Below are 72089 nucleotides of genomic sequence, written 5' to 3'. Positions count from 1 at the left end.
ATTACCTGCAGAATTACAGGGTCTTTTTGATAAAGAGGAGGTGGATGTGAAAGTTGAAGACAAAGTTGTATATTGACAAAGCCTGTGTTCCAACCCTTCTCAGGACAGGGTCATAGACTAGGAAGTGCTACACCAAAACTTGTTTCAAAAGCAAAGATTATTGAAGTTGAAAGTAAAAATACTTTATGTGCTGTTTCACTGAACAACTTGGAACCCATTACTAATGTACAGATCTGGTTAGCCAATGGGAAAAGAATTGTCCAGAAATTTAATATTTCTCATAGGATAATCCACATCAAAGACTTCATTGAAAAGTACCAAGCACCTCAAAGAAGCCCTCCTTTTTCCCTGGCTCTTCCTTTCCTCAGATTGCTAGATGAGACACTCACCCTTGGAGAAGCAGCTTTACAGAATACTGTAATCTTTCAGAGACTAAAAGAAATTGCTGAGCCTTTCAGAAAACTTTCATAGAATTGATTTTTGAGAGACTAAGTAGAAATTTTGCAGGGAAATGATGTTTGGAATGGAGCATGTAAAAGTGGGAGAAAGGAGAAGTTTGATTCATTGGACTTTTGGTTTGAGTGCTATTTAACTCTCTTGATGAGAAAAAATTTAAATAATCACAAGTTAGGAAACATAGCAAGAAATTATATTCAACACACGTTTTACCCCAGAATGCTTACTCAAATAAAAGTACTATTATTTTCCAACACTAAAAACAATTTTAAAAAAATACACTGTCTTGTAGGGGATCATACTCCCGCACTTCACACCAACCGTGTGGACTATCTACGAGAAAAGTCAACAGCACTGTGAAAACTCCAACTGTCAAAACCCAGAATTATTAGTGTATTTCAATATCTTCTTATATTAACATCTCTGATAAGATTATCAGGTTAATTTATGACAAAATTATACCAAAACAGATTTGCTTTAGTAAGTAAAAGTGAACCTCTCACAAATCTTTGTGTTTTACTCACCATTTATCAAGTGCTCATTTATGCAACCCAAATAGCATGATTTATGTTTCCAGTTTTTACTATAAAATATTTATTTATTAAAGAATCTAATGACTCACCCCATTAGTTTCCAGTTAGGGTCATTTTATTATGAAGATAGAAGACAGATAAGTTAGCAACAGAGATAACTGAAAGGGACACACCTGGCGGGCCCAAACACCATAATGGGCCTGACATAAAGATTGTACTAATCCTTTATCTCATATGGATATAGAATATGCTGTTCGGTTTTGTATATCAAGTATCAATGTTACCTACTCCTTGACTCTGGCTCTTAGAGATTCTTGATCCATTTTCAAAAGAAAGCCACAAGATAGAAGCCATTTCTCTCTTTTCCATTCTTTAATTATTGTGAAAGTCAAACATATAACTAAGTATTAATTACATGAATATGACAGTCTGTGAAACTTATTTAAATTTCATTTTTCTCTTAACAAAACCCCATGTGAGGAGATACACTTCCACTCTCATATAATTTATTTTCAATTTGTGACTGACTCAGTTTTCCTTCTGTTTTTTGCTGTGTTACCAGTATGGCCAATGGAACATTAATACATATGATATGAGTGTAGTTGGGCTAGTATTGTGTGCTACTCCTACTTTTTTAAGAAAACAGATGTGTACAAACAGAGCTCAGAGGTGGCCTGGGACTTCGGGGATGAGCAGGCCAAGCATCTCCAGCTGTGGAGGGCAAGCTGACAGATGGGCAGGAGGAGGACCCTGGTTGGCCTCACCTTTTGTATCTGCTACTGGCTTTTTGTCTCTAGAACAGGTATGTCCTTTCTGTCCTAAAATTTACCTACCCTACCTTATTCCAATGGTAGCAGACATTTGTTGGTGCATTTTTGCTACATGTGTCATGGAAACTGAGCTGGGTGGAGATCACCTGCTGTTCAAAATCTAATATTTCCACGTGGCTTCCCACTTCCATGGTGTTTGTGGGGATAATCTCTGCTGGGTCCAGAGCCTTGTCCAGATTGGCTGTTCCTGTGCTTCTCATTTTGCACAGTGTAGCTGAAGTTATTGTTTGTGGGTACTAGAAGTGTTTTCGGGAAGAGAAAACCTCTCCCGCAAAGACTTGTATTGTCCTCTTCCTCCTGGCTGCTGTGGGCTGCCTTCCCTTTAATGACACCCAGTGTAATCCAGATAGATATTTCTGGGCTGTAATTCACATATTCTATGTAGGATCTTATAAACTACTTTGTAAATCCCCGAAGCCCAGCACAATTAGTGACATTGACCAGCAGTACGGAAACTACATATTCAGTGTGGCGCACCTGACAGTTGCATCTCATCCCACAGGTGACCTCTCCAGTGTCCTAGTCTTCCTGTTCCTGTCCTTCCACAGATTCCATGGCAGCTGCTGTGCCAGTGGAATCTTAAGATTTTTTCTCATGCTCACCACAGTGAAATTGAAAAGCCTTCTGGCCCCAAGGCAGTGTGCAGCCTGGATTTTCTTTGCTAAGGTTGTCACAGCTGGGTTGTCTGTACTCTTGTTCGATGTGGTCCTGTCCAGTGCAACTGTGGTATGCCTCCTGCTTGGTGGAATTGGAGAAACCTTACTGGTTTTCTCAGAGTGGAAGGGCTCCTCATGAAGATGGGCAAGACAGTGAGTACACATCCGGAGTCCACCCTGCGCTGGCATGGTGTTAAAATGGCAGAACAACACATGTCCTGAGACCACAGAAGGATCTGTGGGTGGAGCCTTCCTGCATGACCACTGGTGCCTTCACCAAGCTGATCTCGGTGGTAGCTAATGATGCCAAGACCTTACTGTGTCTCCCTGCTTCAAGGAGAACTTTCTGGAAGCCTGCTGCAGAGGAATGGTCTGTTACATCTTCGCATGTCTCCAGTTACACCCAGTTCCACTGAAACAGCAAATACAGGATTGCACATTGAAGGCTCTCCCCCCGGAGTTCACTGAGTCTTTTCTGGGACCCTCTTTGCCTTGCTCTCCCCTGGCTTGCCTATAGCCCATTGTTCCACTGCCCAGCCTGCAAGTGGATGTGCAGAGCTGTGCTGCTGAGGGCCGCCATCTGCACCAAGCAGGAGCCCGGGCTGACTGGGAGTTCTGCACTAAGCAAGAAGCCAGCACGACCACTTTAAACTCCAGAGCAAGTGGTGGCCTTTGGTGGTTTATGTTGCTATTTATTTCTTGCTTTTAACCTCTGTCTATACCATGGGGACCAGTTCTTATCCCAGGCAGCAAATGGCATCTGGCAAATGCCATCTTGTGCTTGCCCTTTGCAGTGCCATTTTAGCACATGGAGAGGTCTCAGCCTGGACAGCACCACACGGTCACCAGGCTCATTTCCATTTCCAGCAGGACTGACCTTAAAAACTTGTGGAAAGTTTTAGACTTTTTTTTTGTCTTAAGGCTCTCTGGCAAGTGTCTGTCTGGTTTGGTTTGGTTTGTTTTTGTATTGCATTGCAGACTGTGTTGTTTTTAAAATCTCCAGTCTTTTCTTACTTTGACACCAGTAAGAGATATTAAAAACACAGGGTTTCTCATCACTCCACCCTCCTGGTTCCTTCAGTTTCCATCTGTTTCCTGAGCTTTTTCTTCAAGCTGTCACCTCTGTCTTTTATACCCATGTTCACTTACTCAGCTCTGAGAGCATGGTGGACACAAAAGACTGTGAAGCTAGGGGGTCCCCAGATCTCCAAGTCCCCCCAGTTCTCACTCACTGGGGCTGTCCCTGCTTGGAATCTACAATCTCCTTCCACCCTCTTTAAGCCCAGGTTCAAAGCCAGGGTGTTTGGGGATTTTTATTTGTACAAATAATACGGTTTCTGTCAAGAGAGGCAAGTGTGATTGTGTATTACTACTATCTTCTATGGGCAGAAAGAAAAATAAACTATTTTCTTGGTTAAAAAAAAACACAAAGCTCAAATGTCAGTCTGCACCCAAATTCAACCAATTCCTGCTTAGTGGCAATGCCAGGCACTAACTCACTTGCCAGCAAACCACCTAACTAATGTAATGTAATATTATAATAACAATAAAATAATTTGCAATAAGATGTCCATTTATCCATTGATTCCATCTTCTTTCCAGTATATTACATTTATCTGTACTCTATTTATAATTTTCTCATCATCTTACTATCTCAGAATGTATTACAATAAGGCTGTAAGACATGAAAGTCCTGTTTTAGCAAAGTAACAAATTGTGATTTAAAGAAATTAGCTTAATGAGTTAATGAAAGTTAGTGTAAGTTGGAACAAGAATTTTAACTAAAGTTCTCTGCTTTTTAATTTATGTATTCTTTAATCTCTTAGATTGCTGGTGTGTGTTTTAAATTTTACATCATAATGAAACTAGTCATAAAAACCAGCTGCAACACTAATTTGGTATTACATATATTGTTATATACATAAAAATCAAATAATCTCATAATTTCAAAGAAAAATCTGAGTAGTTAACAATTTCATAAAGGAAATGACATTATAAGGACACGTACACACATGAGTATGTGGGTGTATATATGTACATATGTATCCATACATAGTATGGTCTATAAGAAGAAATTAATTCGATTTTGCCTCTAGTAGTTGTGTTGCATTAAGCAACTTCAGAAAACTTAACAACTAAAGTTTCCTTGTAAAGCTGACAATAGTTTTGTGTGTGTGTGTGTGGTTTTTTTGCCAATCCTGGGGCTTAGACTCAGGTCTGGAGCACTCCCTGGGTTCCTTTTGCTCAAGGCTAACACTCTACCTTTTGAGCCAGAGCACCACTTCTGGCTTTTTCTGTTTATGTGGTGCTGAGGAATCAAACCCAAGGCTTCACACATGGTAGGAAGGCACTGTACCACTAAGTCACATTCCTAGCCCAATTATAATATTCTTAAAGTGCTATATATTTATAACATATGAAAAAAAAAACAGGAAAATCCATGGTCGTGTATAAATTGAAATAGTTTATTTATGGAGGTAAACATGGACAAATTTTGCTATTAAGTTTCCTGAAGCATTACAATAATAAGCAAGAATGTAAAAAATAAAATTTGTATGTTTCTCCTAAAGTATATCAGAAGAATAGCACATGAGAAAAGTGAACTGAAAAGTTCCAGATTTTGGAACATTTCAGTATCTAAACTATGCTTGCCATATGCAAGAAGATAAGACAAGAACTTGAAACATTCACCAGGAAAAGTTTTAAAGTGCTTTACTTATAAATTAGATTGATATATATTTAAAATTTATACCTGGGGCTAACAACAGATTTTAATCATTGAGGAAACTATAAAGTATTCTTTAAAAATTTCTAGAAAAGGGCTGGGGATATGGCCTAGTGGCAAGAGTGCCTGCCTCGTATACATGAGGCCCTGGGTTCGATTCCCCAGCACCACATATACAGAAAACGGCCAGAAGTGGCGCTGTGGCTCAAGTGGCAGAGTGCTAGCCTTGAGCAAAAAAAAGAAGCCAGGGACAGTGCTCAGGCCCTGAGTCCAAGGCCCAGGACTGGCCAAAAAAAAAAAAAAAAAATTCTAGAAAAAATTCACCACAGGCAAAAATTGGAGAAAAAACAAAGAGAATAAAAGAAAATAATTACAATGGCTGGGTATATGGTCTAGTGGCAAGAGTGCTTGCCTCGTATACATGAAGCCCTGGGTTCAATTCCCCAGCACCACATATACAGAAAATGGCCAGAAGTGGCACTGTGGCTCAAATGGCAGAGTGCTAGCCTTCAGCAAAAAGAAGTCAAGGACAGTGCTCAGGCCCTGGAGTCCAAGGCCCAGGAATGGCCAAAGAAAAAAGAAAAAAAGAAAAGAAAAGAAAAGAATTACAATGAGAATATGAAATGCTTTTGAGTTTCAATAGACCGAAAAAGATGACAGAAGACACAATATAAAGAGATAATACATGAAAAGTTTCTCCAATTCGCAAAAAAAAAAAAAAATCATAATAATAATGGTTAACCAACTTATAATCACACCGTGGTACTTCATCATGAGTATTCGGAATACGATATTAAACAATGCATATTAAAGTGGACGAAATTCAGGGAAAAAAAAGAGTACCTTAAAAATATTGTATGTGGTTCAAGAAGAAATGTATTCATTACATGATATATGTAACTTAACCCCTCTGTATATCATCTCGACAATATCAATAAAATACATTAAAAAAGAATACAATGTATATCCTACAAAACAAAGTAAGCATGAAGAAAGGGATGGGTAGAGGAGGAATGGGTTAGATTGTTGAAAGGAATCACATTGACCAAGATACACTGTATTTATAAACTGCCTTGCTAAATGGCTGCCGGAGCCAGCCAACAGCTAAGAGGGAATCCTGATTGAGGGGGCCAGGATTAAAGAAAAAGAAAGATAGACAAGAGAAAAAAGAAGACAAGAGACAAAAGGTGGGGTTCTGGAGGTCTGCAGCTTAAGATTGAAACTCAAGACTGCAGCCAGGTTTATTCTTAACTTCCAGTTTATATGCAGTTTTGGAACCAGGAAATAGCATACGGTTGCTAAAATTCAAGAACACAAAGAGGCATTGAAGTTTGCAACATTTGATAGGAGTAAACACAGGATGAGGTTGATTAACATAGGAATGTACTCCAGCTGACATATTAAAGCAATTCCTGGTAGGGGCAGAGATACTAGTAAACAAATGTCCTTGCACTTAGCATATCCTTGTGATGGCAACACAGCCAGAGATCAAAATGAGATTAACTGCTGGCTCCCCTCCTGACAAATGGCAACTGCTTAAAGTTAATTAAAACAAAAAGATGCATTTTTGTTTTAGGTTAAAAAATGAAAAATGTACTCATTATCTTACTTATGCAACTGTACCTGCTGTACCCGCTCCGCGTATAACATTTACAATAACAAACTTTAAAGAATATGGCGTGTATGTGTGTGTGTATGTGTGTGTATGTGCGTGTATGTATGTGTGTGTGTGCAGTGTGTGGGAACATAGGGCTTTGTGAAAGCTACACAACCAGTCTACCTATGAGCCACTTTCCAAGGCCAAAATATTACATTTCTATGAAATACGATATTTCTACAATTCAGCTAACTGCTTTTTCAAAAGAAACAAGGTAAGGCAGCATATCATTCAAGTTAACCTTCAATGAATAGAATGAAAATGAGAGCCAGACCACATTTTGACTATGTAAGACCTCTAAAAGTACACAATAATCTCCAGGGGGCCTCAAAACACACTCTAAGAACCATTGAAAAAAATAAAAATTACATTGATATTGTAATCACTAAGATGATGACTTATTAAAAGTACAAAGAGAAAAATACCTTAGCCAAAAATTATAAAACTTGAAAATTAACAGAAGGAAAATACGTGAGACGATACCAGAAGAAGGAATTAATTGGGGTATACAGGTAAATAAAATAACTTTGTTCCTGTGTTAGATTTCATGCTGCTTATAACATGTAAGCCAGTGCATAAAGTAAAGCAGAATCAAAATGTCAGGTTTTTATTTCATTTTAGAAGGCATATTAAAAGCATCAGAGTATAAAAATCTAGAAATAAGCATACCTGGAAAACACACTGAACACATATAAGGCAAAAAATAAATTGCAGCAACACGAACATTAGAATGCAGACATAAGGCAAGGGTCAGTTCTAGAAATGAAGAGGAGAACCTCATGACATAGAAATATTATATCTACAGAAAAGACATAGCAGTATGCCTGAAGATATTCTCTCAAAGCATAAATGAAAAATCAGTACAGCAACTACAGAGTTGACAAACAGCCATATAAGCTTTAGCATAATTTCCTGAATGAACAACAAAAAGCCAAATTCCCTTGGGGAATCTAAACTTTTAACATTCACTTAATGTACTTACTTTCTTTTTCCCAAAATACCATTATAACAAAAATTATGTACAAGCACATTGGAAATTACCAGAAATGGTCACAATTATGTAATCATTATGCTATTATATTTGGGTTAAAGTTTCAAATAGTTTTATCCTTCAAATGGTATACTCATGTTTTAAATTGAGTTAAAGAGGAATGGTAAGAAGAGTTGGGTTTTGTTGAGCTATAGTATCAGAAAAGCACTTAAATAACAAGAGTGTTGAGGAACTCAGCGGTAGCCTCTACTGCAAACTACTGGGGATGAAAGGGCATGAGTGGACAGGCACAGTGAATATCACAGCTTTACTTGGAATTGTTACATCTGCATACCAGCATTTGAAAAAATATACAAAATAAACTATATATTTTCAAATGTATTAGATGGGTGTATACAATAATAAACTGTGGTTTCACTGTACATGGCAAGTAAAATTATTAAAAGAGCGTTCCATAAAACAACAAGAATGGTTCTCATGGAACATAATGTTAACTAATTCAAATGAACTCTAGTAATTTTATCTATTTATATTTTATTTTCTTAAGTAATTGTACAAAGGGCTTACCATTCAACATGTCAGTTTATGAGTACACTACATTTTGATCAGTATCAACCATTTCATCATCCCCCCATCCTCCCAAACCAATCCCTCCATTCAATTTTCCTAATTTCACAGAATATGCAATAAATGCTAATAAATATTATTTCATCTCCTACGCTCTTAATTCATCTGCCCCTCTCCCTTGACCTTCTCTTTCACTTTTTAGGTACCAGCTTCCTGGTATTAGTTTTTATGCTGTGACTTAATTCTAAGACGTCACGCTATTTTAATTTTCTCTTGCACATACCATAATTTGGTTATTATGTATGTATGCTACCTATACATTGGTATTTATTTGTTTGTTTTAAATTTATTCTTTTTTATCTTTAAGTAGTTGTACAAAGGATTCATCTCAACATATCAATTTATAAGTAAATTGTACATTGACATTATGTCATTCCTTCAATCCTTCTATCATAATAAATAAAGAATAGTGATTATTAAATGCATTCTTCACTAGGAAAAAGAAAAAGAGTGGTCTGGAAAAACGAGATCCTCATTTGGTAAATTGTTGGGATAATGCTCCCTTTGGAAAATAGCAAGCCAGATGATATGAAAAGAGGATGATGCAAAGCAGGTACAGTCTTCCGTGTGATCCTGTGATTGACACAGGAAGCTGAACTTGAATAATTACGCTGAGCATTTACATTTTAAAAGTTTCTGCACTTGTGTGTGGATATGATGTCCCAAAGCTTTGTCCCTATGGTAATGACATAGAAATGTTCAAGGCCCTTCAAGAGGTGGCCTGAGCTTGAGGTAGCCAGGTCCCAGGGGTATAACTTTCAGCAGGAATTAATGTACAGGTTGTCGGGGGTATTACGTTTCTTGGGACTGGTTAGGTCGTTATAAATCAGGTTTGTGTTTCCCTGCTAGTTCTCTTGTTTGCACTCATGTTGCGGTTCCAGTTGCTCTGCTAAGACAGATCAAATGGCTATGATGCAGTCCCTGGTCCTCTGCTAAGACATATGACAAGGCTCAGATGCCATGTTCTTGTCCCCTGCTAATACACAGCACATGGCTACAGTGCAACCCCTGGTCCTCTGTTAAGTCACAGCACGTGGCTCATATGCAGACTCCTGGTCCTCTGTTAAGACACAGCACATGGCTCACATGCATTCCCTGGTCCTGTGTTAAGACACATCATGTGGATAAGCTGCAGTGCTTGGTCCTCTGCTAAGACACAGAACATGGCTCAGATGAGGTCCCCAGGTCCTGTGCTAAGAGAGAACACACAGATCAGTTGCAGTCCCCTGGTTCTCTGCTAAGACACAGCATATGGCTAAGATGTGGTCCCCTGGTCCTCTGCTAAGGCACATCACATGGCTAGATGTAGCTCCTGGTCCTCTGTTAAGACACATCACAAAGCTAAAATCTGGTCCCCTGGTCATCTACTAAGACACCTCATATGCTCCTCTGGAAAGCAAGAGCACATGGCTCAGATGCATTCACCTGGTCCCCTGTTAAGACATAGAACATGACTAAGATGCAGCACCAGGTCCTCTCTTAAGACACAGCACATTTCTAGGATGCAGTGGCCTTGTCCTCTCCTAAATCACAGCACATGGCTAAGACATAGCACCAGGTCCTCATCTATGACACATCATATGGCTAAGATGCATGCTTGGTCCTCTGCTTCGACAGAGCACATGGCTCAGATGGGGTCCCCTGGTCCTGTGGTAAGACACATCTCATAGCTCAGATGCAGTCCCCTGGTCCTCTGGTTAGGCACAGCACATGGCTAAGATGGGGTCTCCTGGTCCTCTGCTAAGATAAGTCAAATGGCTAAGATGCAGCATGGGTCCTTGGCTAAGAAACATTCTATGGCTAAGATGCAGCCCCTGGTCCTCTGCTTCAACAGAGCACATGGCTCAGATGCCGTCCCCTGGTGTTCTGCTAAGACACAGCACCTGGCTATGATGCAGCCCCTGATCCTGTGCTGAGACATAGCACATGTCTAGGATGCAGGGTCCTGGTCCCCTGTTAAGACAGCACATGGCTAATATGTGGTTTCTGGTCCTGTGCTAAGACAGATCACATGGCTAAGATGCAGATCCTACTATATTTCTTTCTTCTCTCTCCCTCTCCTCTTTCTCTCTCCCTTTATCTTCATTTTTCTTAATGCTAAGGACCCAAACCAGAACCTCTACTACAAAGCTACAATTATATTTATCAGACTTTTCCATTTTAAATAATCTTTAATTTTTAGAGAAAATTTAGAATTGTAGCAAAATTGAGTAGGAAGAATTTTCCATAATTTTCCACCACTCATATTTGTGATGCCCCCCCATATCATCCTCTCCTCAAGGAATGATACTTTTTTGACATGTTCTTTTTATTTAATTTTATTGGCAAGGTGATGTACAGAGGGGTTATAGTTACATACGTAAAGTAATGACTACATTACTTGTCAAACTTGTTCCCCTCCCTCATTGTTTTTCCAGTTTATTCTCCTTTCCCCCCAACTTGTATAGTTCATTTTCAACATATTTTCTTGTGAGTATCACTGTTGCATTGGTTGGCCCTTTGTCCTTTTCTCACCATTTTGCTGCTTCCCTTTGCTTTCCTAATTCAAATAAATGTATATACAATACCCAGGGTACCAAAATCAAATACAGAGACAACAGGGAATAAACCACAGGGGAAAAAATAAAGAAACAACTTCACATAATGTTCTTAGCAAGGAGGTTTCTTTCATTATTAATTATTATTATTGAGTTTTTAAAGTTCTTCCCATTTTTGGATAACAGTATTTTATCACATCCTTTGCAAATTTCTTTTCTCTCTAGCTTTCCTTTTCATCCTCCTGACAACGACTTTCACAGAGCAGAGGTTTTTGACTCTCAGTGACGTACAACCCCATCAGTTATTTCTTTCATGGGCCAGACACTTGGTGTATCTAAAAAGTCATTTCCAGAGCAAAATATGGCTTCCAAGGGAAAATTGACCCTCACGATGACACAGATTCCACCTGTCTCTGTGGCTCCTTCTTCAGAGGTCAAGCCTCTGCCGAGACAAGTAGTGATTCCCAGCCGCAGAACCTGAGCCCCAGTGCGATGAAAGCAGAGGCCAGTGAGGGCACTGGTAGTGACATGAAGAGGGGTGCGTGGGAACCTTGCCTGGAGATGTGAGCATACCTGAGTTCCTTCTCATGTGGGTCTGTGGGGAGACATGTACAAGAAAACAGAAAGAGAGAGGGAAGAGGAAGGAAGAAAAAGAGACAGAGAGAGAGAGAGAGAGAGAGAAGGAGGGAGGGAGACTATGTATTGTCTTGTTTTTGGTATTGCTAATTCTGGGGTTTGAACTCTGGACCTGGGTATGGGCCCTGATCTTCTTTTGCTCAAGGCTATTGCTTTACCCCTTGACTCACACTTTCACTTTTGGCTTTTGGACTATTAAGTGTGTCTGGCACTTTTCAGTCTGGGCTGGCTTTGAACTATGATCCTCAGATCTCAGCTTCCCAAGTAGCTAGGATTAAAAGGAAGAAAAACTGTCTTTTCTAAAAAAGAAAGTACTTGAATAATTTAGGCATCCTGCCCAGCTGAATACCCCTAAAGTCTGACAAGTAACATTTCTGAAATAAAAATGTATATAAACATGTACAAATATAGACATGCCCATAGGTAGATGACAGATATGGAATTATATTCCAGTAAATATGAAATAGTAATTTAAAGTCAGCATTGAGAGCTAATTTATATATTTATCTTTTTGTGTGTGTGCTAGTTCTGAAACTAGAATTCAGGGTGTGGTGCTGTCCTTGAACTTCCACTTGCTAAAGACTAGCATTTGATTGCTTAAGCATTTCTAGCTTTTGAGGGATGAATTGGAGATCTCAACCTCCTGAATATGTAGAATTACAGGCAGGAGCCACCAGTTCCTGGCTTGAGAGCCAATTTTCTAAAAGAATTAAACTATGAATGTGTTCTTTCTTGAATGAAATGTATAACCATACCAAAGACTGTGACTTTGAATTTAGAAATGTTTAGTTTAGTTTTGTGCCAGTCCTGGGGCTTGAACTCAGGGCCTGAGCCCTGTCCCTGGCTTCTTTTTGCTCAAGGCCAGCACTCTACCCCTTGAGCCACAGTGCCACTTCTGGCTTTTTCTATATATGTGATGCTGAGGAATCAAATTCAGGGCTTCCTATATATGAGGTGAGCACTTTATAACTAGGTCATATTCCCAGCCGGAAATATTTTTTTTTTATTACATCACTAAGTATAACTGATTGCAGTATGTGCAATGTTACTGCCAGTTTGGTAATGATTATTATCAGAGTTTATCAGCCTTTTCTTTTTTTTTACAACTACGTGACTGGGCCCTGTCCCAGCTTGATGGTCCCAAGGATTTTCCTGTACTATTTTGTAATTGTTCATAAGCTATTTAAGAGAAATATGGATGCCCAGTGTCAGTGCTTCCTGCTCCTAATCCTGGATAGTCAGGGAAAAGATCTGAGGTACATGAGTGGAAGACAGGCCGGTCAGCAAGGGGCATGACACTGGCTACCTCTAGTTGAAAAAAATATGTTGAGTCGAGTTGTGTTGCATAAAATGGGTAATACTTGCATAGAAGCTAAACATTTCATAGTGAGGCTAGTGGATTAGAACTTTAATATGCAATCCTAAGAGTTCTTCCTGCAGGAATATCTACTCATGCCCAGAATTCAGAGTTGCATTCTGTGCTGGTTATTTTTATTTATGTTTCCCATAAGGCCACCCAACATCTAAAGGCTAAGGATGCACTTATTTACCTAAAGGAAATACTTAGCTTCCTCCATTTTTGAAAGTACATTCACACTTCCTTTTTTATTTGTTTGTTGACACACTAGCTTTGGGGGACCAATTTTCCCAGAAATGAACCCGCAGAACTATGCCTACTTAATCTTCGATAAAGAAGCTAAAAAAGTAGGATGGGAGAAAGATAGCCTCTTTAACAAATGGTACTGTCAAAACTGGTTCAATGCCTGCAACATATTAAAACTAGATCCTTATATATCACCCTGCACCAAAATCAATTCCAAATGGATCAAAGACCTTGAAATTAAAACAGATACCCTGAAAACCCTAAAAGGAGTAGGAGAAACACTTGGGTTCCTTGGCACAAGATGAAACTTCCTTAGCAAAGGCCCAGAAATACAACAAACAAAAGAAATGTTGGACAATTGGGACTGCATCAAACTGCAGAGCTTCTTCAGGGCAAAGGACGTAGCTGGTAAGATAAACAGAAAGCCCACAGATTGGGAAAAGATCTTGACCAGACATACAACAGACAAAAGCCTCATATCTAAAATATATGCAGAACTAAAAAAATTATATTCCTCCAAAACAAAACCACAAAGAACCAACAGCCCTCTCAACAAGTGGGCTAAAGACTTAAAAAGAGATTTCTCTGATGAGGACAGGAGAATGGCCAAGAGACATAGGAAAAAGTGCTCTACATCACTGGCCACAAAAGAAATGCAAAGCAAAACACATTGACACTCCACCTCAACCCAGTAAGAAGGTCCATTATCAAGAAAACTAACTATAACAAATGTTGAAGGGGATGTGGCCAAAAGGGAACTGTACTTCATTGTTGGTGGGAATGTAAATTTGTTCAGCCACTCTGGAAAGTGGTACAAAGATTCCTGAGAAGGCTAAACATAAAGCTCACCTATGACCCACCAGCCCCACTTTTGGCCATCTACCCAAAAGACCACAAACAAGAACACACTAAATCCAGAAGCACAACAATGTTCATTGCAGAACAATTTGTCATAAGTAAATACGGAACAAACCCAAATACCCCTCAGTAGACGAATGGATCAGGAAAATGTGGTACATATACACAATGGAATTTTATGCCTCTCAGAAAGAATGAAATTGCCCCATTCGTAAGGAAATGGAAAAACTTGGAAAAAATTATACTAAGTGAAGTGAGCCAGACCCAAAGAAACATGGACTCTATGGTTTCTCTCATAGGGAATAATTAGCACAGGTTTAGGCTAGTCACAGCAGAGGATTACAAGAGTCCAACAGCTATACCCTTATGCATAGATAAGATTATGCTAAGGGAAATGAACTCCATGTTATGGAAACGAGTGTGATATCACTGTTGTAATTACTCTCAACATGCCATGTGAAACTGTAGCGTCTTTCTTGATGATCCTCTTGTATTCCCTTCCTGTGGTTGTCCGTGTGCTAGCACTGTATCTCATCTGAGTGCCCTGGATACTGTATATACTGGTATTAGAACTAGAGAAGTGAACGGAAATATCAAAATGGAGAGACAAAGGATAAAAAGACAAATAACTCCAAAAGTAATACTTGCAAAACAATGTGGTGTAAACCAACTGCACAACTCATGGGGAAGAGGAAAAGGGGGAGGGGAGAGGGGGAGTGAGGGAGTAGGTAACAAACAGTACAAAAAAAAATGTGCCCATGTCCTTACATATGAGACTATAACCCCTCTGTATATCACTTTGACAATAAATACATAATTATTATTAAAAATATTAAAATAAAAAATAAAGGGAAAAATATGGCAACAGATTGCCTGTGTAAAACTCCAATGTTCTAACGCACACACACTAAAACTGGCATCACTGCTATTCCTGTAGCATGAGTGGAAAACAGAATTTGCAGGGAATGAGAAAGATCAGGAAGGGGAATCAGGAAGAAGAGAGAAATGAAGTTGAAGACAATCAAAGTAATTTATGTAAGGAAATGTAATAATGAAATCTGCTGAAAACTACCTTCAAAAGGGTGGAGAGAAAACCAGTTGGTGGCTTTTACCTGTAATCCCAGCTACTCAGGAGGATGAGATCTGAGACCTGAGGTTCAAAGCCAGCCCAGACAAGAAAGTCCACTGAGAGTCATATCTCCAATTAACCAGCAAAAAGCTGGAGGTTGAAGCAAGGCTCAAGTAGAGCACCACTGATCAGAAAAAGCCAAATGAATGCTGGAGGTTCTGAATTCAAGTCTCTTTACCTTTGTATATACACACAAACATACAGACATACTCATGCACACATGTATACACACACACACACACACAAAGAAGTACCACTACTGAATAATGATCCTATAGTTTGAAAATCAGGAATTTTTATATGAAATTACTTTGCCACAGGTTTACTTCTTTTTCTTTTTCTTTTTTTTTTTTTTTTTTTTTTTTTTTGGCCATTCCTGGGGCTTGGACTCAGGGCCTGAGCACTGTCCCTGGCTTCTTTTTGCTCAAGGCTAGCACTCTGCCACTTGAGCCACAGCGCCACTTCTGGCCATTTTCTGTATATGTGGTGCTAGGGAATTGAACCCAGGGCCTCATGTATACGAGGCAAGCACTCTTGCCACTAGTCCATATCCCCAGCCCTTACTTGTATTTCTTAAAAATGGATATGAAAGTCAGGTGCCAGTAGCTCAAGCCTATCATCCTAACTACTCAGGAGACTGAGATCAGAGGATCACAGGTCAAAGCCAGCCTGGGCAGGAAAGCCCATGAAACTCTTATCTCCAATTAGCCACCAGAAAACCAAAAGTGGTGCTGTGGCTCAAAGTGGTAGATTGTTAACCGTGAGCAATAGAAGCTCAGGGATAGTGCCTAGGCCCAGGCCCCACAAAACAAACACACACACACACACACACACACAAAAAAAAAAAAAAAGAAGAAAAAGTAATCTATTCTCATTCTCTCTGTTCAGCATGGGGAAGGGCAGAAACAAGGGCTGGAGAAGTACTTTGAGAACACAAAGGACCTCGAAACCCCATCTCTGAAGCAAAGGAACCATGGCCTCTGCCATTGCTGATCACCCAGTCATGAGCAGTCCTTCTCCCAGAGCACAAGCTGTGTCCTCCTCTTCTCCATCCAGTGGCCAGCCCCAACTAAACTCAGCAATTCCTCCACAACCTCCTAAAACCAAAACCTTCAGCCACAGCACAACAAAAATCCTCTCCTGGCCCCAAGTCCTTCCTCTTTCCCATAAAGGCCTTGGGATTCTTCTCCATTTTCACTTATGAGAAACTCCCAGTGCAAAGGACAAAGCATAACAACCCATGAAGCCAATCAGGTGGAAGGATAGCACATAACAACCAATGAAACTCAAGTGGTAGAGCACTAGCCTTGAGAGAAAAGCTCAGAGGCAGTGCCCAGTCACTGAGTTCAAGCCAGAAGACCAGGACAAAAAGAGTTTAAAAAAGGGGGGGGGGGGCAATTAAATACTGGGGCCAATAAATAATTTAAGACTGAGCAAGATTCAATAATGTAATCTCTGCTACTTGGGAGGCAGAGAATTCAAGGCTAACACTTCTAACCCAGCCCAGGCAAAAAGTTCATAAGACTCCCAATGGCTAGAGGCAGTATTGTGTATCCAGCCATGGGCAAGCCCTCCCAGCTATATGTGAAATAAAAACCGACAGATCTTTTGGTACAGCCAAACATTCAGATTGTTTTCATATTACTGATATTTAAAAAAAAAAAACTGAAATAAATGTGTTCTGTGAAAAAAAAAACAAAAAACAGATCACAGTCCTGAAGTTAAAAAGAAAAAAAAAAAGGTGGATCATAGGCCAGCTGGATCAGCCATAAATCAATCCTATCTGAAAAATAACTAACACACGAAGGACTAGAGGCATGACACAGTGGTGGAGCACCTGGTTAGCAAGCACAAGACCTTGAATTCAAACTTGAAGACCAGCAAAAATTGAAAAAGAAAAACATACCTCAATGACAGGCACATTACCCTGGATCTCGGTGGTATGAGAGGCAAGCAAAGCGATTATCTGAGCTAACTTCAAGCATCTTCACAAGCGAGCATAGAACAGAGGCTTGGAAAAGCAGGCAGGGAGGCAGGAAGTGCCAAGGAAGGCCTTCAAAGCTAAAGATTTTTCACATCACATACACAACTGTTTTTGAAGTTTCTACAACTCCCCATAATCTCAGACTTGTATTTAGAACATTCAGGATAATGACTCTCTTTTAACTTTTGAAGTTTATAATCAAGCAGTCTCCAGAAATGGCCCAAGTCAGAATATGTGCTCATTTAGGACTGCACTTGTGGCATCACACAGGCTGCAGTAACTTCCTAAAATGGTGAGATACACTTTACATGTACATATACATCCCAGTTTGGAGCGATCCTTAAATGCTGGGTGAGCAGGTGGAACTAGAATAAAAATTAAACGTACATTCAGTCCATGAACCACCACCTAAAAAGGAACAGCTAAGTGAATAACTCAGACTAAGAGGTAAGTGGTTGCCCACAGGAAGGAGCTAAGGATTTACAAATAGGCAAAAGGCACACGCAGGATGTAGAGAAAGATCAACGCAGAACCTAGTGGCTCAAGCCTGTAATCCCAGCTACTCCAGAAGCTGAGATAAGAAGATCCTGGTTCGAAGCCAGCTCAAGCAGATACATCCAAGAGACTCTTGTCCCACATTAAGCCACAAAAAAGCTGGAAATATAGATGAGGCTCAAGCAGTAGTAATTCAGGATCAAGAAAGCCAAGGGAGGACATGAGGCTCTGAGGTTAAGCCCTAGTACTGGCACTAAAAACAAGGCACTAGAATATTCTGCCCAGGACCTACGAAGGGGGAATGGAGGAGGCGTGTGACTTTGTCCTGGTGAGTCACCACCACACACAAACAGGAGGTTGAGCTTGGCGTGGGAGGCCACCATGGTCTTCTCGGTGGAGTCTATCTGCGAGCAGGCTTGCTGGAGGAACTCATTCCAGTGCTGCTCTTTCAGACACAGCAACTTCTTTGCTGGGACAGGAAAGAAGCAGAGAAAAAGGGTTTAGAGAGGGGCAAAATCAAAGCCTGTTAGGCCTCCACTGTTTATCATCACAACCACAATCAAAGCCACCAGTACTCACACCTGTCATCCTAGCCACCCAGGAGGCTGACATCTAGAGCGCACTTTGAGGCCAGCTATGGCAGGAAAATTCTGTGAGACTCTTTATCTCCCATGAACCACACAAAACAAGCCAGAAGTGGCACTGTGGTTCAAGTGGTAGAGTGCTAGCTTTGAGCAAGAGAAGCTCAGGGGGCTGGGAATGTAGATTAGTGGTGGAGTGCTTCCCTAGCATGCATGAAGCCCTGGGTTCGATTTCTCAGCACCACATATATACAAAGAGCCAGAAGTAGTTCTGTGGATCAAGTGGTAGAGCGAAAACCTTGAGCAAAGAAGCCAGGGACAGTGCTCAGGCCCTGAGTCCAAGCCATAAGACTGGAAAAAAATGTAAAAGCTGATAATATGGCCTAGTGGTACAGCGCTTATCTCATATACATGAAGCCCTGGGTCAATTCCTCAGCACCAAATATATAGAAAAAAAGCCAGAAGTGGTGCTGTGGCTCAAGTGGTAGAGTGCTAGCCTTGAGCAAAAAAAAAAAAAAGAAGCCAGGGACAGCGCTCAGGCCCTGAGTTCAAGCACCACAACTGGCAAAAGAATCAAACAAAAACAAATGTTTAAAAATGCTAAGGTTTTGCCTATATCTCCCTATCCTTTTGGATTAAGGCATTCCTTTGGTTGGTGGGGGTATGTCTGACACTGAGATATTGTAGAATAGCAAGGGAATGCTTCCTCAGAGGCTAACCTTCCTCCCAGTTCCCATGTATGGAAAACTAGTTTCCTTGTGTTTTGTTCTTTGTTTTGTTTTTTCTCAATTACATTTTTATTAGCATCAAAAAAAAAAGGAGAAGAAGAAGAAGAAGAAGAAGAAGAAGAAGAAGAAGAAGAAGAAGAAGAAGAAGCAGCAGCAGCTCAAGGACAGTATCCAGACTCTGATTTCGAGCCCCACAGCCAATTAAAAAAAAAATCACTGGACAGAGATAGATATATTACATGGTAACTGTCTTGTTTGACCTTTCCAAACCCAGAAAAAAATAAAAAAATGATAAATGTTACCAAAACAAAAATCAACTATGAGTACATAATAACAATTATCAATCCTAATACGAAAAACAATGAAGATCATAGACCAACTTTCAGTTTTATAATTATGAACATAATTTCATTCATTGGCTTGCCATTACTCTTTTCTCAGTGCATATTTCTTTTTCGTGCTGGTCCTGGGACTTGAACTCGGGGCCTGGGGGCTGTTCCTGATCTTCTTTTGTTCAAGCTTAGTGCTCTATCACTTGAGCCACAATGCCACTTCCGATTTCCTAGTTCACCTGAGATAAGAATCTCACAGGGTATCCTGCCTCAGCACAAATCGTAATCTGAGGTGTCAGTCTTCTGAGTAGCTGGGACTACAGGTGTGAGCCACAGTGCCCAGCTGCCTATTTCTTAAACAGACAAGTACTCCTGAGTGCCCCCTCACCTTGTTTAAAGGAGGGCTCTTCTGAGGGGTGTTTAGAGCAAGGTTCTCAGGATTTACAGGCCCACTCTTGGTTTTTGGGGTCAGATGAGAACTTGAAAATATTCAAGAGTTGATTTAGTGGTATTCATTTTTCCAAAGTTCTAGCATAAGCCCAGTACCAGTCTTGTGCAAAAAAACTTAGGGACAGTGCCTAGGCCCTGAGTTCAAGACCCAGGACCAACATAAATAATAATAATTATTATTACACTCAAGAAAATGTTAGGGTATAATAAGGATCTATAATAAGGATCTAGATTCTCATCAAAATAAAAAAGCTTTTAGCTCATTTCTGTTCACATAAAATTGAGATTTTGGGGTCACTTTAAGGTTATTCCCTGGCTAATTTATAGTATCTTTTATTTACAAATTTCAGGTGATTTTCTATGTGTATTTTAAGTAGAAACCTTAAACTATTAGTTTTATTATTTTTTACAAGTAGGCTTGCATAGGGAGGATGAACATAATAAAATAGATCAAGTACTTCATAAGAGATGAAAAATATGAACAGCTTTACTTCAGAAAACACTTGAAAGGGAACTTTCATATTTGCGCTTGGTGAGAATAAGAAATAAGTGAATATATTCATGATTCCATGGATTTCTATACTACAATTTGAGTTTTCCACATCTTAGAAATTCAACCAAGCTGGGCACAGTGTCTCACTCCTCTAATCCTAGCTGTCCTGAGAGGTTGGAAGGACTTTTGGTTCAAGGCCAGCTGGGGATAAAGAAGATTGACAGGACACCATCTCAACCAAGAAAAGCTGAGTATTGTGGCAGGTGCTTATCATCTCAGGCACACAGGAATGTAAAGAGGAGAATTACAATCTAGGACAACCCAGGAAGAGAAGTCTACAAGACTCCATGGTAACAGAAGCAGCTGAGTATGGGAGTCAAAGCCTGTTACGCCAGGAAGAAAACATCAGCAGGATCCCAGTCCATGTCTAAGCAAAAAGTGACACACCCTAATCTCAAAATCAGAGTGAACAGGGCTGCAGGTGTGGCTCAGGTAAGCAAGCACCAGGACTTGAATTCAAATCCAATTACTGCCAAGAGAAAAAAAAAAACATCGAAGAAAAAGGACTGGGGACCTAGCTCAAGTGATAGAGCACCTGCCTAGCATACACAGGCCCCGAGTTCAAAATACTACATTGTCAAAGAAAGATGAGACTTTCATCCATCATAGACTCTCACAGATTTTCCACTTGACATAGCTGAGGAGAAACATGGATTCATTTAATTGGCCCCAACTGATATGCTTAGGGCACAATTCAGTGGGATTTCTGTAGAAGGAAAATAACAATTTTCATGAGCAGAATATAAAGACTTCAAAATAAAGATTGAAATCCAGGCACCAGTGGCTCACACCTGCCATCCTAGCTGCTCAGGAGACTGAGATTTAAAGATAATAGTTCAAAGCCAGCCCAGGCAGGAAAGTCTGTGAGACTCTTCTGTCCAATGAACCACCAGAAAACCAGAAGTGGTGCTGTGACTCAAGTGGTTGAGAGCTAGCCTTCAGCAAAAGAGCTCAAGACAGCACCGAGGCCCTGACTTCAAGGCCTACAACTGACAAAAAATAAAAAATTTTAAATGTTTTTTAAAAAGCTAACATAGTCTGAAAGAGCGGCACATTTGCTGGCCACTCCTTGGACCCGTTGCTTGTCAAATGAGGGCTCTTCAAAAATTCCCTGGAATCTTGGAGCTCAGAACATTCCATGATGGTTCTGCTACTAAACAGGAGGAAGCCAAGGTAATCACACAAAACACCGAAACTCTCTCTCTAGTTATAGATGCAAATCACAAATTTGAACACACACAAAAAACAATAATAATAAAGAGTCGGGCACTGGTGGCTCATGCCTATCATCCTAGCTACTCAGGAGGCTGAGATATAGAGGATCATGGTTCAAAGTCAGCCTGGGCAGAAAATCCCATGAAATTATTCTTTCCAAAGAACTAGCAAAATGCTAGAAGTGGCACTGTAGCTCAAGTGGTAGAGCGCCAGCCTTGAGCACAAAAGCTCAGGGACAGAGTCCAGACCCTGTGTTCACTCCAGAACAGGGCAGGGGAAAAAAATCTGTAAGCTGAGAGGTAAGCAGTTAGGAAATGAAAATTAGTGGCTTACCTTGCCTGGAGAAATGTCACAAAACACAAAGCCCAGGGAGTGGAGATGGTGTAATCCAACAATCATGTCAGCACCAAACGCTCAGACTATATCTTCCAGAAGGTTTTTGTCCTGAGCAATAACTGTCTCTCAGGAGCCACCTGCAAGGAGTTCAGTAAAAGTCATCTCCATAACCTACTACCATATTAATGAAAGAGTGAATCAGGTTACCATGGCTCACACCTGTAATCCCAGCTACTCAAGGAAGCTGAGATCTGAAGATCAGAGTTCAAAGGCAGCTGGGCAGAAAAAAATAAATTAACTAATTAAGGGGCAGTGCCCAGGCCCTGAGTTCAAGACCCAGGACTGGCGGCGGAGGAGGTGGGGAAGAGTCTCCCTGACTTATCTTCCTGGTCTGACTTTGAACCTCAATTCTCAGAGCTCAAGCCTCCCGAGAAGTTACACTACCTCAACATTTGATAGTCCTTGATTATTAATCAATGTATACAAAGAAGTGTGCAAACTCACTGCTTTGAATATTGCTGGTCCCAGGGTTTGAACCCAGGCAGGCTTTCAACCAGGATCCTCAGCTCTCAGCCTCCTGAGTAGCTGGGATTATAGGCCTGTACTGGGCTCCCATTCTTCCTAATCTGTTCACACATGAAGAACACCACAAGGGTCACTGATCTGCTCTAGGAATACCCTAGATTGTGATATGGATAAGTTCACAGCAATTCTCGCAACACCTGGCGCCCACTCTCACCTGTGCAGAGCTCTACCACGAGCCACAGGTGATTGCTGGTCTCATACCATTCATAAAAAGTCACAATATTCTTGTGCTTAACTTCATATGTGAGACAGACCTACTGGGAAGAGGGGAGAAAAAAAGTTCTTGAACTCTTGATCATAAAATCTACTTGACTGTGCAATCAGGAGATTTTCTAATGATGTAATTTACTTATTTCCAGACATTAGAAAGGAGAGTGAGGAATGCTGGCCATAGGGAAACAGGCTAACAATGCATGAACTTTACAAACATCACACCTGTTAGGATGGCTACTTGGGAGGCGGAGCTCTGAGGATCCCAGTTCAAAGCCCAGGCACACAAATGGAAAGAGATTCTCCTCTCCCATTAAACAGCACAAATCTGGAAGTGAAGGTGGGGTTCAAGTGATGAGCACCAGCCTTGAGTGAAAAGTGAAAGAAAAGCACAAAACCCTGAGATCAAGACCCATGACCAACAACAATAACAAAGTCTCCAGGGCTTTCTTGCCCTGGCTAGCTTTGAACTGTGATCCTCAGATCTTAGCCTCTTGAGTAGCTAGGATTATACAGGTGAGCCACAGTGCCCGGGCCATTGGCCTCATTTATTAACTAGTTTTTCTCTCTGTCATTTTGTTTTCTTGGTGGTTTTGGGTACCAAACCCAGGGTCCTATGCATGATGGCCCAAGGGCTCTACCAGTGAGCTACATTCCCAGCCTTTGGTTTATTAAGACAGTGTCTAACAAGATATTCTTGTAACCTCCCAGCTGCTGGGATTTCAGGTGTCCAATAGCAAACTCAGCATTTTGCTAGTCGCTCTTCTGATCGGAGCTCTGACTCTCCCAAGGCAGATGGAAACACAGCAGACTTACCCAATTGGTAATTTCCAGTCTTTTGCACTTTTCCGTACAAAAAGTGGCCACAAAGTTGATTATTCCCTCCTGTCGCCCTTTATAGACAAGTGTCTTATTTCCCCTGCCAATCTCCTCATAGAAAATGAAGTTTTCCATTGCTGGGTTGATTCCTCACAGAGGGCAAGAAAGCGTGTTCAGCTCCTAAAAAGAAAACAGAAATGATGCTGAGAGATACAAGCTTGATGAATGATGTGTGGATGCATATGCAAATAAATGTGTGAATAACTCAATATGCAAATAAGGCATTTATAAATCCCATTCATAATTATAGATAATAATGAACATAATTATGGGTAATAAGGCCCATATGTAATGATAAAATGAACAAGACTAATGAAAGTGCAAGTCATAAATAATTCAATTTTCTTTCAATAAGATCTTGGGCTGCAGATGTAGCTCAGTAGTAGAGTGCTTGTCTAGAAAGGTGTAATGTTATGGGCTCAATTCAATTCCTGAAGACTAGAAGAGGAAAAAAAAACTTCTAGCCAGGCTCAAGTGTCTCACACCTGTGACTCTTAGCTAATCAGGAGCCTGAGATCTGAAGCTCCTAGTTTCAAGCCACCCTGGACTGGAAAGTCCTGGAGACTTTTTTCTTTTGGTCTGGACTTGAACTTAGGGTCCTGCGAACTGTCCCTGATCTTTTCTGCTAAAGGCTAGTGTTCTACCACTTGAGCCACAGATCTACTTTGGCTTTTCGGTGGTTTCACTAGCTCTGAACCATGATCCTCAGATATCAGAGTCCTGAGTAGCTAGGATTATAGGCAATAGGCACCAGCGCACAGCTCCTGAAAGATTCTTAGGTCCAACTAACCAGCAAAATGCCAGAAGTGGAGGTGTGGCTCAACTGGCAGAGCACCAAGACTTGAGTGCAGAAATAAAACTGAGGGACAGCATCCATGCCCTGAATTCAAGCTCTGTACTGGCATGTGTGCACAGATACCAAAAAAACAACTGTAACTTCTTACTTGGAAAATTAACTCAAATACAGTAAACTGCAGAAAATGAATCTATAGAGAGACACTCTACAGTCAGCACCCGCCATCCAAGGAACCCTCCCATGTTCTATCTCCACAACTCTTTTTGCTCCCCGAAACAGTCACCCAGCTGGATCTCCCTTTTCTGGAGCTTGAACTCTGTCCCTGAGCTTTCTCCCAAGAATATCACTCTATCACTTTGAGCCACAGCATCACTTCCAGCTTTTTCTGTATATGTGGTACTGAGGAATTGAACCTAGGGCTTCATACATGCTAGCCAAGCACTCTAGCACTAGGCCACATTCCCAGCTTCTAATTCTCCCTTTTCACTTCCTTAGATTTCTTTGCAACTTTTCTAACCAATGTATATTGTTCCTGGCCGCATATTCTTCCTTGCTTTCTAAGAGAATAGTGCTGTCTGTTTCTCTTTCTGTTGCTCAAGTGTTAAAGTGCTAGCCTTGAGCAAAAAGAAGTCAGGGATAATGCTCAGGCACTGAGTTCAAGCCCCAGGACTGGCAAAAAAAGAAACCCAAAAAACAAAGAAAATACCTCACTCCCCCCTTCCTGGAACCTTCCAGAGGGCCAGAACCTGTTATTTAACAGCGAGGGGAGGTTGGGGGGTGATGTTGCGGGATACATCCATCTTGGCCAAGCCGACCCGACCTTTCCGAGGGAGGCCTTTGCTCAGCACCCAACAGGGGCTGTCTTCACTGGGGCTCATTTGCAGGCTGGAGTGAACCCCGTGGGGCTGGGAACAGCTGGGGTGAGGGCTGGGGTTCCCCTGGAAACCCCACCATCTCATCCCACCTGCATCACCCATCAGGCCAGGGCTCGGGGTCCACACTGGAGCACCCCGCATTTCTTTTCCCCATCCTCCACCCCGGATCACTCAGGTCTGGGGACCCGTGGGCCTCGGCTCCAGGCCACATGGAGCAGAGTTTCAGGAGAAAGGTCAAGATCCAGGCCTAAAGAGCAACCCAAGTCAATATTCAGACTCTAAGGGTTAGGCAGACAGGCAGGTAAGAAGGCAGGCAGACAGGCAGGCCAATAGATACAATAATGCATACAACATGCCCCCAAATCCTCTGTACATTGTGCTTAAGGGCAGCCAGATTGGGTGAGCAAATAATTTCCACAATGAAAGAATTGTAGCTGTGTTTTGTTGTAAGTTTTTTTTAAGTCTAAGTGATAAAAATTCCATGAAATTTTTGCTATTAGCCTGCTCAATAGACAACATAATAGAAACTCACGTCATTATTCATGCACTAGGGGCAAGGCAGGCAGGCAGGCAGGAACGCAGGCAGTTAGGCAGGCATTTATAATAATATATATACTATGACCCAGCCAGTTTGGTTGTTCAAATAATGTCCATAATTTCATAAGTGTAGCTATGCTTTTTTGCAAGGTTTTTCAAGTATAAGTTATAAAAATTCCGTGAAAGTTTTGCTAAGTGCCTGCTCAGTAGACAACGTCATAGAAACTCAAGTCAATATTCAGGCACTAGTGTCCTAAGCTCTTCAGTTCAAGGCTAAAGCACTCTACCACTTTGAGCCACAGTGCCACTTCCGGTTTTCTGGTGGTTAATTGGAGGTAAGAGTCTCAGGGAGTTTCCTGCCCCAGCTGGCTTTGAACCACGGCCCTCAGATCTCAGCCTCCTGAGTAACTGGGATTACAGGCAAGAGGCACCAGTGTCTAGCTCACAAAATTATTTTGTAAAGCTCCCCCAAGTGACCTGCCAGGGCAAGGAAATACTGCTTGTATTTTGCTAGATGCAGAGCAATAAAAACAACAAGATAAAAAAATATTCAGGTACTAGGGGTTAGGAAGGCAGGCAGGAAGGAAGGCAAGCAGGCAGGTAAGCAGGCATTTTTAATAATGGATACAAGCCCACAAATCCTTTAGACATTATGCTTAGGTCACCCAGATTGGTTGAGCAAATAATGTTCATAATGACATAATAGTAGTTTTGGTTTTTTTTGTATGTTTCTCAAGTCTGAGTTATAAAAATTCCATGAATGTTTTGCTATTTGCCTGCTTAATAGACAACATCGTAGAAACTCTAGTCAATATTCTGGCACTACGGGTTAGGCAGGTAGGCGGGCAGGTAGGAAGACAGGCAAGCAGCCAGGCATTTTTAATAATGTATTCAACATGCCCCCAAATCGTTTATACATTGGGCTTATGAGAAGCCACATGGGTTGAGCAAATGATGTCCATAGTGACATCAAAGTAGCTATGTTTTGTTGTAAGGTTTTTCAAGTCTAAGTTATAAAAATTCCATGAAAGTTTTGCTATTTGTCTGCTGAATAGACAACATTGTAGAAACTCATCAATATTCAGGGACTAGGGATAGGGAAGGCAGGCAGGCAGAAGAGTCAGGCAGGCATTTTTAATAATGTATACAGAATGTCCCAAAATCAGCATAGAAACTCAAGTCAACATTCAGGCCCTAGGGGATATGCAGGTAGGTAGGCAGGCAGGCAGGAAAGCATTTTTAATAATTTATACAATATGGCCCCAAATCATTAAACATTGTGCTTAAGGGCAGCCAGATTGCTTGATAAATAATGTCCATATGACATAATAGAAGGTATCTAACAATTTTGTAAATTTTTTCAAGTCTAAGTTATAAAATTTCCATGAAAGTTTTGCCATTTGTCTTCTCAAAGGACATAATAGAAACTCAAGTCAATATTCAGGCACAGGGGTTAGGAAGGCAGGCAGGCAGGCAGACAAACAGGCAAGCAGGCAGGCAAGGAGGCATTTTTACTAATGTATACAACATACCCTAAAATCCTTTATACATTGTGCTTAAGGGCAGCCAGTGTGGTTGAGAAAATAATGTCCATATGACATAATAGTAGCTATGTGTTTTGTAAATTTTTTCAAGTTTAAGTAATAAAAATTCCATGAAAGTTTTGCTATTTGCCTTCTCAATCGACAACTCGTAGAAACACATGTCAGGCACTAAGGGATAGGCAGGCAGGCCAGAAGTCAGGCAGGCAGGTGGCAGTGAGTCATTTTTACTAATATTTTTAACATGCCCCCAAATTCTTCATAAAGTGTGCTTAAGGGCAGAACAATTGGCTGAGCAATTAATGTCTATAATGACATGAGTAGCTATGTTTTGTTGTAATTTTTATCAAGTCTAAGTTATAAAAATTCTATGAAAGCTTTGCTCTTTGCCTGCACTTTAGACAACATCAAAGAAACACACGTCAATGCTCAGACACGAGGTATTAGGCAGGCAGGCAGGCATGCTGGCAGGTATTTTTAATAATATATACAATATGCCACCAAATCCTCAAGCATTGTGCATAAGGTAGCCAATTTATTGAACAAATATTGTCCATAAAGATATAATAGGAGCTAAGTTTTGTTGTAAATTTTTTCAAGTATAAGTTGTAAAATTCCATGAAAGTTTTGCTATTTGCCTGCTCAATAGACAACATCATAGAAACTCAAGGCAATATACAGACACTGAGGGTTAGTCAGGCAGGTAGGCAAACAGGCAAGAGGGCAGCAAGCAGGCATATTTAATAGTGGATAAAACATGCCCCCAATCCTTTATACATTGTACATAAGGGCAGACAGATTGGTTGAGCAAATAATGTCCATAGAGACATAATAGTAGCTATGTTTTGTTTTAAATTTTTTGCATTTTAAGTTTAAAAATTCCATCTAAGTTTTTCTATTTGCCTGCTCCCTAGAAAACATGGTATAAACTGAAGTCAATATTCAGGCACTTAGGGGTGAGAAAGGCAGGTAGGCAGGCAGGCAGGCATTTTTAATAATGTGTATATCATGTCCCCAAATCATTTATACATTGTGCTTCAGGGCATCCAGATTGGTTGAGAAAATATTGTCCATAATAACATAATAATACCTATGTTTGTTGTGAACTTTTTCAATTCTACATTTTCAAAATTCCATGAAAGTTTTGCTATTTGCCTGCACTTTAGACAACATCGAAGAAACTAAGGTCAATATTCAGACACTAGGGGTTAGGAAGGCAAGCAGGGAGGCAGGCAGACAGGCAAGCAGGCTGGGAGGCATTTCTAGTAATGTATACGCCTGGAACGATGGCAGATGACCCCCGCTCAGGTAAGGACGTCCGATCACTTGGGAAGGAGAGCAGGAGAGAGAGAGTATTGTCGGGAGTAAGAAATTATGGGATAAAGTATAGGCTGCATGCTATACGTGCAGGCCCCCAAAGGCATGCTTAATGCTCGGGCAGTGAAAGTTGCAAAGTAACTTAGAACGTTTCTTTTACTTTATTGAGGAAGCATGCCCCCAGTTCCTGGAGGAAGGAACCAATAACTTAGAAACTTGCTAGAAAATTGAAAAAAAAAAAAAAGGGGGGAACATTATGATGCAAGTGGCCCTGAGAAAACCCCAGTGGATGCTATTATTCTTTGGTATCTGGTCCAAGATTGCTTAGATCCTAGACAGGAACAGATTATATTCGTTCAGTCGAGAAACTGAACAGGGACCTGATGAGTGTTGCCCAGCCCTGGGAGCATATGCTGCTGCCCGGAAACAGCTGAGAAAATTAACAAGACCTGAACCCACTGGGCTAGATATTAAGGAAGACTCAGATGGCTCAGACACTGAGGAGAAATTATGCAATGAGCTTACTAAAGATAGATTGACCCATGTTGAGAATATGTTGAAATCAGTATAGCTCTATTGTCACAGCTTCATCCAGAACAACAAACTCCTTTAAAGGGAGTCCTGGCAGACTTACAGCTCTCCTAGGTGCAGGCTACTCGCAGGGGGGAGGAACCTGAGGCTAGGGAAATGCTAACACAACTGAGGTAACGTCTCCTGACTGAGCACTTTATTTCCATCCACCACGACAGATTTAAAACCCCAACCACTGTGAGTGACCATTAGCCTGGAGCTTACATTTTCCATAGAGCCAATGGGCTAGGTCAAGGAGATCAGCAATTGTGGGTGTTTGGAGACAACTGATCTCTAGTTCAGCCCCGCTGGTCACTCATTAAGTGGGGGACAGTCTAAATTGCTTCAGGAAAGCTGCTCAAGTTTGAGCCCAATCTTACATATTTGGAATATTTTGCAGGACTTACCTAACTTCTATGAGCACTCCGGCAGATGAAGTTGTCTCTGTCTCTTTTTCTGCCTCCCTCTAAACTCTGCCTGCCTGCCTGTGACATAGGATGGGTATCGATATTTGTTTAACATCTGCTTTAAAAGATTCAAAGAAAGGTTTTCTATTCTTGTTATTGATGTTAAGTTTGGAGACTCAGTTAAATTCTGCTTGTTTGGCTAAATCATAAGCTTTCTCTAGCATTGAGCACATGGTAGACAATAGGACTGGTTGGAGTGAAAGCCTGCCCATCCCCCAGGTGACAAGCATGCCAAATTCCTGGAGGCTGGGCAGGGACTTGGAGTCCTGCGGCCTTGCATTTCAAAGGTGCCTTACAATTCAAATGCTGAGAGATGAAGGTGTCTTACTGTGAGCTCACTATCTGTGTCCATGTCCTGTCTCCCATAAGCTCCCCTTGGGAGCTAAACTGGTTTCTCAAAATGTGGCTTTTCGGATGAACTGAAAATTTTGGTTTGCTGAAAAGGTTTTTTGGTTTGTTTACTATCTAACCACGTGTGTCTAGAATATAGGCAAAATAATATCATTTGCCACTGGAATTCCAGAAAAAACTTACATGGCCAATTAAAGAACAATTCTAAGCGTGCCCCCAAACGTGTGCACATTGTCTGTTTGTGTATGTATGTCTGTCTGTTGGTAAAACTTAAAAACAAAACAAAAAACAGGTTTCAAACCCAAACTGATCATGTTTGGGAGCAAACAAATGTGTCTAAGAAAAACTCCAAAAGGTTTTAATATACAGCACGTGATATAAGTACAATGATGTACAACCAGTGAGTTATTCTTTATGTCTATCTATGCTGAGTCAAGGGTACATCTAATCCTGACAATTCTTTGGTATAGACTAAGATTTTGCTTCTCCATTTTTTTTTCTTTTTTCGCTGGGCTCTCATAAACTCTTTAAGATAAAGGGACCAGAGTTATTTTGAAATAACTGCACAGATGTGACTATTAACCTAAATTTCCCTGACCCAAAATTAACATTTTGCTTTATAGGATACAGGTTTACATGTGTGCTAGCTGAGTGGACCGTGGCAGTCTGTGGCTACAGAAAGCTGCCTCCACAGTCAGCTCCCAAACTGGGAGTTGTTTGTGACTCAGAAACTGCCCTGGCTGCTACAGAGAGCAGACTTGGTTGGCCTTCAATCTGTGTGGATTTTGTGATTAGAAAGATTGTTAAAGGCACAAGCCTTCAAAAATCTGTTTAAAAATGCCCTTCACCAGTCTGTGTAGAAATTTACAGGCATCAAGCAGGAAATGTGACAGCCTATCCAGGGAACTCTAATACAGCCTTATCCAGATGCAAGCCATCTCTCCTGCTGGCCTGCTAATTGGGGATGGAAGACACAGCCAATTCAGATCCACTGAAGCTGAGACTTCTATTGTTATTCATTTGTTTTCTCTTTCACGTGCCAGTAAGGTAAGGTTAAATAATATGATTTGATTTAATAGCACATGGATCCCATTCAGTCTGCTGTTCTTTAAGTGTTACAGCAAAACTCTGGCAACTACTTGGTGGTCAATTCTTAGCAACTTACAGGTAAACTATACTCCTTTTGTTCTCCTGTTGCTTTATTTAGAAATAAAAAGGGCTTTTATGACTAAGACTCCTTGGACAGTTCAAAGCCAGCCCAGGCAGAGAAAAATAAGAATCCCCCTTGGTCATATTTTGGGTCCTTATTATTTTACTAGTCAGAATTTACAGGTTAAGACTTCTCATTTGCGTACTTTGCATGATTTTCAAAATTTTCTGGGAGATATTAATTGGCTTCGCCCTTATCTTAAATTATCCACAGCTGAATCAAAACCCGTATTTGATCTATTAAAGGGGGACCCTGACCCTACATCTCCCAGAGAAATGACAACTGAAGCAACTAAAGTCTTAAGCATAGTAAGTTCTGCCATTTCTTCCAGACATATAAATGATATTGATTACTCAGCCCCTTGGAAAGCTTATATTCTAACTACACCTCATTCTCCAACAGCGGTCCTCTGGCATAAGGGACCTATTTTATGGCTTTCCTTGCCTGCTGCCCCTTCAAAAGTGTTAACTCCCTAATATAAATTGGTAGCCACCTTAGTTCCATATGTGCCGTGTGGAATCTTGTAAGTATCTTGGACGAGATCCACAGGTTATTTATATCCCCTATACTTTACAACAGCAAGAATGGCTTTATATTCATTGTGATTCCTGGGCCAATGCTTGGGACAATCTTATGGGCATAATTTCACATCATTATCCCTCCAACAAATTACTTCACTTTGCCTCTTCTTACACCTTTATATTTCCTCAGATTGTATCTCTATCTCCTCTTTCTATGGCTGCCTTGGTGTTTACAGATGGATCCTCTAACGGAACGGAAGCTCTTACTATTGATGGTGAAACTAAATCTTGGACACTGGTCTTTCTTCTGCCCAGGAAGTTGAACTTCAAGCAGTTTTACAGGCCCTTACACTTTTACCTACTAAAGCCTTTAATTTATATTCGGACAGTCATTCGAGCCCTTCAGGTCATTGAAACTGTCCCTTATCTTGGTACAGCTAATTGCACTAGCCAAACTCTTTTTTCCAGATACAACTTCTTCGCTCTCACACCTGTCCATGTTTTTTTGGATTTGTATGTGCACATACTAAGCTTTCTGGACCATTAAGTGATGGCAATGCTATTACGGATGAGGCTATTCACATTTTTCTCATACAAATTGACATGGCAAAGCAATCACATGCTGCCCACCATCAAAACAGTCATGCCTTACGTCAGCAATTTCATATTACTTGTGAGGCAGCTCATCAAATTGTAAAAACTTTTCCCAACTGTGCTACCTTCCTACCTGTGCCCTCTAATGGCATTAACCCCCGAGGCTTAGTGGCCAACCATGTTTGGCGAATGGATGTTACCCACATCACCTCTTTTGGATGGCTCCGCTTTGTCCATGTTATAATACACACTTACTCTAATTTTACTATGGCTACTCCTCTTAGCAGGGAAGCTGGCAAACATTGTATCTCCCATGCCTTACACTGCTTTGCTACTATGGGACTTCCTAAACAAATTTAAACTGATTATGGTCTGGGATATGTTGGACGAGCTTTTCAAACTTTTTGCAAATCTTACCAAATTGTTCACTCTACAGGAATTCCCTATAATCCTCATGGTCAAGGAATTGTCGAACGGGCCAACAGTTTGTTAAAACACCAAATTTCTAAATTTAAAGGGGGGGGGAACTATACCCCTTCTCTCCTGTTAATATACTTTCTCATGCTTTATTCGTACTAAATTTTTTAAATTTGGACTGCAATGGCCACACCGAATCACAGTGGTTCAGGGAAAAGAGAGAGCAAAGAGCTTTTGCCCAAATTAAGTGGAAAGATCCTTTAACAAGTGCTTGGCATGGGCCCGATCTGGTACTGACATGGGGTAGAGGACATGTCTGTGTTTTTTTCACAGGATGAAAATGATGCCCGCTGGCTACCTGAGCATTGTGTTCGGATTGTGGAAACTCATTAGAACGGTACAAGCGCTGACCCACTGGGCTTACATGCCAGATCCACCGATTGTGCACCCTGCGACCTGGGAGGGAGCTGAGGTGTTCATCCATGTCAACAGATCAGCGTATGGTACAGCTCCAGACCCTTTTGACCAACATGTTAAGATGGGAGATTTTGCAGCTTCTGTCATTGGAACCCCTTTATGCTTTACAACTGACTCCAACAGTTATATTCCAGGCTGTACTGTAATGCAATCCATAAATCATAGAATTTGGATTCCTGATAATAGTCAAGTATATAAGAATGACTTCATTGCCTACTGGGTTTCCTGTACATGCGAATTCTACCTTGTCCTTCATGATACCTCGCTGCATCAACTATTCTCAAAATGTAGAATCCACAGGAGAACTGCACCCCATAAAGTGTAGACATGATCACCCTTTTATAACCGATATTTCAGGAACTAATTCTCAGCTGATAGACTGGTCCGGAGCGAATCTCACCAACAAGTACAACCCAGGTCTGTGGTGAATGAACGGACACCCTCAACGTCATGTCTGGATGTTAGTGGCTTCCCTGAATAATATCTCCTGGCCCACTTCTACTTCTTTAAAAACTATTATGAGTTGTGTAACAACCCCTTATGCTATTATGTATGGACCTTTTAATATTTCTATAGGAGCCATGTATTTCAATGTTACTTGCACTAACTGTTCTTTTTCAAATTGCTTGTATAGTGGTCTTACTGATGCTGTAATTGTTATTAAGCAGCCTCCATTTGTCGTGCTTCCTGTGAACATATGTGAAGAGGTTATGCACCCTAGACGGTTTGTAGGGCTACTAATAGCAGGCATTGTAGCCTTTATTTCCTTAGCTGCCTCTGCTGCAGCGGCCACTGTGGGTCTAACACAAAATGTGCAGACAGCTCACCATGTTAATCAGCTTGCTCATAATACCACGCAAGCCCTGCACTTTCAAGGCAGGATTGATGATAAAGTAGAACAAATATTAGAAGCATTGTATGAATCTGTGTTGTCACTGGGAGAACAAATTCGTGCCTTACAAACTTTGCAACAGGTGTGCTGTCATGCTTGGTTTGACTTTATTTGTGTGACCCTCCTTAAGTATAATAGGTCGAGCTATTCTTGGGAACAAGTTGTAGCACACCTAAATGGTATTTGGCACCACAATAACTTGTCCTTAGATCTCTTTCAACTCCATAGACAAATAGCCGGACTAGAACAAGCTCCGCCTTTGGACTCTAAAGTGGCAGAAACAGCAAAAGAACTGTTTGAACAACTTCAACAGTATGTCCCTTCCTTAATGAACGTTAAGGGGCTGCTAATGACATTGCTCGGCCCAGGGATACTTTTGCTGATGGCTTTCCTATGCCTTCCTTGCATTGTACGCATATTGCAAAACTCTTTCATGAGTTTAGCCAGCCAGCTGCATAAGATCAAGCTCCAAGTGAATGAACTTTCCCCAGAGAGGAACCACAGCCAGAGACGGGTATGAGGCAGTACCAGCCTTGACCGACCTAAGACATGGGGCTTCAGCATTGCTCTGAAGTTGACCCTAAGACGGGTAAGGCAGGCTGGGCTACCCATCCCACCTAAGACAGGCGGGTTCGCTTCTTTTAATAAAAAGACGGGGGAACTGTCAGGAGCCGAGCTAGCAGCTAACCTCATCCTGACCTCTGGCTGTGCTGTTATCACAAGGAATGTGGTAAGATTTGGTTTAATTGACAGCCAGCACTTATCAAGATGTTTTACTGTGTCCATAGGCGCCTGGTTTATGTTTTCCATTCAGCCTTGTCTTGTTTTATTGCCTCCTGTTATTTACCGACCTAAAAGCTTTCTTATTTTCTTAAACTTTGGTAACCCTATGCCATTCCCTGGTTCCCAAACTGCATAAAAGCTGGATGTTAAGAATAAACGGGGGGGCTGGGGATATAGCCTAGTGGCAAGAGTGCCTGCCTCGGATACACGAGGCCCTAGGTTCGATTCCCCAGCACCACATATACAGAAAACGGCCAGAAGCGGCGCTGTGGCTCAAGTGGTGGAGTGCTAGCCTTGAGCGGGAAGAAGCCAGGGACAGTCTCAGGCCCTGAGTCCAAGGCCCAGGACTGGCAAAAAAAAAAAAAAAAAAAAAAAAAAAAAAGAATAAACGGGGCTGCAGTCTTGAGTTTCAATCTCGAGATGCAGACCTCCCGTACCCCATCTTTGCCTCTTGTCTTTTTTCTTTTGTCTTGTATTTTTCCTTTTCTTTAATCCTCGCCCCCCTCATTCAGGATTCCTTTTCACTGCCTGCTGGCTTGGCAGGAATATTAATCATATTCTCAATTTTTAACTTCACACAATCAGAAAAGTACTTTTTGTTGATTATATTTATTTGAAAATAGTCTGTCAGCTGCGGGCGCAGTTCCCGTGTCACCTGGCTGTGAGATCCCTGGACCCCATCTCTTTCCCCAACAGCAACCGCGTGCTGGTGGCCATGTCTGGCGTGAAGGGCAAGGCGCCGGGCCTGGACAGCCTGCAGGTGTGGTACGAGGAGGCCCTGTGGGAGATGACCATTGTGTCCAACCCCATCAGTTCCTGGGCGGCGGTGAAGGTGAACGTACCCCTGAAGTTTGGCAAGTGACAATCAAGTTCTAACAAGTTTGGGGCCCACTGCACTCAGCGCACATTTTTCAGTCACTTGGGACCAGTCTCTTGTAGAATTGGCCTCTAAAGAAACTTCCTCTTTTGCTTCTATGAGGAGTTCCCAAGGAACATTTAAGCATCAAGTTCACAGTTAAGGAAAAAGTTTAAATCGAGTAGAAATATATTTTGGAACAACTGCCTTATACTCCTTTGTCACATTGTCATTAGCAAACTGGTTCATTTTTCAGGGTTGATGATCCATTCACTAGTGTGGCAGTGAATTTAAGTTTTCGCTTGCCACACCTTGACCTCCATCTCCAAATTACCCCTGCCTCCAGAATATTCCATATGTAACTTGGAAACTTGTTTTCACATAAGCATCTAGCTTCTTAATAACTGTCACAGTTCTTTGTGGCCTAAGTATTTTCTCAAATTTACCCTAGCAAGCTTTTGAAGTCATTGTAAGACTGCGGGGGGGTGGGCGGGCTGGTGTGCTTCTGTAATAACAATACAAGTTGTTTCCGCAATATTTGGGTTTGGTATTAATTTTTTTTAGGGAGAGGTCTTCCTGGAAAAGAAGACCTGGATAATGATCATGGTAATGATTTATCATTTCTGAGATAATCTTTTGTAATCCCTATAGTTGTACTGTAAAATAGGTGTTATTATCACCATTTCAGCTGAGTAAACTTAAGATATAGGAAGTGCTGGTGGCTTATACCTGTATTCCTAGCTACTTAAGGGGGCTGACATCTGAAAATCGCCATTCAACGCCAGACTGGGCAGGGAAGTCTTTGAGACTCTTATCTCCAGTAAACTATTTGGAAGAATCCAGAAGTGGCACTTTGGCTCAAGGGATAAAGTGCTATTCTTGAGTACAAAAGATACTGCCTGTTCCCTGAGTTCAAACCCTACAACTGGCAAACAAAATAATGTAAAATACAAATAAGATTTGGAAGTATCGTAAAGTATTTATTGTGGATGAACAAATAGAAAAACAATCAGTGATTTCATGGAACTTACCTTCTAGTGAAGGGTAGATTTTAAAATGCCTTTAATACTTAAAATGATGGAGTTAGGCTATGGACTAGATTCGCTCAGTCATTATGCTTTGTTCCTTCTCAAAATCTAACTCATATAGGTCAATAAGAGAACCTGATCTTGAAATGTAACAGTCTTAGAGGGAGAGAGATGCTGATGGAACTTTGATATAGTTCAAAATAGACTAAGAAAAAGTATTGTAGCACAGATGAATAAAGATAATTTTTGCTGGCAATTATAACTCTCATTCTTGCTTCCTCTTTTTATATTTAGAGCCCAATTTCTGTCTCCATTCATAATCCATTCATTTGAGCCCCCCTCAAGTCTAGCTTCATGGTTTTCCTCCACATTGTCTATTACTTGTTTCAGTGGATGGGTAAAAGTAGCATTATTAGTAATGTGTAGCTTTAATTTCTCTACCTACTTAGCAAGGGTAGAGTAAGTTTAAAATCTGTTTCTGTTCATAGCTATCATCACTGCTTTAGATCCAACCATGTGTTGTGGCATTATTTCACTAATTTATTATTATTATTATTATTATTAGAAATAAGCTTTGCGGTTACAATTGCATCTCTGTTTCTGTGGGATAAAATTGTCTTTTTACTCAGAAACAAAATATTGCTATGTTAACTAACAGATAACAGAGATTTCTATACAACTATGGAAATTGTTTTTATGTTATAACTATTGAAATTGTAGCACAGGGTCCCAATGTGTTTACCTCTGCATTTTACTATAATAGAAATTCTTAATATTTTTGTGAATTAAGTACTAAGTTATCAGTGTTTCTAATTCTTTTAATGCAGATATACCTAAACTACATGTTAAACTATAAGTTGACACTCAAGAATGGCACCTCTAATTCCTTGTTTCCCAGTTCTCTTTGAATATACTCCCACTTCACTTATTATGGTTACTGTTTCCTACTAGGCATTTCAAAGCAGTTTCACTTTTGAAAAAGTACTTCAAATACCTTGTGACATAGTTTCATGCTAATAGTCCAGTTATTTTTTACATGTGAAGAATTAGAAGGAGAATTTTCAAATCTAAAACATGATCATATAAACTGACCCATGTTATTACCCTAATATGCTTTTAATTTGAGGGAGAGTTGGGAACAAATCTTTAAATTTTCCAACACTAAGCGTGTAGGGGGTCAAAGGGCATTTCTGTTGCCTGGGAATATGGCCTCATGCTAAGAGTGCTTGCCTGATATACATGAAGCCCTAGGTTCGATTTCTCAGCACCACATATATAAAAAAGGCCAGAAATGGCACTGTGGCTCAACTTGGCAGAGTGCTAGCCTTGAGCAAGAAGAAGCAAAGGACAGTGCTCCAGCCCTGAGATCAAGCCCCAGGACTGGCAAAAAAAGAAAAAAGAGAGAGAGAGAGACACTAAGCTTACTGAGTATCTTAACATATTCTTATTCATGTGTGTGTGTGTGTGTGTGTGTGTGTGTGTAAGTCTTACTCAAAGAATCTTTTCTGTGATCTTTCATATGGGAGGGAGCAGTTTCTTCTCTCTTTACTTTCCATTTTTGTTACTTCTTTCTCTTTCCAAATAATGAGGACAGCCATTTCTAAAAACTGTCAGAGATGCTACATTTGATCAAGTTGACTTGGTTGAGACTTCTTTTCAGAGACTGTTGACCAAGGTGTTCTGTCTACTATTCAGTAAAATGAGGAATGTAGCTAAGAAACTGAATCTCTGGGAGGGGGGGGGGCGGTATTAAAATGCTGTGGAGCTCATTAGTACTAAGCTTATTTCTCTCTCTCTTCCTTCCAGATTTGGATATCAAGTCCTTGGGATCTGGCTGTGTAGAAATCCAGAATATTGAATGTGATAATTGAAAAATTGAAACTGAACAGGGTACCAGATTCTTGCACTCTGTTATGGTATAAGTACTCTAATGATTGCTATGCAATTACAGTTCCTCAACTGTACAGGTTCCTAGGAGCATTCCTAGGAAGGGGCTAGGTTCCTTTCATCTTTTGGCACTCACGTAGAATTACTGGGAAGGGGTTGATCACAGAGAAGGCATACCCATTCTAAAAGTACCAGCCTGGAAGTAGCACACAGCATTTTCATTTGCATTCTATTGGCAACAAATGAGCTTAGGAAAGCTGGAAACACACATCCTTTCTGTTGGACAATACACATGGATTTGGGCTTTTGCCATAGTTGCCAAGTTTGAAATGAAGCTACACATACATGTACATTTGGAGTCTGTCAGAAGGGACTACCTAAACATCACTACTGCTTTATTTGTACTTGGAAGCATTTTCACTCAGCCTTTCATTTTCATTTATTTCCTGGGGTGCAACACAATGTAGTATGACCCTAAGTGTAAAGTGTCCTCTTTCAGACCAACCAGCCTTACAAGTGTGGACTTTGGGACCATATAGAACTGGATTACAATTGATTTGACTTTTTTTAACCATATCATACTGAAAAAGCTATCCAACTTCTGAGATTCAGATTTTTTTTCCTCTATGAAATGGGAAAAATAGAATGTCCATCTCTCTAATTGTTAGAATTAAATGTTAGAGGTCATATAAAGAAGACTGCATTGTCGTTCTGGTGCTGAAAAACTGCCAAAGAAGAGATAACTTTAGTACTAGTAATCATGACATATAGTAACAATGATTAATGTATTCCTTGTTTGTATTTACTTAACTGTTTATAGGAATATTTGACTTTCAAGTCCTTAAGAAAAGCTGCTAGAAAATAGCTGTCTCTATACTTTTCTTTTTGTCCTTTGTCTCTAAATTACTGCTTTGACAGTAGTTGGCATTTCTTACCAGTTGATATTATTATACTAGTGTCTATTTCATTTCCAGGTTCTTTTTTTAGTTTTTTTATTAATAATAAGAAAAAAACCATGGTAAATGGTTTCATTAATTTAAACCAAAGGTATTTTTTCCTTGTTTTGTCTATACTTTTTGTTTGTATTTCAGAGTCAAAAGTTACATGTTCAAACCAAAGGTGGCAAAGTGATCTGTCTGGGAACAATCTATGGAGACACAGATATCCATGCATCAGATAAAAGTTCATCATTGCAATTTTGCTTCCCGTTGGTTCACAAACAAAAAAAAATCTTTAATGCATCCAGGTTTGTTAGTAAATTCAAATGGGATTGTAGTTATTAAATGTTATACAATTTAAATTTTAATTTATGATTTTAGTACTTGTGACAGTTACTTATTTAAAATAAGTAAACACTTAATACATTTAGTTCTAATCCTTATTTTTTTAATTTTAAAAATCACTGGGTAAAATGTCTCATTAAGTTGTATTTCCATATCTTCATTTGGTTTTTCTTGTGCAAGATTTACTTGAATACTGTATTTTCCAAGACCTACTTACTTCCCCTGAAGAATTAACTTGTAATTCAACTTTATTCTTCTATATTGTCCACAAAGAGGCAACATTAGATATCTTAACTGTTCTCCAAATCCTTCCGTGGTAGCTATTGGAATATTGATTAGTATAGGAAGAAACTTTGTAATTTTTCCTTTGTTGTTGGTGTTCCTGGACTGGGACTTGAACTCAAGCCTCAGACTTCCACTCAGCTTCTTCCCTTCCTGGCTGGCTCCCTACCACTTGAACCCTAACTTTAGTTCCAAGTTTTTGCTCATTAATTGGAGATGAGTCTGCGATTTTTCTGCTCATGCTGCTTCAAATCAAGATCCTCAAATCTTAGCCTCCTCAGTAGCTAAAATTACAGGCAAGAACCACCAGTGCTCAAATAATTAGTAGATTTTAATCAAGTGTTTTATTGCTTCCTGTGATTTAGCATAGTATTAAGAGTAAAGGTATATTTTGGAAGTCTTTTTAAAAATGTGATCAATAATAGTTTTAAATCTTAAAAAGAAATCCAAGACATTTTTTGTTTTAAATTTTGCAATCTGCATGAGTCTTTTGTTAGATTTGCTAAATTTTATTCTATGCTTTGTTCACAAATTATTGATATGAAGAATTTTGAGCATATCTTATAGGTGTAGATTAAAACAATTAAGTTGTTATTTTATTTTCCATCATCTTTCTCTTAGAACCTGCTTAAATCCAAATATTTAAATATACCCTCCATATTAATCAGGGATAGTATTCAAAGACTGTGTGACCTTAGGTGACAAGCCCTTTTGAGATGGCATTCAGTTTTTACTAATTAGATTGCTGTGGTCTTAGAGATGGAAGAGGGAAGTTGGACAACTCTGTATCTTAACAAGGCACAGTCCCTTCATTGAGGGCTTATATTAATTTGAAGTGATCTCGTAAGTTATAATATTACATTGAGCTATGAGTGTGAAAAGTACAAATCATCCCCATTACCTGCTATTTTGAATAATGTGGATATTTAGTTTTTCTAACATGCATGGATGATTGAATATTTATTCCTACTTCCTATTATTTTGTTTCTTTCATTCTTTAGCTTCCTAATGTACTGAAGTGGGTAGTGTTTTTTTTTCTATTTTTATTTTAGATACTAACTTTTAAAGTGTATTGCTAAGTGTGTTTAAAAATTCTTCAAATACTTTTTAGTACTTAAAATAAATATTATATGGGTTACTTTTCATATGTAACTTTCATGGAAATGTACTTTGGATATTTCAGGTAAAGTACTTGAAATAATGTTTGGTGCTTGGCTAACTCTAATGTATTGCTTCCCAGAATGATGATAATGAAATGATGGTGATGATGATGATGATGAACGTGAAGAAATCAGGAAAAATACCTTGACTAAAATAGCTCTACCACTTTACTTCCCCGAGCCTCAGTGACATTATTCAGGGGTGATAGTATTTGCTTTGGTTGTTTGATTTTGAAAGTTAAGCATTATAAACAATAGTATTGTTATTTTATAGCTGTTTTTAAAATTATACCATTGATTTCAGTATCCCAAATTTAGTCTTATCACTTACTTAAATATGGAAATACCTCTTGTGTGATTATTAAGTATGTTAATGACATAGTTGCCAGTTTTCCTTTCTTCTATAGTATAGGTTACAGCATCACATTACTTCCTTAAAACTTGTTTTTCACTGTTTGTGAGAACAAGATATTTACACATAATATTACCATATGTAGCAGTCATTGCTATTACATACTATATAGTTAAACTTATGGAAAAATTTTCCTTCTTGTGTAGAAAAGAAAATTAGTTTATAGCAATACCTATGAGGAAGGTTTTGGGAACTACTTTGTGTTCTCTTTAAATAGTTACTTTGATGTGAAAAACAAATGAGCTGGATGCCAGTGGCTTACACCAATAATCCTAACTACTCAGGAGGCTGAGATCTTAGGATCAAGGTTTCAAGCCAGTGTGGGCAGAAAAATCCAGTGTTTTGCTGTAAAGAATGAATTTTTTTATCTTTTAATTCAAGACAGTGTCTGATATCATGCACTATAAACTCTGAAATTTTCCAGAATGAATGGATCAAATATATTTGCTGTATTCATTTAGGTATGGCAAAACATTTTCTTTAGCCAGAGAGTATAATAGTGTTTAATAATCAATGTGAATCTTTGGGATTTCCCAGACACTCATAAGAAGTGTCTTTAAGATTTTACTTGTGTGTGGGTTGGTGGAGGCATGATAATCAGAAGTGTTCCTTTACCAGTTCAATTAAGTTTCATATATTCGTTCAAATATTTTTGGTGTTCACTATAAAAAGTGAGAGTATTCTTACTGAGGCTTGATTTATATAAATATTTTGAGAGTTTAAAATTATTAGCATGAAGAATCTCTTTATAGAGGAAATTTGTAAGTAATACAAAATTTTTTCAGGAATTTAGCATCTTTATTTTAAAGTTGAAGCAGGGGAAACATTTGTATTCTCATAAATCATTCTGTAGGAAAAATACCTTTCTTTGACAGATTTATTGAAATTATTTAAAGTAAAAATTGACATTAACCACATATAATTCATGTAAAAGAAAATATATACTTAATTAGAAATAAAATTTATGAGCTTTACAAAGACCGAGGCTGATATCAGGAAAGCAACGCCTTTGCAATAGCCCCCCAAAACATAAAATACCTAGCAATAACCTTAACCAAATAAATGAAAGACCTCTTTGAGGAGAACTTTAAAAGCTTGAAAAATGAAATTAAGTCAGAAATAAGGAAATGGAAAAACCTCCCATGCTCCTGGATTGGGAGGGTTAATATAATCAAAATGGCAATATTGCCTAAGGCTATCTACAAATTCAATGCAATACCCATTAATATCCCAACACCATTTTTTGATGAAATAGAGGAAGAAATCCAGAAATTCATATGGAGTAATTAAAGACCATGAATAGCAAAAACAATCCTAAGCAGAAAGAACAATGCTGGAGGAATTACAATACCCAACTTCAAGTTGTATTATAAAGCTATAGTAATAAAAACAGCTTGGTATTGGCACCGGAACAGGCCTGAAGAACAATGGAACAGAATTGAAGACCCAGAAATGAACCCACAGAACTACGCCTACTTAATCTTTGATAAAGGGGCTGAAACAATAGTTTGGAAGAAAGATAGCCTCTTTAACAAATGGTGCTGGCAAAACTGGCTCAACACATGCAATAAACTAAAACTAGATCCTTATATATCACCCTGCACCAAAATCAATTCCAAATGGATTAAAGACCTCGAAATCAAAACAGACACCCTGGAAATGATTGTTATATCACAGTTGTAACTACTTTCAACATCCCATGTGTATCTGTAATTTCTACTATTGATGAGGTTCTTGTATCAATCACCTTCTTGTGATTGTAGCTACACTATCTCTGTAATCTTATCTGAGTGTATTGGAAACCGTGTATACTGGTACTAGAATTAGGAAATTGAAAGGCAATACCAAAATTGAGAGACAAAGGGTAAAATAAGAGAAACAACAACAAAAGGAATACTTGCAAAACTGTTTGGTGTAAGTGAACTGAACACCTCGGGGGGGAAAGGGGGAGGGGGAGGGGGTATGAGGGACAAGGTAACAAACAGTACAAGAAATGTATCCAATGCCTTACGTATGAAACCGTAACCTCTCTGTACATCAGTTTTTTTAATAAAAACTAAAAAAAAAAATTATGAGCTTTAAATTCAGAAGTGTAAGTAATTCTAATTTGCTCTCCATAAAACCTGATAAATGCTTTTCTTTCTCTTTTTGTACTTATGTCTTCTCATATTTTAGTATTCTTGAAGTTGAACTCTTGTTAGATAACATATTGGACTCTGAACAATTTCTGGCCTTGCCAGAAGAAATGTCATTTATACCAATATGTTCCAAGTAGCAAAAACTATTTCTTTAAATACCCAGTGTACTACTTGAAGTTGTTTCTGTGCAAAATGGGGGCAAGCTTTTTTTTTTTTTTTTTTTTTTTTTTTTGCCAGTCCTGGGGCTTGGACTCAGGGCCTAAGCACTGTTCCTGGCTTCTTTTTGCTCAAGGCTAGCACTCTGCCACTTGAGCCACAGCACCACTTCTGGCCATTTTCTGTATATGTGGTGCTGGAGAATTGAACCCAAGGCCTCATGTATATGGAGCAAGCACTCTTGCCACTAGGCCATAACCCCAGGCCGGAGGGGCAAGCTTTTAATGTCAATACTTTATATTCATAACCTAAAGATGATTTTGGAGGTCTTAACTATCTATTTGACATGTGAGCAATATTTGAAACATAAATGCATACTAAGCTTTGCTAGGGAAATTTAAAGATGAACATAAAATCTTTCATTTTATTCACTGGCAAGCTACTGTCTTATTAATTGTAAAGTGGAAAAATTCTAGAAATCAAAAGTATAGCTCTTATGTAAATATGCTAATATGCTAAAGGATTGAAATCAAGATGGCTCAATAGAAGCAACTCTATGCAAAAACTCAATACATTCAATATTCCTCTTGCAATAATCAAATAAATTGGAACTAGAAGAGGATTGCCATAATCTGATAGAAGGTACATAAAATATATTCTCAGTACACATGGTGTTCTGTACAGAGATGCTTTATACTTTCTTTTTGAGAATAACAGGTAAAGGTAGCTGCTATTCCCTCCATTAGCAACTTTTCATGGATGGATTGAAGGCTGGAGCCTTCACTGGTAAGACAAAAAAAAAAAAAGAATGAAAAAGCATTAATATAAGGATTGGAAGAGAGAACATGGAAATACCCACTTTTTTACAATGTAATTATGCATTAGGAGTTTTTAAAATACAAATATTTTCACAAATACTAATACTAGTATAGTAGATACTAGTAGTGAGTTTATTTTGTTGCTGGATTAAGATCAAATGAAAATGTAAAGGATACTTTGAAAAATAACACTTTAAAATTATGTAGTAGGAGTAAACGTAACAAAACATCAATAATTCTACATGTAAAATACAAGACATAATTAAGAAATGTTAATAATGACAATTAAATAAATAGTAGAATTTACTTTGGATCTCATGTTTGTTCCCAAACTTGTAGAGCCAGGAATTAGGCAGAATTAATAAAACTGTAGAATCAAGAAAATATAGGAGCTAGTTAGAATAAAGAAAACCATTGTGCATTAGGTTAAAAAGAAAACCTCTTGTTAGTTTCCCACTAATTTGGATATACTATTTTGGCTTTATTTCCAGTTTTTGTTTAATAATCAACTGATAGAAATTTTTTCTCTTTAGACCATAACTGTAGATAAACTGCAAGGAAGTTCTGTAATATATCTACTGAAGATGGTTTGCTGGAAGCCAAGTATCTTTATGCAGATCATCATTTGTATCTTCTACTGCTGGAAATATTGCATTAGGAAATATTCATGGTAAGATGACAGAAAATTAATAGGTTTCAGACTTTCCACATAACATAAATTTTAAGAGATGACAGTGTAGTTGAGGAAGGATCAAGAAACTGGCCTTCTAAATAATTAATTGCAGTCCAGATATCCTTTATAAATATCATGAAAATAAAATGATGTATAAGCTAATTGTTTTGCCAAGACATTGAAGTTATGCTGTTAGATATTAAACTGGCAGTAATTCTGATCTTAACATTAGATGAACCAGAAAATATATGACAATAAATGAAAGTAGATTTAAATAAAGATGAGTTTTCAGTGGTTGCTTTCATATTATGATAGGAGAGGTAAAAGTTAAATTAATGAAACATTTGAGTGGATCTAATTATAGGAACTTTGTTGTACTAATTTTGATTAAATGGTATGAGCATTTATGTTGGCACAAAATCCTCTCAACACCTTGCCATTTTCTGTTATCCGATTGTTTCTTTTTTATAATTTCTAAAACATGTCTGCAGAAAAGCTTATTGTTTAATGTATGTAGTTATACTTGGTTAATATTTGTTTTAAGGAAAGGAAAAGAGCATAATGGTGAGGTAGCCTGGCAGAAGTCACACTGGTGTTCAGTGTTACTCAGCCTGCCTCTTATATTTCCATACAGCAGATGACTTAAATGCAGGTGCAGATACTTTTTGAAATATATATGGCTAGAATTAAGAGTTACTTAGCCCAGAATGAACTGTATTATATACATATCTCCCAAAGACTTTTAGGGCTATATTCCAGGAAGTATGGACTTGAATTTTTTCCACAAATGACCAGCTCATTTTCATTTTTGTAGTAAAGGTGAATATTAGTATCTATGCATTTTGGAAAAACCCCCAGACTTTAGTAGTGAGCACAAATTACACCTGCAATCATAACTACTCAGAAGGTTGAACTATGAAGATTGTGGTTCAAAGCCAGCCCACGCAGGAAAGCTCATGAGATTCTTATGTCCAATTAATTATAAACTCAGAACTGATGTGGTGGTTTAAAGTGGTAAGGCACTAGCCTTAAACACAAAAGCTAAAGGACAGCATCCAGGCCCTGAGTCCAAGCCCTAGGATCTGCAGCCTTCCCCTCCCTCAAAGTAAAATTTCACTGCATTCATTGAAGGCAAATATGACCCTATAAAGCTCCTTTTCCTTGAATGAGTGACTGGATTCACCAACTAAATGACTGTAAATATATACCTTAGTTCTTCACTAATGGTTAAAGTTATAAATATTAGGGATTTAAGTGTTCAAGAAATGGGAAGTAGAGTAGAGAATTAGTTATATTGAACCACCCACACAAGATTAATTTCCTCAAAACTTCATCCATTGTGAAATGCTTCACTCTACTTTGATGTGGGTCATTGCTCCTGCACTATCCAGATCCAATCTATTCCTCAAGCCAGCATTAACGTATCCATTCCTTCTACTAGGCTCCCTCTCTTAAAGGTTTTATCATCAAAACACTGCCATATGAGGTCTTATGTGGTCTTAAGCTTCTAGCACTTGCATCTTTGGGGTTCATAGCATCTCTCTTACATAAAAGTATATTCCCTTCCTCCTAAAGTTCCCAGGGTATCACTCCATTATGTATCAACTGATCTCTTTATCAGAATCAGGCACACCACATGCACATGAGGCTCTTTAGTATGATACATCCATATGTACAAGTCAAGTGCAGTGCCTTCAATCTTTAGACATATGAATTAGAGAGATGTTATCTCATTCCCCTTTCTCCCTACCACCACATTCACATACCACCTGTACACCATAGTTATAGTGATAGTGAAGGGCCAGGGTAATGCTTATAAACATTCCCATTGAGAGGAAGAAAATGAGAGGATCAAGAATCAAAGGAATCGCTAGTCCATAGTGATTTTGAAATTCAGGTGGAAAATATTGTAGGTTCTTTGGTAGATCTCAAGGCTTGGGAATTATTTTTTTTAAGTTCTAGGTTTTGCCCTTTTAGGTCATCATTAGTTTTTTGTTTTATTTTGTTTTGTGCCAGTACTGGGGCTTGAACTCAGGGCCTGGGCTTTCCCTTGCCTTTTTCACTTAACGCTGGCCCTTTACCACTTGATCCACAGCTCTGCTTAACATCTTGACTTTTTATGAAATGTAGTCTATAGTTACAGCTGAGTAGTTTACTTAGTCTGTTTCCTGCCAGGAGAAGATTAGGGATCTAGTGATCTCTTTCCATGACTATTATTGTCTCTTTCCTTTCATGTTGGCAAAGCTTTCTGAAAGAATGTGGTGAAAACTTTTAGTTTCCTGTGAATTTCATTGGGGCTTGTCCTCTTACACAAATGTTACACTTACATAAAATCTCTTCAGAATATGGGCTCTGCTAAGGTGCTAAGTTACAACATTCTCAAGCCTTGCAGAAAGTCTGTTTGAGAGGATCTGTGAGGCATATCCTTAATATTCTTAAGGAAGTTTTTTGTGTAACTGGTTAATATTGTAAGATACCACCATTGATCTTTCTGTAGTCTTAGCCAAATTTTTTCTAGTCACCCTCTGTTTTATTTTTAGGCCAAATTTTAGCATCTGGATTCAAATTTTCTCTTGGATCCAGGACAAAAAATATCAACAAATAAAATATCCAGCACAATCCAATTAAAATATTTTTAGCAAGATCATTGGGTTAATTTGGCGCATTTCCTATTCTGTATTACCAGAGGTGATAGTGTTGTGAAGTTTCTACTATAATAAATAAGGGTCCTCCTTCCTCCAAATTTTCAAAAATATTTTCCTCCTTTTCAGCCAGTAGACAAAGCAAACCCAATGTCCAGATTTCTTTTGAATTACTGTTCAGTGCAATTTCTCTTACATGCCCTTCAAAATCCATCCAACCTCTGCTAAGCTCCAAAACTTAGTTCCACATTTTTTGCATATTTTATTTTGACAGCACCCCATATCAAGTATCAATATTTGTACTAATTACTTATTCTTCTGTTACATATTATCCCAAAACATAACAACTGTAAACAAGAAGCAGTTTTTTCTCATTGGCTGGGTCAGAATTTTGGGTATGGCTTCTGTCTCAGGGTGCCTCAAAAGTTTGTAATCATGATGTCAGCCAAGACTGTGAGCTCATCGAATGTTCATCCAGGGAAAATTCTGCCTCCATGCTCACTCGTGGTTGTTGGTAGGATTTAGTTCAGATCCTGTTGGCCAGGAGCCACTTTTATTTCCTTGCAAAATGGATATTGTCTGCAGCACAGTTAATTTCCAGCATGGCAGCCATCAGAATAAGAAGACTAGTTTAGAAAGACAGACATCACAATCTTTTTGTAATCTACTCTTATAAATCGCATCCGACCACTTGTCCCCTTGGTCTTTATAAAAAGCTAGTCACTAAGGTTCAGCCTGCTATGAGAAAAGAAGATTAGATAGGGCATGAATACTAGGAGGCAATATGATCATTGGTTGCTATTTGCACATAATGGCGAATCTATATTTATCGGATGAAAATTGGAAGACTATATATAACACACCAGTGAAATAATATTATTTACATAACACATTTACTAATGAAATCTTTACAGGCCTGTAATTTACTGAAACTTGAAAATAATTTTATGGGTCTTTGCATAAAAACTATGCTTTTCTTCCTACACAAAGGTACCTCTTGTTTATATGCTTTCTGAGTGTGATGGAATGTTAAGGCTTTTTGAAAGATATTTTGCAGTCAGGCACATCTGATGTTTGAGCAAATGAATCATTTGCCATTTTTTTTCTTTTTCAAAGATAGTAACATGTCAGTATTTACAAAATATGTAAAGTGACATTACGTAAATTCTGAGACCAAAATTATCCCTTCACTTTTCCATTAATTTTGGAATTATGAAGAGGTGTGTTGCTTATATTTTTGGTAGAATAATTGGGCTTTGACCCTAGAAGTACATATACATATAAAGATCCTGCTGTTTTTGGTATTAGAGGAAGGGGACTGGAATGAATGTTTGTTACAGTGACTTATACTTGTCCTGGAAAATATATTTTCATTAAAAAATGGAACTCTTTGAAGTTTTCTTGATAGTCATGCCCCTATGTATTCATTATTCCTATGCCAAACCACTTCAACTCTTGGCCCAGAAATTACTTAATCTAACAAACAGTGATGGAAAGTGGCCTGAAAAATAAAAGTAATTATATTTTCCATAAATTGTTTTAATGTTCTTTCCTTCAAAATGTGGCTTTTATGGTCTGAAAAACACATTGATATTTAGCTTGAAATTATATAGTGAGTACATTTGAGTAAATTTTTTTCCTTGTCCTGAAGCTTGAACTCAGGGCCTGGGCACTCTCCCTGAGCCTCTTTGTGCTCAAGGCTATCTAGTACTCTACCACATGAGCCACAGTGCCACTTCTGGCTTTTTCTGAGTAATTTGTTGGAGATAAAAAAGTCTCACAGTCTTTCATCAGATGTCAGCCTCATGAGTAACTAGGATTACAGGTGTGAGCCACCAGTTCCCAGCAAGTTTTTTTTTTTTAATCTATAAGCTTTGGAGGCATTCTTTTTCTTCCATGTTTGCCACAAAGTAGAGTGGATTCCTTTGCAGTTATAGTAGAAAACCTTAAGGTGTGGGAATTGGATGGGGCAAGGGTTTGCATAGATGCTTAAAGCTACTTGTTCAGAACTACAGCTAAATCTTTGTATTTATGATGTTGGGAAAAATCACCAAGAACAGGAGCAATATTATGAAATAATATTGTAGACTTCTAATCATGCTATAAGATAATATATAGCACATTTTTAAACTATCCATAAATTTATTTCTTTTCCTTTTAAAAGGCAATATAATATTACAAAGCAAGATGGGCAACATCACTAAGATGGTAGTTGGTAAATTTTTGCCTACTTCTTAGTTTTGTGCCAGTTCTGAAGCTTAAACTCATTCTCAATTGACTTTTTCATAAAAAATAAAATACTTGAAAGACTCATAGTTTCTTACCGTGATTTCAAAGCAGAGCCTTTGTTTTTTTGCAAACTTACAATTTCATTTACTCATGTGAAAATAATTATACTTCTGTTTTCTTTTCCTTCTTCCCAGATTCATCTTGTGGCTGTCTAAAAGCCTCCACTCAGCAGGGTGCCATCGATGTTTATGTCAGCCAACTGGGGAAAGTGGAATTGAAATTACACAAAGGTGAGCCTACTGGGACATTATGCTTTGATATGTGAAATAAAGAAGGTCTATAGCACTCAGGAAACAGATGGTCATATTACCTATACTGACACAGTAACTTCCCTCAAACAACATGGTAGAACCTGATTTAAAGACTGGTCACTTAGCTCTCTAGGTGAATAATCTTTCCAACTTTTGGGACCATGGCCACAAAGATGATCTTTCCCTCTATAGTATAAACAAAATTGTTGTGATATTATGATTGTCTCTTGTAGCAGAATTTTTAATGTTACTCTGTGAGTATTTCCGATTACTCATGTCTGAAATACTATTGTTTGGAGGGAAAATGTTCCCATAAGTTGGAACTTTCCTGCCAGCCTGTAAGAGGACCTCCTCAGAGTATCACAGTGAGTAAGAATGTCTATTGTAACATGTGATTCTAAAATACAGGTGTCATCACGTCATCACAAAGATTCCTAAAGCAATTACTGACTTCATCTCTCCTTTTAATTTAATCTCTCATATAAGTAATTTATTCTGAGCTTTCAAGCATTTTATTTAAAATGGCATACTTTTTATTCATCTGAATACTAAGTTTATGTGAATCTGTGCATGAACACATATGTTCATGGTGAAAAGTGACTTGGGTAGTGTAGCTGGGAGAACTGACATGGTCTGAGTACAGAAAGTGAAGAACTATATTACTCTATAAAGCAATTCAAAAACAAAGTCTTAAAAATAAAATCTAGAAGTTCTTGCATAGTTTTTGCATTTCCTTGTTCTGGCTAACAGAACAAGGAATGTGTTTCCTTACAGAGACTGATGGTTCTTGTTATTAAAATTTCCTTGTCATGTAATCGTTTTTTTTTTTTTTTTTTTTATCAATAAGCTTTCCTGCTAGCGTGTCAAGGCATATCTCCAGAGCCTTGACATCTGAAACTGAAGTTATTTCCAAACACACAGTTGTGATTTTCCCTGGACACCCTCCCTTTTTTTCTTTAAACTTTCTGACTTTTTTTTGCCAGTCCTGGTGCTTGAACTCATGGCCTGAGCACTGTCCCTGGCTTCTTTTTGGTCAAGGATAGCACTCTATTACTTGAGCCACAGAGCCACTTCTGGCCTTTTCCATATATGTGGTGCTGAGGAATCGAACCCAGGGCTTCATGTATATGAGGCAAGCACTGTTGCCACTAGGCCATATTCCCAGCCCCCTTTTTTTCTTTAAAACAGGGTGTTATCATACCATCACTAAACTACTAAGTCAGAGTAAATTGTAAATGTCATATAAGTCATATAATCTCTCTCTCATGGAAAAAAAAACCCATAAACCAGTAAAGTACCTATTAACAATAGCAAAACAGAGCATTGAATAAGCAGCTTTTATGTGAGTTATTGGCAAAAAAAAAAAGGAAACAAATAGTTTTAAGACTTTTGAAGATTTTTACTCTCTATCCACTTAAACTAGTTTCAAGTATTGGTTAGAATGTTGTTCTAGCAACCTAATGAAACAGTGTATGATGTTGCAAAGTTTGATTACAATTAGTTTTGTATTTTCTTCTACTGGGACCATGTTACTGGAAGAAGCTTAAAAATAAATGGAAACATAAAATTCTATCTGTTGATTTCTTAATTCTCACTATACTTGGGGAACGGCAATTTTTTCTTTTTTAAAGACTAATGGAAAGTTAGTCAGGATTCTGTTGCTTAATGGTTAGTAAAGACATCTGGAATCCATTCCAGTTTGGCATTGCCTTGTTGTGGCTTCAGAGCTAGCCACCTCAGTCTCTAAGCCTTCCCTGTTTCACCATGGGGGCAGAGATGGAGATAGTACTGTTTGCATTGGTTAACACTTTCAAAGATTTCTGTAATCTTAGCTACTCAGGGGGCTGAGATCTGAGACTTGTTCAATGCTATCCCTGGCATTAGAATTCATAAGATTCTTATCTCCAAGTAATCACACACACACACACACACACACACACACACACACACACACACACACAGCAGGAAACATGTCGTTCAGCAGTGGTTCAGTGGTAGAGCAATATCCTTGAGCCAAAACAAAACAACAACAAAAAGCTCAGGGACAGTGGCCACATGCTGAGTTCAAGTACCAGAACTGGCACCAAAACAACCAAAAAAGAAGATTTATTTATTTAGATCATGTTGATGTTGTTCATGTAAGAACATTTTCACTTTTGAGACATTCTTTCAGAATAATTTCTTATTTATTGTCAAAGTGATGTACAGATGGATTACAGTTTCATATGTAAGGGAGTGGGTACATTTCTTGTAAAATTTGTTACCTCCTCCATCATTTCCCCCTTCCCCACCCTCTTTTCCTCTCCCCCATGAATTGTTCAGTTGATTTACACCAAATGGTTTTGTAAGTATTGCTTTTGGAGTCATTTGTTTTTCTTTTCTTTGTCTCTCGATTTTGATATTCCCTTTCTAGTTCTAATACCAGTATATACAGTATCTAGTATAATCAGATGAGATATAGTGATAGCATGGGGACAACTACAGGCAGGGGATACTAGAGGATCATCACCAACAACAAAAAAAATCTACCATTTCACATGGCATGTTGAAAGTAATTACAACAGTGATATAATATAATATAATTTCCATAACACAGAGTTCATTTCACTTAACATCATCTTATGTGTTCATAAGGACATAGCTATTGGGCTCTTGTGATCCTCTGCTGTGACTAACCTAAACCTATACTAATTATTCCCTCTGGGAGAAACCATGGAGTACATGTTTCTTTGGTTCTAGCTCACTTCACTGAGTATAGTTTCTTCCAAGTCCTTCCATTTCCTTAGGAAAGGGGCAATGTCATTCTTTATGATAGAGGCATAAAATTCCATTGTGTATATGTACCTCATTTCCTGATCCATTCATCTACTGAGGGGCTTCTGGGTTGGTTCCATAGTTTAGCCATGACAAATTGTGCTGCAATGGACATTGTTGTGCTTGTGGCTTTAGTGTGCCCTTGTTTGTGTCTTTTGGGTAGATGCCCAAGTGTGGGGCTGTTGGGCCCTAGGGGAGCTCTACATTTAGCCTTCTGAGGAATCTCCATACTGCCCCTTGTTTGTCGTCTTTTGGGTAGATGCCTAAGTGTGGGGCTGTTGGGCCCTAGGGGAGCTCTACATTTAGCCTTCTGAGGAATCTCCATACTGCTTTCCAGAGTGGCTGAACAAACTTACATTCCCAACAATGAAGTAGGATTCCCATTTGGCCACATCCCATCCAGCATTTGTTACTGTTAGTTTTCCTGATAATGGACATTCTTACTTGGGGTGACATGGAATCTCAGTGTTGTTTTGATTTGCATTTCTTTTATGGCCAGTGATGTAGAGCACTTCTTCATGTGTCTATTGGCCATTCTCATTTCCTCTTCAGTGGTTTCTTTTTAGGTCTTTAGCCCACTTGTTGAGGGGGCTGTTGGTTCTTTGAGAATTTATTTTGGAGGAATTTAATTTTTTTAGTTCTGCATATATTTTAGTTATGAGGCTTTTGTCCATTGTATAGCCGGTAAAGACATTCTCCCTATCTGTGGGCTTTCTGTTTATCTTGCAAGCTAAGGCCTTTGCCATGCAGAAGCTCTGCAGTTTGATGCAGTCCCATTTGTCCAAATTGTCTTTGATTTGTTGCATTTTTGGGCCTTTGTTAAGGAAGTTTCGTCTTGTGCCAAGGAGCCCACGTGTTTATCCTACTCCTTCTTGTAGTGTATTCAAGGTATCTGTTTTTGTTTCAAGGTCTTTGATCCATTTGGAATTGATTTTGGTGCAGGAGGATATATAAGGATCTCATTTTACTTTGTTGCATGTGTTGAACCAGTTTTTCCAGCACCATTTGATAAAGAGGCTATCTTTCTTCCATCCTATTTTTTTAGCTCCTTTTATCAGAGTTTAAGTAGGCATCATTCTGTGGGTTCAGGTCTGGGTCTTCAGTTCTGTTCCATTGGTCCTCAGGCCTGTTCTTGTGCCAGTACCAAGCTGTTTTTTTTTTTTTTTTTTTTTTTTACTATAGCTTTGTAATACAGCTTGAAGTTTGGTATTGTAATTCCTCCAGCACTGTTCTTTCTACTTAAGATTGTTTTTGCTATTCGGGGTCTTTTATGTTCCATATGAATTTCTGGATTGCTTCTTCTATTTCATTAGTAAATGGTGTTGGGATATTAATGGGTATTGAATTGAATTTGTAGATAGCCTTTGGTAAGATTGCCATTTTCACAATATTAATCCTACCCAATTCAGGAGCTTGGGAGGTTTTTCCATTTTCTTAGTTCTGCCTTAATTTTGTTTATCATGTTTTTAAAGTTATCATCATACAGGTCTTTCACTTCTTTATCTAAGGCTATGGCTAGGTATTTTATGTTTTTTGAGGCTATTTCAAAAGGAATTGACAGTGGAGTGTTAAAATCTCCAACTATCAATGTTTTTGGATCTATGAGTGTTTTTTAGAGTCAGTAGTGGTTGTTTGATGAAGGTGGGTGCTCCTGTATTTGGGGTGTAGATATTTAAGGGTGGTTATATCCTCCTATAGGAGATCCCTTTATTAGTATGTAGTAACCTTCTTTCTCACTTCTTACCGTTTTTAATTTGAAGTCTATTTTTTTCTGATAATATGATTGCAACTCCAGCCTGCTTATGGGGTCTGTTTGCTTGGTAGATTTTATTCCAGTCTTTCACTTTTAGAAAATGTTTACTTTTTCTGGGTAGATGTGTCTCTTGGAGGCAGCAGAAACATGGCTCTTGCTTTTTGATCCAACTTATGAACCTATGTCGTTTAAGTGGAGAATTAAGTCCATTAATGTTGAGAGTTAGGATTGAGAGATGATTGTTTGTTCCTTTCATTATAGCTATCTGGTTAAGACCTGTGTCTTCCAATTCTTGATCTAATATTTTAGTTTTCTATTTAGGGTTAATTTCTCTGTCCGTATTGTGATCTTGATTATTTTCCGTGTGTAGGACATCCTTGAGGATTTTCTCTAAAGCTGGTTTGGTGGAGATATATTGTTTCAGTTTTTCCTTACTGTGGAAAACTTTTATTTGATCTTCGGCTATGAATGAGAGTTTAGCTGGTACAGTACTTTTGGTTGATAGTTCTTTTTCTTTAGGGTGTGGCATACCTCATTCCAGGCTCTTCTTGCTTTCATGGTATCTGCTGAGAAATCTGAAGTAATTCTGATAGGTTTTCCTTTATATGTGATGATCTTCAGTTCCCTAAAAGCTTTAAGGATTCTTTCCTTGGTCTGTATTGATCCTCTTTTTTTTTTTTTTTAAAGTTTTTATTATCAAACTGATGTGCAGAGAGGTTACAGTTTCATACGTTAGGCATTGGATACATTTCTTGTACTGTTTGTTACCTTGTCCCTCATACCCCCCTCCCCCCTTCCCCTTCCCTTTTCCCCCTGAGGTGTTCAGTTCACTTACACCAAACAGTTTTGCAAGTATTGCTTTTGTAGTTGTTTGACTTTTTTTACCCTGTGTCTCTCAATTTTGGTATTCCCTTTCAATTTCCTAGTTCCAATACCAGTATACACGGTTTCCAATATACTCAGATAAGATTACAGAGATAGTGTAGGTACAAACACAGGAAGGTGATACAAGAACATCATCAATATTAGAAGCTACAGATACACATGGAACATTGAAAGTAGTTACAACTGTGATATAACAATTGTCTCCATAACATGGAATTCATTTCACTTAGCATCATCTTAGATATTCATAAGGGTATAGCTATTGGGCCCTGTGATGCTCTGCTATGAGTTGCCTACACCTGTACTAATTATTCCCAATAAGGGAGACCATAGAGTCCATGTTTCTTTGGGTCTGGCTCACTTCACTGAGTATATTTTTTTCCAAGTCCTTCCATTTCCTTACAAATGGGACAATGTCATTCTTTCTGATAGAGGCATAAAATTCCATTGTGTATATGTACCACATTTTCCTGATCCATTTGTCTACTGAGGGGCATCTGGGTTGGTTCAAGATTCTCGCTATGACAAATTGTGCTGCGATGAACATTGTTGTGCTGGTGGCATTACTGTGATTTTGTTTGTGGTCTTTTGGATAGATACCCAAAAGTGGGGCTGCTGGGTCATAGGGGAGCTCTATATTTAGCCTTCTGAGGAATCTCCATACTGCTTGCCAGAGTGGCTGAACCAGACTACATTCCCACCAACAATGAATTAGGGTTCCCTTTTGGCCACATCCCCTCCAACAATTGTTATTGTTAGTTTTCTTGATATATGACATTTTTACTGGGGTGAGATGGAATCTCAATGATGTTTTGATTTGCCTTTCTTTTATGGCCAGTGATGTTGAGCATTTTTTCATATGTCTCCTGGCCATTCTCATTTCCTCATCAGAGAAGTCTCTTTGTAAGTCTTTAGCCCACTTGATGAGGGGGCTATTGGTTCTTTGCGGTTTTGTTTTGGAGGAAGGTAATTTTTTTTCTTCTGCATATATTTTAGATATTAGGCCTTTGTCTGTTGAATGGCCGTTAAAGATTTTCTCCCAGTCTGTGGGCTTTCTGTTTATCTTGCGAGCTATGTCCTTTGCCATGCAGAAGCTCTGCAATTTGATGCAGTCCCATTTGTCCAACCTTTCTTTGATTTGTAGCCTTTCTGGGATTTTCTTAAGGAAGTTCTGTCCTGTGCCAAGGAGCCCAAGTGTTTCTCCTACTCCTTCCTTTAGTGTTTTCAGGGTGTCTGTTTTGATTTCGAGGTCTTTAATCCATTTGGAATTGATTTTGGTGCAGGGTGATATATAAGGATCTAGTTTTAGTTTGTTGCATGTGTTGAGCCAGTTTTGCCAGCACCATTTGTTAAAGAGGCTATCTTTCTTCCATACTATTGTTTTAGCTCCTTTATCAAAGATTAAGTAGGCGTAGTTCTGTGGGTTCATTTCTGGGTCTTCAATTCTGTTCCATTAGTCTTCAGGCCTGTTCCGGTGCCAATACCAAGCTGTTTTTTATTACTACAGCCTTATAATAAAGCTTGAAGTTGGGTATTGTAATTCCTCCAGCACTGTTCTTTTTGCTTAGGATTGTTTTTGCTATTCATGGTCTTTAATTACTCCATATGAATTTCTGGATTGCTTCCTCTATTTCATCAAAAAATGGTGTTGGGATATTAATGGGTATTGCATTGAATTTGTAGATAGCCTTAGGCAATATTGCCATTTTGATTATATTAATCCTCCCAATCCAGGAGCATGGGAGGGTTTTCCATTTCCTTAGTTCTGACTTAATTTCGTTTTTCAAGCTTTTGAAGTTCTCATCAAAGAGGTCTTTCACTTCTTTGGTTAAAGTTATTCCTAGGTATTTTATATTTTTAGGGGCTATTGCAAAAGGAGTTGCTTTCCTGATTTCAGCCTTGGTCTTCGGGTCGTTAGCATAGAGAAAGGCCGTAGATTTTTGAAGGTTTATTTTATATCCTGCAACTTTGCCAATGTTTTGGATCAGCTCTAGTAGCTTGGGGGTAGAGTCTATGGGATTCTTTAGGTATAGGATCATGTCATCTGCGAAGAGAGAAAGTTTAACTTCATCTTTTCCTATTTGGATCCCCTTTATATTTTCTTCTTGCCTAATTGCTCTGGCTAGGAATTCTAGTACTATGTTGAAGAGCAGGGGAGAGAGTGGACATCCCTGCCTTGTTCCTGATTTTAAAGGGAATGGCTTCAGTTTTTCCCCATTTAGAGTTATGCTTGCTGTTGGTTTGTCATAAACTTCCTTGATTATATTCAGGAATGTTCCCTGGAATCCCAGTTTTTCCAGGGCTTTTAGTATAAATGGGTGCTGGATTTTATCAAACGCTTCTTCCGCATCCAGAGATAAAACCATGTGGTTCTTTTGCTTGCTCCAGTTGATGTGGTGGATTACATTAATTGACTTGCGTATATTAAACCAACTTTGCATCCCTGGAATGAAGCCAGTTTGATCGTGGTGTATGATTTTTTTGATAACCTGTTGAAGTCGATTGGCCAGAATTTTGTTGAGAATTTTTGCATCTATGTTCATCAGGGAGATCGGTCTGTAGTCCTCTTTCCGTGATGAGTCCCTGCCTGGTTTTGGGATGAGGGTTATACTGGCTTCATAGAATGAGTCTGGTAGTGAACGTTCTCTTTCAATTTCACTGAAGAGTTTGAGAAATATTGGTGTGAGTTCTGTCTTGAATGCCTTGTAGAATTCTGCAGTGAATCCGTCTGGACCTAGATGTGTCCAAATTATCTCTGTATAGGGAATTTTCCTTTTCTTTGTAAGTACTGTAAAGGGATTAATGGAAATTTGAATTCCTTACCAAATATGGAGTCCACTGGCAGTAGCGGTGTGTAAAGTGTCCAGATCATCAGTTTGCTAACACAGGGGGAAACCAGTGCCTCCCAAGAGCTGCAAGTTTCCTAGCTTATGGGGAGCCCTTGGGGATGGCATTGGCCTGCATGGCTCTTGGTTTATCTACACTCACAGCAGTTGTCCTTGGGATCCTTGTGAAACATCACAACTTCCACATTGTCAAGGCTAACAACCAGGTTTTCAGCTACATCTGGCTTATCTCCCTTGTCTTCTGTTTCCTCTATTCCTTGCTCTTTATTGGCTGTCTGCTAGAGCCAGCCAGTGGCGAGAAGGAAATCTCGAATGAGCGGGGCGAAGATTAAAGAAAAGGAAAAATACAAGACAAGAGAAAAAAGACAAGAGGCAAAGATGGGGTTCAGAAGGTCTGCAACTTAAGATTGTAACTCAAGACTGCAGCCACGTTTATTCTTAACTTCCAGCTTATATGCAGTTTTGGAACCAGGGAATAGCATAGGGTTGCTAAAATTCAAGAACACAAAGAAGCTTTGAAGTTCGTAACATTTGATGGCAGTAAACACAGGATGAGGTTGATTAACATAGGAATGTACTCCAGGGGACATAGCAAAGCAGACATAGCAGAGCATTCTGGGTAGGGGCAGAGATACCAGTAAACAAATGTCTTTACACTTAGCATATCCTTGTGATAGCAACACAGCCAGAGATCAAAATGAGATTAACTTCTGGCTCTGCTCCCTACAGCTGTCCCAAGACAGTCACCTGCATTCTACAGCAAACCACATTTGGAAATGCATTCACTGTAGCGGTTTCTGCTATCTTGGCCCAAACTGTAACCGTGGTTCTGGCCTTCAAGGTCACTTCTCCAGGGAGAAGGATGAAGTGGCTGCTCCTATCAGGGGCTCCTAACTTCATCATTCCCATCTGTACTCTGATCCAGGAGACTCTCTGTGGACTCTGGCTGGGAACCTCTCCTCCCTTCATAGACACAGGCACACATGCTGAACATGGTCTCATCATCATCCTGTGTAACAAGGACTCCCTCACTGCTTTCTACTGTGTGTTGGGATACCTGGTTTTTCTGGCCCTGGCCAACTTCACTGTGGCTTTCCTGGCCAGGACCCTGACTGACACCTTCAATGAAGCCAAGTTCCTGACCTTCAGTATGCTGTTGTTCTGTAGTGTGTGGCTCACCTTCCTGCATGTCTACCACAGTGCCAAGGGAAAGGTCATGTTGGCTGTGGAGGTCTTCTCCATCTTGGCCTCCAGTTCAGGGCTCCTGGGCTGCATCTTTGCCTCCAAGTGCTACATCATCTTGTTAATGCCAGATAAGAATTTACTACATGGCTTTGGGGACAGAAAACATCCCTGGCGAATTAAGCCCTTTTAAGAGGAAACTTACATATTTGTTCAAGTCTATTTCTTTTTGCTATTAGATACTAGTTTCATAGTTGGAATCATTTCAGTGAATAAGTGACTTTTACTCATTTTTCTAGTAATGTCACAGTCACAAGTTGTAGCCAGAGGCAACTAAATTTGAATTTTATTCTATATATTTTTGGTTCTTTCAATTTACTCTGCACTTAGGTCTGGTTTTCTGGGTGCTTCAAGAATATTTGCAGACAAAGAAAGTGTAGCAGCACTTGGTGCACTGTCACTCCTCAAATCCTTGCTGCTCAGGAGGCTGAGATTTGAGGACCACAGTTCAAACCAGCCTCAGTAGGAAAAGTCTTTTTTTTTAGTTTTGGAAAATTCTATTTAATTTTTATTGAACAGCTTCCAAATTAATTTTTAATACAAATCACCCTTTACAATACAATCTTTTAAAATATATTGTAGTTCTAAAAATGCTTGTAGTTTATCTTTTCTAAGCAAGAATTAAAATCTGAATAGTAAAACCAAGACAAAAATATGTGCCCATTGACATGGGTCAGTAAACAAAATACAGTGGCAGCAACTTGATAGTGATAGCTTGCACTATCAGGTAAAAGAGCCACTGGGGAGAATTTTAAACAGACTGATATCAGAGAAGAATATCATTGTTGGTGGTTCATTTTCAAATGTAAATTGATGTATTTAATAGACAAAACTCACAAAAGTTCTAGTGAAAATAAACATCTAGATATCTTATATGCAAGGTAATATTTGAGATAAAAATGTAATAGAAGCATAATTTTTATTTTTCTGATCTTAAGAAACCAGTCTTGTTCTAGTAGAAAGATTAAGAGCATAACAAACTAGGCAGCTCAGGAAAATAGCTAAATATGTATATGTATATATATGGAGAGAGTCTCTCCAGAGACAGTCTTTAGAAAACAGGAAGGTTGAAGTTGATTCTGAAGTAGAAAGCCTCAGGCCTTTTGAAATGAAGTATTTTATTATAAGGAGCAGGAAAAAAAAATTCCAAGCCATTTTTAATTTGTTGTTTACTTCAAGTTCAAAACAACTCTAGCTGTTGATGCAGTGAATTCAGTTCATTTAGTCTCTAGTGATTACCCAAATTGGAGAACCACTGAGATCCCAGAATATTTACAGTGACTGCTTGAATGATTGTGCCACTGACGTGGAAAAGTTGGATTTGTGTCAGTATTGTGAATAAGCTTTCATTACTGCACCTGTAAATTTGTCCAAATTCATTATGTGTAACTTCATGCTGGAGAAAGTTAAGTGCCCTGGAATCTGAAACTCACTAGGTTTCAGCTCTGAGTACACAAGTGTTTACTGTATCACCCATCCTATCTCATCTTTATGTGATGAGAAAGTCAGTGAGAAGTAAAGCTGCACCCTCACTTTAAGGCTAAATTAAAGTTAGATGGTCATGGTAGCACACAACTGCAATCCTATCATAAGGGAAGCTGAGTCAGGATGATCATGAGATCAAGAGTTCTGATTTACAATGAACCTCCCAGAAACCTGGAAGTGAAGCTGTGTCTCCAGTGGTAGAACAGTAGCCTTGACCATAAATGCTTAATGATAATGCCTAGGCATTGTGTTCAAGCCTGAAGACAGGCACACACACATACACAAAGAATACCAGGACTTGTGGTGTGGGGGAGAGGAGGGAGGTCAAGGGGAAGTGTGTAGATGAATGGAGAGACGGAGGGTGGGCAAATGCATTCCTAATATTCAATGTTGTATGTGTGGAAATGGAACTAGGACACATGAGAGGATGGGTGGGGTTTGGAGAGATGGAGGCGATGATGGAAGTGGTGACATGGATCAAGATGTCTTGCATTCACATGGTGACATGTTAAATTGCAGTGTGTGTGTGTGTGTGTGTGTGTGTGTGTGTGTGTGTGTGTGTGTATGTATGTATCCAGTTCTGAGGCTTGCACTCTGGACCTGGGTGATGTTCCTGAGATTCTTTTGTTCAAGCCTAGGGCTCTACCACTTGAGTAACTGTGCCATTTCCAGCTTTTTCTGAGTAGAACCTTTCTGCCTGGGCTGGCTTTGAACTTGATCCTTAATTTTGGCTTCCTGAGCTAGGAATACAAATGTGAGCTTCTGGTACCCAGCATAGGTTTTCTAATGTAGTGTGGCAAGATGTTCCTCCCCTCAGAACCAACATCTTTGCCTGTCTCTGGTCAGCTGGGTGTTTTGATGGTGCCATCCTTATGAGCCTGATTCATGAGGGCAAAACCCTTAATCAAAGCTCCCCTTGTCATGTCCCTCTGTAACATATTGATCCTCAGTAACACAGATTTGGGGCACCAAAAAAGTCATATGTCAACCTTCCTGTTATATACTTGATATAGATAGAAATGCATAGGAGCAGAGATTCATTTCTCAGGTCAGTAGGACTCAACTGGGAAACTCTCACATTTATTGTGGATCTTCCTGAGATCATCCCATCCTCCTTTATCTCTGGTCCTGAGGACCAACATGAAGCTGAAGGTAGTGTTGAAGGTGGCAATTTCTTCTGCAATCTGAGACAGGACCTGCTTGGTATCCATAATCCCCCTCTCAAATCTGCACAGAGAACACCAGCTTCTGGCTTGGTTTTATTTTCTAGTTTCTTCACTTTGACAATTTTATTCTTTCTGTCACTCCTTTTTCCTTCTCTTTCAACATGAATCAAGGGTTTTTATAGTGATTCTTCCCTTTTAGCATAGTCAAAAATTCACTGACCCTATGCACACTTTAAAATTTGGCCCGGCTTAATACGGATTAACCAGTTAGGGTTTTTATCAGGAAATCCAAAATTGTCATGATAACCAGGAATAAATATTTATTGCAAAGATTTGCATATTATGTAAGTAGGGTGGAGATGAGTGCACAGCTCTATGGAAAGGATTCTGTCCTGCCTGAGGTGCCTAACATCACTGTCACACAGTAAGACTCTCAGATGGTTAAAAATTAGATTAAATAAATGAACAAATCATAAATAACCCGGGAAGAAAGGAGAGAGTGGATAAGCTATATCCCAGGAGGAAGCAGTTCAATTTGCAGTCAACTTCCATCACTTCAAAATTCTAAGAAGAAATGACCTCACAGAGAAGATGGTGCCCTGCACAACTACACTGGACACACCTCTGACCCGGATGTAGACTCTAGAATAGCAGACAGCTATTGAATCCACTCCGGGAGGGCTAGGAGACCTAACGTGAGCTACACTCGCCCTGGTGACCTCTCCTTCAGAGCCTAGTGGCTACTGTTTCTGTTCTACCATCCAAGTCCCATGGAGCTGGAGGTCATTTTGAACAAGGGAATTCTGGGACATGTAATTCTGGCTTAGCAAAGAGGGAAAAGCCTGAAACCACATTAGTGCAGACCTCAATGCCTGCCAAAGTTACTGCTGCTCATAATGTCCACACGTAAGAAACACTTCTCAGCACTCTTACTTCTATGCACCTGATTATAATCTTATGGAGAAACTTGGCTATTTCTGACCATCTAAAGCTGCAAAAGCCCTTCTAGAAATTTCTGTTCTCTTCTTACCACATTAATCACTAGTTCTAGCACTGGAATTTCTCCACCTACAGCAGAAGAGGGATGAGTGAAAAGCAAACTCATGAGCTAAGCCAATAAAATCAATGGGCTTGTTCATCTTGGTTTCAGTTCAATACATGAAATTGGAATGTGTGAACAAAAATCAGCTTCTCTAGCAGTCAACTGTGTAATAACCATCAGGGAACCTGGCCACATAAAACTACTAAAAGACAAATAGAAGATGGGGAGGAGGAGGAAGAACCGTATCTGGATATTAATAACCCCAACAAAATTCATTGGCTGAAGTCCTAACCATGAAAGTGTTGAGAGAAAAATGGAGACAGACAGAGGCAGAGAGACAAAGAGAAAGAGTGACAGAGACACAGAGAGAGGAGATGATAGGCTGACAGAAATACAGAGAGACAAAAGAAGCAGACAAAGAGCTAGAGAGACATTGATAACGTGAGACAGAGAAAAGCAGACAGAGAGGCAGACAGAGAAACAGAGACAAAGAGAAAGAGAGATGAAGAGACAGACAGAGACACAGAGAGGAGACAGTGAACACAGGAGCTTACATTTGAACAATTGAACAGCAATTCAGAGTTTCCTCTTTGGCCTCGGAAATGACTCACAGAGGAGCCAGTAAAGCCACAGCAAGTGTGAAAGCGATTCTACAGAAGGCACAAATGTGCTGTACACATCTGGTCTTGGACATTGCACAGAGCATGCTCCATTTCCAGTGCACAACTTTCAGTGAACAACTTCGTGAACTGTCTGAGATCTCCATCCTGGGTCAGAGGGGAGCCATGGAAGATTAAAGACAGGCAGTGTAACATATCAATCTGTGGCTTGGGTGCCTCAGACTGACCAGACGCAGAGTGGATTTGTGTTGGGGAGGAAGAAGGGTCCACAGAGAGGAGAAAGGCCATGGACCCTATTGCAATGATCATCTCAAAAACAAACAAACAAACAACAACAACAACAAAAAAAAAACCAGAAACCTGAACCTGTGAGGCAGCAATGGTGAGAGAATGTGAACAGATCCATGTGCACCAAGGTATTAGAGTCTAGAGTTGCAGGAAAATAAAGAAGAGTTTTGATAGTTACATTAGGATCCTAATTTTGGTGGGAGGGGCAGAAAAAGAGAAATAGAGAGGGACCATTAATAGGACAGATACCTTCCTGAGAATTAGTATATGCAAGGCACCTGTGGCTCACACCTGTAATCCGGAATACTGAGGTGGAGGAGAACTGTTAATTGAGGTTTGAATTAAGCCCAGGCAGGGAAATTTTTGAGATTCCCATCTCTGATTAACCCCCCCCCCACACACACACACACAGAGTTTGACAGAAGAACTAAACACATTTGGTCCACAGCACTGAGAATAAACCTGGCCATGAGGCAGGAAGTCAGATGACAACCCCACAATGGCAGGAGGTGCTGAGAGAATTCAGACAGGAATAACTCACACCTTCATAGATGATTGGAAACTGTTAGCTTTTGATAAAGATTCAAAACTCTGTCTTTGTTTCTTTCCTTTCCTTCCTTCTTTCTTTCCTTCCTTCTTACCTTCATTCCATACTTCCTTTCTTTTCATTTTTCCTTCCCACCTCCCTCCCTCTAACCCTCTGTTATTTATTTTCTGATGGCCTTCCTCCCTTCATTTCTTCCTTTCTGTCTTTTTTAAGTTGTAATGAAAGATGATATCTTTCTACTCATGCTTTTCTTTTTCTTTTTTATTTATTGAGACAGTAAATTACAGATAGTAGGTGATTGTCCCACAGCTTAGAAGTCTGTATACAACCATTAATAAAATTATATTTATTCTAATTCTTTCCAGGCTGAATTCACTTTGGATTCCTGATGGGTTGTGCCTAGCACACATGTACCCAAAAGCACTGAAACTCCTGGGGATCTGGAGCCACAGTTGAACCGAACATTCAGGACCAGATGTCCTGTTTATTCCCACTTTGTAACTTTTTCACCCTGGAGGTTATACTTCTGTCCTGGCATTCATTTCTGAGGCTGAGAAGAGATTCAAGCAGAGAGGGGTGAGATGACACAGGCAGAACAGTAGAAAGGCAATGAAGCATCTCCTGTGTGACCACACAGGAACCATCAGGCCCCAGGCTATAAAATTGGCACGCGTTCTGATAATGACAAAAATTGGTGCAGATCCAGACCTTCTGGGTTGTCCCTATGTCTCTCCATGACTGGTCCAACCCAGCCTGAAACTGGGAAAATATCTCAGGGTCATCTTTTCCTAGCCATCATTCTGCAGGGATGTAGCTCTCCAGAGGGGCAGGATAGAGTCCTTTTCTCAAATGGCTCATCCTAGCCATGTGGCTCAGGAGGTTCTGCAGGGCGGCCATGGAGATGTAGTTTCCATAGACACCGAAGAAGCTGAGCTGGGAGCACTGACTCAAGGTGGGAACGTGGGCGGAGAGTAGGGGATCAATGACGTAACAGGCCTCCAGGGCCAGGATATCCACAGTGCCAGCCACCAAAGTGGCTCAGGACTGAAGAGGTCCTAGAACAAACACCTCAGCACAGGAGCTTGAGCTGCCTGGTGCAAGGATGATGGGACAAAATCCTTAGGTCAGCTTCCTGCAGCTGACATGAACTCAAGACCTTAAAAGGCATCAGTCTGCCAAATGTCACAGGTAGCTGTCCGTAAAGGAACCTGGCATCGTGCACATGAAGCTTGTGCAGACACTGCGGCTGCCACAAATTTATCCCCAAATTTGTAGGAGTACCAGGAATTCTTGAGGCTTAAAGCTTGGATATTGCAATGCATCTTGGTGAACTTGAGAGTGTGATGGTTCTTCATCTGGGCCAGGTAAGCAGCAAGTTTTCTCAAGGTGCTTGGACACAATTATTTACTCACCTCCACTTCCCAGATGGAGTTGATCCTCACCAAAAGCAGAGCCTTCTGGATTTTAGAGATGGAAACAGACTGAATCTGCAGCTTCCTGGAGCAAAGATGAACTAATTTCCTCTTCCTAGGCCACTGGAGCAAGTAGGGCTGCAGATCATCCTGGGAACCATCTTCAGTGGTCAGGAATGTAAGGATCATTGGTAGCTGCTCTTTAAACATCTGTAGAGCAACTTGCTATTGTCATGTCAGTAAGGACTTCTGGGTCTGATAATCAGGCTATGAAGGTGTACCCCTGTTTCCAGATGTTCAGGTATTCATTCTGCAGCTCAAGCACTTGTAGCTTCCACTGACTGTACACTCCTTCTGGACAAGTTTCAGACAGAGCCTATCCAAGACAGCCTTGAAGGTTTCCAGATCTGGTAACTCTTCCAAGTCCCCCAAGGGGGAAGGGTCAGGCCTGCACCATGGCCTTCAGCACCTCCCTGTGGCCCCCGGTTTAGACCTCCATAAAGAGTGAAGAAAACAGAAGAAATGGCAGATACTCCAGGGCAGAGATGTCCAGGGCCTGGTTGCTCAACATACTCTGCATGGGAAGACACTGGAGTGAGGGTGGCGTCCCAGTGCTCATCTTGGTGGATGAGATGTGTGTCAAGTGTTCAGGGCTCTCTGATTCCCAGCAGTACCAGGCACTGACTGCAGGCTCCAGGTCTCTACTGCTGTTTGCAGATTCCTGATCAGAGAGCAACTTCTGATGGGACTAGTGACCCACATCCAGCACACCTAGACAGGGTGTCATTCTCAGATTAATTCGTACTGTACTTCCAATACAAAATGATAGGATTAGGGGCTCCAACCACACTGCCCCGCTTCTCTTTGAAATTCAAAATACAATGCAAAAAAAGACTGTCTGCTCTTATACCTTAAACTTTTCAGAATTTCCACAGACTTTCCACTACCCTGACCCTGGGAAAAAAAACCAAAAAAGTAATTAGCCCAAATTTATAGCATCTCCAAGACTTTAGGAACTTCCAACACTTCTGTCTTTCCCTTCCTCCCTCTCTCCCTCTTTCCCTCTCTCTCTGTTTCTTTTTTCCTTCTTTCTTTCTTTTGCTGTACCTGTGTATATAGGAAGTGAGTATTTCTTATAGAATATCAGTTGAAGTATTGCCTGCATTTTCATGTCATTTTCATCAAGCCTCAACAATTGCTACATAAACTATGGCAGAATCTCAACCTAAAATGTGTGGGACATGAGAAAATAATTCTCTTGCTCTCATGGGAAATCCTTTTGTACTTGATAATAATCCCCACCCCCCAACAAACACGTTTTCTTCAACATTTGATCTAGGTATTCCTGTCTTTGGAATTGTGTCATTGTTGGGTTTTTAATTTTCAGCCAGCCCTGGGGATGGAACTCAGGGTTTGGGTGCTGTACATGATCTTTTGTGGGCAATGACCATCAAATCCCATCAGAAGATGCTCTCTCATTGGTTGAGATGGGCTAGTGAGGGTGGGAATTGAGGGTAAAAGAGGCCCAGGGATCAGAGAACGAAAGCAGAGTCCTGGAGCCTGCAGTCATTTCCTGGCTCTGCTGGGATTCAGAGAGCCCTGCACACCTGATCCACATCTCACCCACCAAGATGAGCAACAGGACTCCACTCTCACTCCAGCATCTCGCCATGCAGAGTCTGATGAGCAACCAGGCCCTGGCCTTCTCTGCCCTGAACAATCTGCTGGTGCTTCTGTTTCCTTCACTCTTAAGGGAGGTCTACACTGAGGGCCATATGGAGGTGCTGAAGGCCATGGTGCAGACCTGGCCCTTCCCCTACCTCCCCCTGGGGGACCTGGAAGAGTTACCAGACCTGGAAACCATCAAGGCTGTCCTGGATGGGATGGATTGGCTAATTGCTAAGAAGGAGTGCCCCAGTCCGTGGAAACAACAAGTGCTTGGTCTGCAGAAGGAGCACCCAGACATCTGGACATGGGGATACAGGTTCATGGCCCAAATCTCCTAACCAGACATCCTGACTGAGAAGAAAACACTGAGTTGCTGTTCTGGGATGACTGAAGAACAACCCTTGATCATAGCCATGGACTTGACCATCAAATATGGTCCCCGTGATTCTGTCCAAGCATACCTGCTCCAATGGGCTAGAGAGAGGAAAGAACGATTCCATCTGTGCTTGAAGAAGATGAAGGTTCAGTCTGAATCCATCTCTGAAATCCACAAGGCTCTACTGGTGGTGAAGTTGGATTCCATTCAGGAACTGGAGTTGAGTGAATTCTGTAGTCTAGTAACCATGAAAAAAATGGCACCTTACCTAGGCCAGATGAAGAATCTTCACATCCTCAAATTCTCCATGATGGGTGGATGTTTCTATAAATCCAGCTCCAAATGGAAGGCATATCTGGGCCACTGAAGCATCTACAGGAGCTTCATGTGCAAGATGACATCTTCTTTCATGAAAAACTACCCCCATCCTCAGGTGCTTGCCCCCTTTGACGACCTTGTCTCTGAGTCATTGTTCAATGACAGAATCCAAACTTTGGTTTCTCTCCTATTGCCCCTACAGCAGGGAGCTCAAGCACCTGCATCTGAGGCACTTGTTCATGGATGTCTTCAGTCCTGAGCCCCTGCGAGCCCTGCTGGAGCATGTAGCCGGCACCCTGTAGACCCTGGCCCTGGAGTGTTGTATCACTGATTTGGAGCTCTCCTTCATTCTGTCCACCCTGACCCAGTGTTCTAAGCTCAGCTTCTTCAGATTTTATGGAAACTGCATTTCCATGGCTGCCCTGCAGAACGTCCTGAGCCACATGGCCTGGGCCATTTGAGACAAGGACTGTATCCTGCCCCTTTGGAGAGCTACCACACTCAAAGGCGGTGGCAGAGAACCATCAACCCTGAGAGATTTGCTCAGATTTTGGCAGGCTTGATGCAGTCATTGAGAGATATGGGGACAAAACAGAAGGTCCATATCCATATGCATTTCAATCATTTAAGGAACAAGTGTCAATTCTACAGCCCGGAGCCTGATGATTTCTGGGTAGTTACAAAGTAGGATCTTCCTAGCCTTTCTGCTCTGCCTGTGTAGTTTGATTTGTTTCTTCAGAAAGCTCTTCTCAGCATCAGTAATGAAACCATGGACAGAAGTACATTCTACAGGGGACCTAAACTCCAAAGTTCAGTGTGAGTGTAAGAAGTAGGAAGACTGTTGGTAAGCCTTTCTGTTTAATCATAGCTCTGCAGCCCCAGGAGTTTCTGAATGCTTTGACAGTACATGTGTCCTGCGTGCACACCATTAGGAATATAAACTGAATTTAGCCTGGAAAGAACTGAAACATGATTTTGTTTCTCTTAAGGGTTGTAAGCAAACCTCAAAGTTGTGGGACAATCCCTTACTATCTATAATTTACTGTATCAACCCATCAAAATAAAAAGAGATGAGAAGCATGTGTATAATGATATCATTTTTCAGTACAACGTACCAAAAACAGGAAGGAAGAAAGGCAGCAGGAAGGAATGTAAGAAGAGATGGAGGAAGGAAAGTAGGGATGGAGGCAAGTAGGAGGTAGGGAGGGAAGGAAGGAAGGAAGGAAGGGAGGAAGGAAGGAAGGAAGGAAGAAGGAAGGAAGGAAAAAGGGAAGAAGAGAGTGAAACAAATATAGAAACAGAATGTGTAACTGCTATAAGGTTGGGCTTGGGGGCACTTGGAACCTTTGCAGGCTCAGAGCAGTGGAACATCTGTGGGAATATCTGAAGGGATTAAGGTATAAGAGTAAGAAGTCTTTTTTGGTGTAGTGTGTTTTATCTTCCAAAGACAACCTAGGCTGTGTGAGTCACACCTTCAATCCTATCACTTTTGATTCAAACCAGTGCTTGAAATAATCTCTAGTGCCACACCCAACTCAGGTGTTAATTGGCTCAGAAATCCCATCAGAAGCAGCTATCTCATATCCAATTGTGAGGGCAGGGCCTTGGGTATACGGATTCACAGGGACCAGAAAACCACATTCAGAGTCCTGAAGCCTGCATACAGTGCCGGGCCATGCTGGGAATCAGAGTCCTGAACACCTGATCCACATCTCATCCACCAAGATGAGCACTGGGATGCCACCCTCGCTCCAGTGTCTTGCCATGCAGAGTCTGCTGAGCAACCAGGCTCTGGCCATCTCTGCCCTGGAGGATGTGCCAGTGCTGCTGTAACCTTCACTCTTCATCTAGGTGTATGCCCAGGGCCACAGAGAGGTGCTGAAGCCATGGTCCAGGCCTGGTCCTTCCCCTGACTACTCCTAGTGGACCTTGCACACTCACCAGACCTAGAAATCATTAAGGCTGTCCTGGAAAGGCTCTATCAGCTACTTGCCAAGAAGAAGCTTCCCAGTCAGTCAGAATTGCAATATCTCAGTCTGCAGAATGAACACCCAATCATCTGGGAATGGGGGGACCCCTCCAAGCCCAAATCTCTTATCCAGACTTCCTGACTTACAAGCCAACAGCAATACGCTGTTCAGGGATGACAGAAGAGCAACCATAGATGTTAATCCTGGACCTGACCATCAAAGATGGTGCCCAGGATGACTGCCAAGCCATCCTGCTCCAGTGGGCCAGGGAGAGGAAAGAACAAGTCTAGCTGTGCTCAAGGAAGCTGCAAATTATGTCTGGTTCCATCTCTGAAATTCAGAAGTCACTGCTTGTGGTGAAGCTGGATTCCATCCAGCAACTGGTGGTGAACAAATTCTGGTGTGGAGAAACCATGAAAATATTTGCACCTTACCGGGACAGATGGAGAACCTTCACATCCTCAAATTCTCCAAGATGTCGCTGATTACTACCATTCTGGTCCCATGAAATTCTAGCATTATCGCCAATTGGACGCACACCTAGGGCAGTTGCAGCATGTCCAGAAGCTTCATGTGGAGGATGTCATCTTGTTTGATGGAAATCTGTCCACCATCCTCAGGAGTTTAAAGCCACTGAAGACTTTGTCTCGGAGTTCCTGTGCAATGACAGAAACTGACCTCAGGCTTCTGTCCTGGTGTCACTGCACCAGGCAGCTCCAGCACCACTTCAATCCTGAGACACTGCATCTCCACTGCTGCAAGTGGCTTCCATTCTGGAAATCCTGGCTCTAGAGGACTGTACCTTCACTGATGCCCACCTCTTGACCATCCTACCTGCTCTGAGAGAG

The 72089-nt window shown here is 40.0% G+C and overlaps 3 pseudogenes; all 3 read left to right on the top strand.

The window, feature by feature from the left end:
- The window catches only part of LOC125366746, an 837-nt pseudogene extending 335 nt beyond the window's left edge, over window positions 1–502 (top strand).
- Window positions 503–1721: 1219 nt separating this feature from the next.
- Window positions 1722–2710, top strand: LOC125366739 (annotated as a pseudogene).
- Window positions 2711–28621: 25911 nt separating this feature from the next.
- LOC125367081 lies at window positions 28622–59439 on the top strand (annotated as a pseudogene).
- Window positions 59440–72089: the final 12650 nt, after the last annotated feature.

Source organism: Perognathus longimembris, chromosome 18 (assembly GCF_023159225.1).
Source record: "Perognathus longimembris pacificus isolate PPM17 chromosome 18, ASM2315922v1, whole genome shotgun sequence".
Classification (NCBI taxonomy): domain Eukaryota; kingdom Metazoa; phylum Chordata; class Mammalia; order Rodentia; family Heteromyidae; genus Perognathus; species Perognathus longimembris.
This window is presented reverse-complemented; position numbering and strand designations above follow the sequence as displayed.